The sequence below is a fragment of the Triturus cristatus genome, chromosome 6, assembly GCF_964204655.1.
Source record: "Triturus cristatus chromosome 6, aTriCri1.1, whole genome shotgun sequence".
NCBI lineage: Eukaryota > Metazoa > Chordata > Amphibia > Caudata > Salamandridae > Triturus > Triturus cristatus.
This window is the reverse complement of record NC_140589.1, coordinates 419705256-419777344: the sequence shown is the minus strand read 5'-3', so window position 1 is coordinate 419777344 and position 72089 is coordinate 419705256.

Sequence of the window (72089 nt, the reverse complement as noted above, 5' to 3'; positions counted from 1 at the left end):
ATTCATTTTGGTTGTAGACATGGGGAGACTAAGTGATTTGACCAGAATCACAGAATGTCGAGCTGAAGCAGAAACTTCAACCTGGTTCCCCAGTTGCAAAGTCTGCAGTTCTGGAAGTAACACCACATCCTCTCCCCTAAGTGCAACATTTAATCAAGTGGTCAACTGGATAAAAAAACATAAAGATAACAAATAATTTAAAAGTGCTTTGTCGCATTTTGAAAACTCAGAAAATATGTCCTTATTTTAGTCTTTTAGAGCACTAACCATAATTTTGATGCCAATAAGACCCTCTCATATATGTAATTTCTAAAGGAAATGCTCTAGGTATTACAGTTTTGATTACATCAAGATGATGTCAGGCGTTCCACACTTTTGTAATAAATATAGAATGTTAGCAATCTAGTTGTTCATTAGGATACTGTTGAGAGGCAGAGGCCAGGGGCACGGACTCTGAAAATTGAAGGCAGGTAGGAGGGTGCAAAGGCAACAATTTAACCACACTGAGCAGGCAGGAAGGGCCGTGGAAGCACAACAGACTATGGAGGGCAGTGGAAAGGGGGGCAGGGGCAACAAACCAACAATACAGGACTTGCAAGAGAGGCTGTTGGAGGGAAGATCTATTACGGGTCAAGGAAGCTAGGGGCGGTCCCCAGATCCCCGGGAGCCACCACAGAACTGAGCAGGAGAGTGAGTCAGGGACAAAAGGGGCACCTTAATTTGAGCCGGGGTGCCTAGGAACGCTTGCTCCAAAAATGAAGAAAACAGACATATGAGACATGGAATTGGAGGCAGAATACAATGGCAGTTTAATGAGAAGACGCAACTTCAAAGAAACCGCAGAATAGAGACATAAAGTACAAAAAACAGAATCCAGATAATCATACAGCTGTCATAATATTCTCTGTATCTCAATTAATGTACTGACAGAGAGAGAGAGAAAACACATCTATAAATGCATCATGAGAAACAAGTTACACCAAGGAAAATGTTACCTAGGAACACTCACGTTTACTCTTAGAGCAAGCATTCCTGCAATTACAATACAAAATCTTTTAAATGCAAAAGTAAAGAGAACAATGGTTAAACATAACATGACATTTCATATAGGTAAAATAGAATAAGATACTTCAAGCAAAGCAGAGCAAGACATTTTAAGCAAAGGAAGACAAGAGCTCCCAGCTCTTGGGGAAAACCTGCACTGCCTGTTAACCTACATACAGACGGCGAGGTAGTCCGTCGATATCTGTGGGTGCTCCCTTTTTATATCATTTTGTGGGCTCCTTTGCACGCTACATCTACCTACGTATGCTACCCAAAAGCTTCGACTGCAGATTTTACCAGACATTTCGTCATTTACCCACTTAATGCTGACAATGGACTGGGTGAAAAGGTCAGTCTCTCAGGCCAATCGCTTATCGTAAGTTCCATAGAGCAAGCAGAAAATAATGGGTATTGTACGGGAATTCAATATATTCATGTATAAAATCTCCTCAGTTCTCCTAACTTGACGCTCTGCGGTTGCCACTTCCTTAAAAGCGGGAAACCTGCCCAGGACGCAAGTACCAGTCCAGGATGCAGCCTACTGTATGTCGACAGCTTCAGGGGGATGTTGAACTTTGATACCGAGCACGGAGCACTCGGGTAGGGTGGGGGCTACTAGTTTGGATCAGAAGGCCTCGCAGACCTGCCTTCAGACTGCTATACACTAAAATTGCAGAGCTATGGTCAATTTAACAAAGAGGCCTACATATTGAACAGAAGGGCCTACACAGGGGTTTTATGCTGGCTGAGTGGTAAGGATGTCTCAGGATAATTATATAGCAATACAGGACCCGCTGGTCAATTTAATACGGCCTACAAATGCAGCTGGCAGGGCAAGGACAAGGGTCTCATACTTCAGGTGTGGACAGAACGGGCCAGGGGCCCCTTGTGATACAAAATCTACCCTCCTTCAAGGCTGTGGCAATGTAATAGACCATTGTGGGCAGAAGGAAGAGGCAATGGTAGTACAACCATACATGCCAACAGACCCGATTCAGCCAGGAAACGTCCAATGTTTTTAAGCTCAAATGGGCTTTATTTGATCTGTCTCCTGTCTACAATATCCTCTTTTTCAATGTAACTCAAAGGGGAAAATCAATACCCCAGTTTTTTTTCAAAATCTCCCTCTTACCAAGTTCAAAATGTTCGCAAGTATGGTACATTGGATCATGGAAGGAAATGGGATAGGGACATGGACTTGGATAACAGAGGACAGGAGGGACATGGAGAGGTGCACCAAACTGACCCTGCAGGGCAGGCATCAGGGTTTGCAGCAGCACAATACACCACACAGGGCATGCAGGACGGGAGTGCAGCACAACAATCCATAGAAAGCAAGAGGGAGGGGACAGGACCATGCACATGGACAACAGAGAACAGAGGGGCAAGAGGCAATGGTAGCTAGCTGACCATAATGGACAGACAGGAGAGAAAGCTGCAGCATAACAGACCATAAAGGGCAGGAGGGACGGATCAGGGGCATTACAATGGAACAGACAAGCCAGGAGGGAGGGAGTAGGGCTGGGGGCAAGGGGGCAGGGCAGGAGCAGCAAGATAGCCATGGAGGTCAGGCAGTGGGCACTAGAAGCAAGACACACCATGTAGAGCAACAGTGAGACTGTGATGGCATACACACAGACCATGGAGGGAAGGTGGGAGGGGGTCAGGGGCAGCTAACTGACCACACAGGGAAGGTGGGAGGGGCCATGGCAGCACAGAAGACCATGCATGGCAAGTGGGAGGGTTAGTGGCAGCACAATGGCTATGATGGGCAAGAAGGAGGGTGGAGGGGCATGCACAAAGGACAATGGAGGATAGAAGGGAGGGTCAGGACCTGTGCACAGACAAGAAAGTTCAGGGGAAGGGACCTCACAACAGACCACACGGGGCAGGCAGGAGGAGCAGTTGCAGCACAACAGACCAGGGAGGGCAGAAGGGTGTGGCAGTACAATGGACCATGTAGGACAGGAGGAAGAGGATAGGGGCATGGCATGTGGACAGGCAGGGTGGAGGTGGCAGGGACAGGTTACAGTCATCTGACAATTCTAGGCAGGTGGGAGGGGAGTGGCAGCTCAACAGAACACTCAGAGTAGATAGGAGTGGCAGGTCCATGGGACATGGTGGGCAAAAAGGATGGAGCAGGGGCATGCACAAAGACATCGGAGGGCAGGGGGAAGGAGAATAGGGGCAGCAAACTAAGCACAGAGTTTAAGCAGGAGGTCAATGATGGGGCATAGAATTGGGCAATGGAGGGCAGGAGGACTGGACTGGTACATCATACTAAATTGAGGGCAGTGGCAGCACATCAGACCATGCATGGCAGGAGGGAGGAGGCTAGTCCATGGATTCACACAACAGAGGATAGGGAGGAAGGGGATGGGGCAGCAAGCTAACTGTTCAGAGAAGGCGGGTATTAGGAACTTTATTGTTTTTAAAACATTGTGTCTGTGCGAACTACTTAAAATATGAACAAGTATGCAGCATAATCTCACTTTTATTCAGGAAGAAGAGGACGTTTGTGACTGTGACTCCGGGCTCACTTGGCAGAAACACCCCCTGACCCTCCACCCCCTATCGCAAAATGTAATGCCTGTGAAAAGGGTAGGTGAACACAGTGTTATATAGAACATAGTCCTGAGAGCACGATTGAAAATGAAAACTAGATATAGTGTATGGTATAAACTATGCACCAAAAAGTGTGATATAAGATGAACCGGGCGTGAAATATAATTTGCAATACATTGTGCGCAATGACAGATTCATTGGAGAACGCGAGATAGCACAGGCACTAGCGCGTGCTATGCGATATGCGCCTTGGAGTGTAATATGCACAGGGCAGTGTTGTGTAACCTAACTAGTCTCTAAAGTTGTAATATAAAATATGTGCTGGGGAGTGTAACGTTGCATATGCACTGTGACAAATATATGGATCCCAGATTGTAATATGTATGGCATAGCACTGTGCGTTATAACATAGGCATCGAGAAAGGCACGTTAGATGGGGCAATATAACCCGTGCGAAGACAAGTGTGGCATGACATATTCACGGGGTGGTGTTACAGTGCACATGGGCTAGAGAGTGTCATAGCATATGCACTAGCTAGTGGAATACAACACAGAGGTGTGTGGCACTCGGCAGGCAATGGTGGGTGTAACACAGCATTGGGCTCTGTCAGGAGCACGCTGTGACTCTCAAGTGATGTTCGTCCCCTTTCCAGAGAGTAAAATAAAAAGTATTACACATCCGGCAGTGGATGTGTGTTTTATTAACCGTGAGGGGGGTTTCTTGCATAGTTTTGGTCGAATTTTTGTCGAATCCCCTTTGAATGGCTTGGTGTGCATGTGTATTAAATGTGCCCGTCAATAGCTACCCATGTTTGTATAAATAAACAACAAGGGTGTCTACCAGGATTAGGCACGGTAGGGCATCAGACATGTCAGAGCTTCACTAGTGGTGTAAATACATTCCACGTGGATTCATTGCATGCATAGTCGCCTTTTAATGAATATCACGCAAATCGTCATGGTGATAGGTACGTACGGTTTGTCCAGCATGTCCTAGGTGTGTCTATAAATATATATTTTTTAAAAATAATAAAAAACAGTGGCCGGCCCTGGGGATTGGGGTCAAAAAAATATTAGGAGACTGGCCCTGGGGGATGGGGTCATCAGGGCCAATAAATTAGAATAAGAAGGGGAACCAAACAGCCCCCCTTCTTAAAAAACTAAAATAAATAAAAGACTGGCATCGTGCCGGAGGCCATGCCCCCTCCGTGCAGCACTCTGCAAACGCGCCCCCAACAGGCATCTCCAGTATGCGCCAGGGAGCTGCGCTGCAGCCAGGTGTTCTGAGGCCAAGCCCCTTTTTACACCTCTCTGCAACGCAGCTCTGTGGCGCTTACTGGAGGTACCTAGTGGTCTAGTTTGACCCTAGGGACCCTTAGGATTCAGGGGGACTCTCAACTTAGAACAGCCACAGGGCGCGTTTACACAGTGGTGAAGGGAGGGGACGGGGCCTGAGGTGACGTGTGCAAACACGCACTATGGCATGTTTTAAATTGGGGATATAATTTCCCTTCAATACTGAGGGCCCCTGGGGGCTAACTAGCCCACCAAGTGCTTCCAGTAAGCGCCACTGAGCTGCATTGCAGAGAGGTGGTCCAGGCCGTGCCACTTTTTACACCTCTCTGCAACGCAGCTCTGTGGCACTTACTGGAGGTACCTAGTGGGCTAGTTGGACCCTAGGGACCCTCAGGATTCAAATGAACTTAATCTCCCAACTAAAAATGGACACAGGGCGTGTTTACACAGTGGTGAAGGGAGGGGACGGGGCCTGAGTTAATGTGTGCAAAAACGCCCTGTGGCCTGTTTTAAGAGGTAGTTTTAATCCCCATGCCCTATTATACACTAGGGGCTTACAGAGGAGGTCATGCTAATCACAGGGGGACCCCAACGCATAATGTTCCCTAGTGTATGTAGGTGTTTTCACTGTATTCTAAGTGTCTTTTAACATAGCACTGGCTCTAGGACTGGTTAGTCAGACTCAGTTACCACCAGTATCCGTCTGAAAAAGTTGAGGGTACAGGATGATTTTGCAACAAGGCTTCTTTCTGCTCTTCTTTTTGTTCTTTCTGCACGTTATCCTTCTTCCTGCACTTATCTTCGTATTTGAGGACTTCTGTTGCTTCTTTCTGCACTTCTTTTGTTTCTTTCTGTGCATTTTTTCTTCTTTCTTCACATGTCCTATCTCTGTAGGCATAGTTAGAAATTAGCATTTAAAAAACCTTTGAAATTCACTGAAAAAACCATGGGTTTCACACACGTTATAGTTAGGAATTAGCATTTAAAAAACCTTAGAAATTCAATGAAAAAACCAAAGGTTTCACACATGTTATAGTTAGCTGGACATTTCACTCGTAAAAAACCATTGAAATTCCCCTGTTATAGTTAGTTCAGCTAACTATAACTCGCGCGCCCGCAATGCACTACTGATGACGTCACATATTACATCACTCATGACATGGTCACTGACATCACTCATGACATCACTGATGACATCTCAAATGACATCACTGATGACATCACTGATGACATCATCCAGTGATTGTGTGTTTTTATGAAAATTATATATTTTTTATATTTATGTATATCTCAAGGTCAAAGGAAGAATAAATGGGTATATAAGTGTCTAAATGGATACTTTTTTTTGGAATTTTTTTTGTGTAACTGACTGTTTAAGTGTATCATAGTGAATACATGGCTTACTGAGTAATCTTTAAATATTTAAATATCTGTATCAGTTTCTTACTTTGTGTATAAGTGGCTGCATGGGTTGGTGAGTAGCTACATGAGTGTCTATATAGGTTATTAGTTGGTTTTTTATCACTATGAGTGTCTGAGTTTCTGTATGGTTCGGTGGGGGTATTACTTAGTGCATAGGTGCATGAATGAGTGACTCACTGTTTGTATGTGTTGAATACAGCATGTGTGCAGGACTGTATGGGTGGATGAGTGTGTGCATGGGTGTGTTAGTGAGTGAATGACTGTCTCAATAGTGTCTTTATGAGTAACTACATATGTTTTAAACTAGTATATGTGACTATTGGTGTATATAAGTGAGTATATGTGAGAGTGAGAGATTGGAAGAGTTCCTGTATGAATAAGTATGTGTTTCTATAAGTGATTGTTTAAAAGAGTAAGTATATGTAAGTTTCTGTAGAAGTAAGTGTGGTGGTGTGTGTATAACTGTATATGCAAGTAAATGGATGATTGATTCTTTATTAGCATGAGTGACTATGTGTGTGAGTTACTCTATGGATGAGTGGCATTGTGTAACGGGATGTACAGGTGTATGAGTACATATGATGAGTGAGTACATGTATGAGTGACTGTAGAGGACTGTTGGTGAATTACTGTATGTGTATGTGGTTCTTAGAATTACTGAATAGGTTGTTGTAACTGATATTGATATGTTCATTATTTTGAACATTTTAGTTTCTATTTTTGAATGTGTGTTTCAATGGTTATATTAGGGGGAGAGGAGGTCTGCCACTCTATCACAAGGATGATGTCATCAGTGATGTCATCAGTGATGTCATTTGAGATGTCATCAGTGATGTCATGAGTGATGTCAGTGACCATGTCATGAGTGATGTAATATGTGACGTCATCAGTAGTGCATTGCGGGCGCGCGAGTTATAGTTAGCTGAACTAACTATAACGGGGGAATTTCAATGGTTTTTTACGAGTGAAATGTCCAGCTAACTATAACATGTGTGAAACCTTTGGTTTTTTCATTGAATTTCTAAGGTTTTTTAAATGCTAATTCCTAACTATAACGTGTGTGAAACCCATGGTTTTTTCAGTGAATATATATATAAATATATATATATATATATATATATATATATTCACTGAAAAAACCAAAGGTTTCACACACGTTATAGTTAGGAATTAGCATTTAAAAAACCTTGCAAATTCACTGAAAAAAACATAGGTTTCACACATGTTATAGTTAGCTGGACATTTCTCTCATACAAAACCAATGAAATTCCCCCGTTATAGTTAGTTCAGCTAACTATAACTCGCGCCCCCGCAATGCACTGCTGGTGACGTCACATATTACATCACTCATGACATGGTCAGTGACATCACTCATGACATCACTGATGACATCTCAAATGACATTTTTTTATGAATACCGTCATACGTTATTTACGTATGCATATATACGTCATAGTGCGTGCTGGGAGCGCGCACCCAGTACGTATGCGTACGTAAGTACGCATGCGTGCGTGCGTCCTACGCGCTCCACGCGGTTCACTTCCGCATACGCTTAAATTACGCGCAATAATGTTCGCGTATACGCGTGTTCAACGTATGCGCGCTACGTACGCGCATATGACGTATGCACATGCGCTCCTATGCGTTCGCGCATGCGTAATCACGAGATGCGCGCTCGGAGCTTGCGCAGTGCGCGCACCTCGGGTTATATGCTTAATAAAACAACACTTCTTATTGGTTATCATTACTTTCAGTTTCTGATTGTTTCAACACCACACCCAATCCCCTCTTGGCAAGTCAAGTGATCAAGAATCATCACTTTTGATTGGTTTGAAGTACTTTCAGTTCCAGATTCTTCCCAAACCACACCTACTCCCCTCATTATTAGTTCTGATTCCTTTGCAGAAGGAGCTATTCTGTTGTTGAGAGACAATGGCTGAACAGCAACCATCTTCAGACAGTGACCAGGACACTCTTGAGAGGCAGAAGAGCAGGAAGCAGAAAGACAGCTTTATATGGCAGTTTTTCACTTTTCCAGAGGGACAAAAAAAGGTAAATGCACCTAAAGTTACATGTGTACTTTGTCAAAAAGTCTTGTCACGTGGGAATCCTAACAAGAAGTATTATTTTAGCATTCACACTATGTTGAGGCATGTTGACAAAATGCATCCAGTGACTTTTCGTCGAGCTTCTGGAGCAAACCCTCCACCTGCTCAACCGACGACATCTGCAGCAGCTCAGCCGAGCACATCTTCGGCAGCTCAGGCGAGCACTTCTTCTGCAGTGGTGCCTTTGCCTTCTTCCACACCTCGTTTTGGACCACCTTGTTTTGCGAGGTTGTCCACACGCTGCACTGATTGCGGTAAACTTATTTCTGTGTGTGAGACCAGTCTTGATCTCATTCAGAGAAAATTTGATGCGCATGAGTGCAGTAGGCCATAGATGTTTTTTCTTTTTTTTCGTTTTTCTCTTCCTGTTTCCCTCCATTAACTCAAGGGCTCTTTTAAGAGCCACTTAAAAACTAAACCCCAAAAATTTTTGGGAGGGATTTAATTTTTTTTTTTTTTTTTGGGGTGCGCGCACTTTTTATTTTTATTTTTTTATTTAATGTACAAAAAGAGGTGAAGAAATGGAAGCATGAAAAGGGAGGATTGAGAAATACAAATATTTTTCACTTATTTTTTTTTTAAAAAAAATTATTTTGAAAAAAATTTTTTAAAGTATTTTGCAAGGGAACAGAATTTTTTTATTTATTTTTTCTTTCCAGTTCTGCAAAAAAAGAAAAAAAGTATTAATATTCAATCATACATTACAAAAAGCATTACATGTTTTTACATATTTTACAAAGCAATTTTTTGCCCTTTTTTTGCTGTTTTCAGAATTTTTTATTTTTCACTTAAAATAGTGAAAACAATTGTATTCATCATTTAACAGCGGGCAAAAAAAAAACAATCTGAAAGATTGTTTAAAAAAAGCCCTAAAACTTTCCTCACTAAAATATACCTTGTTAGAAATATTACATATATATTACAAGTACTTTTCTAGATGAATAAAATTTTTCTAGACAAACCGTCTTTAAACCTTGTCGCAAAAGCACACATGCCAAAATAATTTCTGTCAAAGGAGTCCACAATTGTTTTTATTACTTTTCCTTTAGGCCAAATAGTAATTTCAAAATCCTTTTTAAGTGATATCTTCAATTATAATCCTTTAAAATTACAAAAAATGCTTTGTTCAGATGCAGTTTTTAGTTTTCAAAATTTAGGTTTCAGAAAAATTAAATAAGAATTGGGTAAATGATAAGGCAAACGTTGCTTGAAAATCAATTGGGAATCATTACACAGTGTCCAGCCTTTTTCACATTTAAGATAAACTGTGTAATGTCCAGAAGTTACAGTAGGTCCTTCATGAAAAATTATTGCAACTGTAACAAAAGTTTTTCCAGAAATTGATAATTGTTGTCCTGTAAACGTCTTTATTAAAGTATCCAATTTTGAACCATCAGCTCTACAACGTTGCATCATTAAAATTACATACTGACCATATTTCTGTACAAATAACGTGGAAAACATGTCAGATTTACATTCAGAACATTCCATGTTGTGATTGGCATCTTTAACTAATTTACTAAAAGTCACTGATTTACTTTGTGGTAATGGTAAAAATATGAACCTTTCTGAATCAACATTACTACTACATGTGTTCATACAGTTTTCACAGCAATGTTCCCATTTGTAAGAGACACCAAATAAGTTTTCTACTTCTACTCCTTCATCTTCAAGTACACTCAAAATATATATTAAGAATTCCTGTGCATCTTGCTGGACATTTTCTTTAAACTGTGTAGAACCACAACATACATCTAAAAGATTTCTAACATCAGTAACACTTTCTATTTCAGTTTTATCATTACTCAACTTCTCATAAAGGAGACTCAGCAGAGAACACAATCTTTTTCCATGATTTACTATTATCTGTTCTAGCAACTTTTCAAGATAAAATACAACATTCAGCACTACATTTGCATAGCAGTTGACACCAGAGCTATTTTCAAAATGGCAACCAACAACCTCTTCAACACTGTCCTTTTTCTTTTTCCTTGCTATCACATCACTGTCCTTTTTTTTTTGTTCTGTTCATCCACATTACAGATATTTTTAAATCTCCTTTTCCGAGAAACAACATGTTTTTCAATCACAGGATACTGACCTAAATGAGGAGCATAGGTTCTTCTTAATCTATTATACTCCTTTACACAGTTTGTATCAGCACTAACTTTTGAGTCATCAAAGTCTATCATAAATAATGATAGACTTTGATCATAGATAATGTTTTCACTCGTGACAAAGCAACATATGCCATACCTTCTTTGAACACAGTAGAACCAATGTTTACAAAAGCACTATCTACAGTCAATCCTTGAGACTTGTGAATAGTTACAGCATATGCTAGAGAAAACGGAAACTGCTTCCTACGTACATATAAGTCTTTCACAAGCATGAAACAAACTGAACAACGACAAATGTCTTTAACTTCTTCTATCTGATCAAATTTTATTTTTAAACATTCAATTCCTTCTTTTTTCTGATAATTAATAAAACCCACAACTCTTCCCATAGCTCCATTCACTAAACCTTTTTCTACATCCAAATTTCTCCTTAAAATCACTCGACAATTCATGCAAACATATAGATTTTTTTCTAATCCAGCTGTTTTGGAAATGTTCTTCTCTAGTGAATCCAATTTATTTTTCAGTTTGCCTGTTAATGTAAAAGTAATTCTTTCATGCTGAATTTTGTCCTCTGCTTCCATTTTCTTAATCTCTTCCTTTTCCAATTTCAAAAGTTCCTCATTGAATATTGAGCACTCACGTAGTGTTGGCATTAAGCAGATTACAGTATTTTTTTCAGCAATGTTCTGGTATATTTTCACTGCAACTATTTCTTCATTTGGAAATAAATTATGTAGCAAACGACTCTGTATTGCTTTTTGGCCAACTTCTGTGAGTAGTCCAATTCTGATATCTTTCAGAATACTTGCATAATCTTCGTCGTTTGCTTGTCTCATATTGGTAGTGAGTTCTTTGTACTCAAAGAACGACCAAATATTCGCATTACCAATGCTTCCTAATGACTTCTTCGTGTCTTCATGTGTCACAGTATTAAACACTGGTTGTCCTTTAACTGGAGTGAGCTGTAAAAGATCTCCAAAAACTATGACGTGTTTACCTCCAAATAACACGTCATAGTCTCTCTTAAGAATTTGTTGCATTCTTAAATGCACAAAGGCAAGCATTAAATTTGAAACCATGCTCACCTCATCAATAATGAGAACTTGCATCTTCTTCAACACTCTTGAAACTTCAAAGCATGCTTCTCCAGTTAGCTTGTGGTATTCTATTTTGTTCTCATGCTCCACTGGTAACATTAGCAAGCGATGTAAGGTAATTCCTTTTATGTTATAGGCTGCTAACCCAGTTGGAGCAGTTACCACACAAGACAAATTTGAAGCTGTTTTTTGCTGTAGGTAGCTTCTGATGACTTTTATTAAGAAACTTTTACCAGTTCCAGCTTGTCCACTCACATACATCCTGATTGGTTCAAATGATGTGCATGAGCACTCTTTCTTTTCATGTAGTAATCCATGATCAATTTTTTTGGTGACTTCTTCATAAATTTGTTTTTGTTCTTCATTCAGTTGTTGTTCCAGATTTAGTAAGTCGATTGAATCTTCCTGTGCTTGATTCATAGCCGTTTCTACTTCAGTCATGGCTACTGCAGCTTCATTTTCTATGATTGGTTGTCCTAGGGGATCTTGACTAAGTGTTCCTGAACTTTGGCTGTCTTGAGAACTGTCTCTAGCTACTTCAGCTGCAATTTTTGCTTCCTGTTCATTTTCTTCATTTAACATTTGGACATAAGTTGTGAAAGTACTGCATTCTATGCTATCTTTGCTAGCATTAAAAGAATCTTCATAGCTTTGAAATTCTCCCAGTAGTTCGTCCTCTGAACGCCATAGTTTAAACAGCTGTAAAAGAGCCAAGTAGTAAAATTCCTTTTTGTCAGTAGTGTCGCAACTCAGCTTCCTGTGATTTATCAAACTTCCTTTTGTTTGCTTCACCAAACATCCTTCCTCACCAATGACTTTATATTTTCCATTGTTGATGTCTTCTGTGGCTTTCCGTGAAAAAATGTAATTCTGCAGCACTTCATAGAGACACATGTTCTCAAGATGAGGACTTCTTTTTGGGTAATATGTGTCCAACATGTTTGTTTTTAAAATATCTGTACTTTCTGGGTCATTCTCGGCCAAATATTCAATTTCTTCAACAGATTTCAGTACCCGATTTCTCATTCCTGCAAGGCCTAAGCTTACCCAAATTATTCTTCTGGATTTCGAGTAAAGACTTGCAGATGATAACCTATCTGAGCATTCGTAGGATCCAATTACTCGATGCGATAACATCTTTAAACTGAAACTGTACAGCTTCTTACTGACAGTCTCGTGAGAAATCTCTTCCCACATTTCCTTCAATTCTGTTTTCTCAGATTTAGTGATGTAAGATGTGACATACCGAGCAACAGCAATAGAATTGTCTGCCACATACTGAACATCCATGTTAGCATTCCACATGGATAAAATGACTGGGTTGAAGTCATTTATAAATTTTGACTCTTCTTTTCTTTTTAGGTTGTATATATTTTTGGGAGATTTTCTGGTTATAGTATGTCGCACAGCTGACATAAAATTGTTGACTCTTCCTTTTGAAAGAACAGGTCTAGGAAATCCAAATCGACACTTTGTGTAGAATTTATCTTTGGTCTTGTACTTCCGTCGACAGTATTTTCCACACCGATGACTTTGGAAACGTAAAACTTGTTCTTTTAACTTTTTCTCTTCTGTGCTTTTAGGTATAGCACATGTTGCATATTCTTCAATGAAAGATAACACTGCTTCATCAGCATCTGTTCCAAACTTTGGGGCATCCTTGATCCACAACAGCATATAAATATGAGGAGCACCTCTTGCCTGGTACTCTTTTCTCCAAAAGAAATCCACTACTTCTCCAAGAGGTGGATTTTTTTTATTGCAGATGAAGGACATCATAGCCTCAAATCTATGATTGAAATATCTGCAAACATTAACTGGATACAATGAGCACAGTTCTCCTGCTGTCTTGTATTCAATGTTTTTAATGTTTGAATTTGCCTCTCGTAGAAAATCCAGTAAATCATCCCAAGCGTACTCGGCACAGCTTAGGGTTAGAAACCATGTAGGAGTTCCTAAATTCCGTAACATGCATTTTAATTCTCCATGGCGTCGGTACCAATATTCATTTGTCCCACGCTGACAAGCCATCAGATTGATCAGTTGTGTTTCCAAATGATCATCTCGGTGCTGCACTTTCTCCATAAAATCCTTAGCAGACACATTATGTAGATGTACTCCACTTTTTAAAATGTGATTTACTGCATAAGATAATGCAGACAAGTCGCTTTCAAATAAAAGATGAAACAAATAAGGAATACTTTGACGAAATCTTGAATCTTCAGCATATAGTCTTGTAGTCCGATACTCAGAAGCTGGAATCTGTTCTGGGCGTTCATCGTATCGTCCACCTTTTCCTGTAGGAAACAGCTGAGGAAAACATCGAGCTTCCAAGCTCTTCTTCCATACACTCACGGGAGTTCCTTTTGCTTTCTTCATCTGAAACAGATCAATAGTGTCTCCCATAACTTCTTTTGAATGAAGAGGATCTATGCTAAAATGTTCATAAATTTCTTCTTCCTTTGACTTGTCCACTTTATAAATTTGCTCTTTGTACTTTCCGTACATCTACCAGCTCCTGCCAAATCTTCTTATTCTTTGTAGGTACACCATTAACCAGAATAACTAATGGTTCAGTTTCCAAAGTATCTGCATCAATAGTTTCCATATTTTTTTTCAAATCCAAGGGCAAATACACCACTCTTCCTTTTAAACCTCTCAGTAAATCAGAAGGAGGTAATTTACCAGTTTTGGGCTCCATACGTACTATGGTCTGGAACGGATGAACACATTGAATGAGTATATACTCATATGTATTTAAATCAGAAAGTTCGGCAGGAATAGCATCCAATTCTAAATTATTATGTACAGCTCTGGTCGGCCTTCTATTTTCTTCTAACTTGTTATAACAGTATTTACAAATACGCTGATCTTCACCCAATTCAAAACAATTTTCAAGAAATATATATGTTGCAAAATCCTTCCACTTATAATTATCTTCATTTTCACTTTTTTTATACAGATCAACATTCATTGTTTGAATTTTATAATGACTTCTGCGGCAACAAATACAAGTAATATTTGGTCTTTCATTAGAGATGATAGTAAATTTTGTCATTTCATCCTCAAAATTTTTAGTAATAATGAGTTCTACATTCTGTTCCTCATTTCCCTCATTAACTGTGTCCTTTTCTGCACTTTCTTGTTCTGGACCAAAGTAACAAAACTGAATCTCATCAGTAACCTTCACTACATCTGATACAGATCCACGGAACAGAGCATTATTCAACTCATTTAACTTTACTGCTGGACTTTTAGCAAAATACAATGTTCTCACAAACTTTCTCATTTCAGTATGATGAACAGCCAGCATCCTAAAATGATGAAAAACACTTTTACACACTTTTCTAGATAGACAAGCCAGAGAATGTCCCTGCAAACCAGTATTCTCTCTCACTCTGCATGGATCTAGTGTTTGAAGCACCTTCATCTTCTGTTTTACACTCTTTTTACTATATTCTCTTAGAAAGTCACGTAATTTATCAATAGATTCCTGACGCACAGTACAAATACTACTACAGTTCCAAGTGTACACTGGGGCTTTTGGACGTCTCCCCATAGCCTCAGCAGCCATTACTTCTTCCTCATTTCTTGGGACCATTTTCTCTTTTTCCATCACACAACCATCCTTAACTTCATATGCTCTACCATTGGTGTCAACTGCATGCAACAAACTATTACTTTGAAGATAACTCTCTTCATTAAAAAATGGTTCAGTACTTGAACTGTGTTTCCATTCTCCCAAGAACACTTTACAAAAGTTACTTTTTTTCACTTCTCTTTTCCTTTTGCTTTGTGACTTCATTGCATTCACTAATTTATCTAATCTACGCATCCTATTCAAAATTAGAATAAAAAGTTTTCTTTTTATTTCCAAAGCCTTACTTACAATATTTTCTATAAAAAAAAAATTCTTAATAAATTTTGATTTTTTCTTATATTTTTTCACATCCTTTAGCAAATTTAACATCACTCTTCTCTGAAACATTTTTCGACGAATGTTTTTAAAATCTAATTTTCGTGTTAAATCAGTTTGACGTACTTCTGATTGTACATTAGCTTTTGTTTTTTGCTGTTGACTCTGTTGTTGCTTTGTACATAAAACACTGTTTGTTTTACATTTATTTTTGCCATTTTTTTGTTTTTTGAAAATCTTTTTTAAGAAATCTCTACTCTGCTTACCAGTAGACTTTTTCTTTTTGCCATCACTAGCTTCTCCTCCTATTTTTTTTTCCCAGTTTTGTCCAGATATACTTGTTGTTGCTTTTCTTTCCTCTTTCTTGTCCTTAAAGGCATTTTTTTATTTTTTCACTGTTGCTCAGCAATACCTGCAAGAAACTTAAAAAAAATTCCTTTTTGTAATTATAATTCGTTAAAATATTTTTTTTGCTTTTCATTAATTTCAAATGTTTTTCCATTTGCCTCTCATTTGTGATTTACTAATTTGTGCACAGTGCTAACCACCACAGTTGAAAAAAAACAAGCTGCCTTTCTGCAAGTGCATGTTTTACAGAACAACTGCAACACAAATTATATCTGTGGCCACAATTCCTGTGCGCACACAGCCTCATGGTGTGCTTCTAAGCAGAAAACAGAATTTGATTTGCAAATTCAAAGCACATTTACTACTCTGGTAGATCAAGTGATAATTGCTGTTACAGCCTGACACATTTTCCTTATAGTTTACAGAGACAGAAAAGAGCACATTTCCTAACAGCTACTTCATACCATAAGCATTTGCAACCTGGGTGAGTGTTTAGAGTAGAGCAAAGAAAATGAGGCCTTGATGATTTTTTTATGTGTTTGTGTTATACACTGCTTTCTGAAACATCACACAGAGACCTGAGTACTACGCATGGGAGTGTTGGAGAAGCTGCTGCGTGTGTGCCAAGAGTGTGTTTCTGCAGACTTTGTATTGTCAGCTGCAAGAGAGATGAGCAAGGAGACTTCCAGAACTGCATGAAGACTGCAGGGATGTATATAACAGTGCATGTGTGCTAAGGGATAATTTGTGTAAAGACAACAGGCTGTCCCTTTCCTGGGACTGAAATTTTTACTGAACAACAACTTCACAAATTAAATCTCTGCCCACAATTCCTGTGCGCACACAGACTCATGCCATCATTTTAGGCATATAACACAGGCTGCCCCTTTCCTGGGACTGCAATTCTTACTGAACAACAACTTCACAAATTAAATCTCTGCCCACAATTCCTGTGCGCACACAGACTCATGCCATCATTTTAGGCACATAACACAGGCTGCCCCTTTCCTGGGACTGCAATTCTTACTGAACAACAACTTCATAAATTAAATCTCTGCCCACAATTCCTGTGTGCACACAGACTCATATCATCATTTTAGGCACATAACACAGGCTGCCCCTTTCCTAGGACTGCGTTTCTTTCAGAACAACAACTTCATAAATTAAATCTCTGCCCACAATTTCTGTATACACACAGACTCATGCTATGTTTTTGGAACAAAAAAGTGTTCCTGAATGGTACCAAATTACTGTTACAGCCTGACACATTTCCCTTATCATTTACAGAAGCAGAAAACAGCACATGTCCTAACAGCTCCTTGAGACCATGACCATGTGTTACAGGGTGAGTGATTAGACTGATCAAAGAAAATGAGGCCTTGGTGACGTTGAATGTGTTTGCATTACACAATGCTATCTGAAACATCACACAGACCTGAGTACTATGCATGGGAGTGTTGGAGAAGCTGCTGCGTGTGTGCCAAGAGTGTGTTTCTGCAGACTATGTATTGTCAGCTGCAAGAGAGATGAGCAAGGAGACTTCCAGAACTGCATGAAGACTGCAGGGATGTATGAAACAGTGCATGTGTGCTAAGGGATAATTTGTGTAAACACAACAGGCTGCCCCTTTCCTGGGATTGCAATTCTTACTGAACAACAACTTCACAAATTAAATCTCTGCCCACAATTCCTGTGCGCACACAGACTCATGCCATCATTTTAGGCACATAACACAGGCTGCCCCTTTCCTGGGACTGCATTTCTTACTGAACAACAACTTCACAAATTAAATCTCTGCCCACAATTCCTGTGCGCACACAGACTCATGCCATCATTTTAGGCACATAACACAGGCTGCCCCTTTCCTGGGACTGCAATTCTTACTGAACAACAACTTCATAAATTAAATCTCTGCCCACAATTCCTGTGTGCACACAGACTCATATCATCATTTTAGGCACATAACACAGGCTGCCCCTTTCCTAGGACTGCATTTCTTTCAGAACAACAACTTCATAAATTAAATCTCTGCCCACAATTCCTGTATACACACAGACTCATGCTATGTTTTTTGGAACAAAACAGTGTTCCTGAATAGTACCAAATTACTGTTACAGCCTGACACATTTCCCTTATCATTTACAGAAGCAGAAAACAGCACATGTCCTAACAGCTCCTTAAGACCATGACCATGTGTTACAGGGTGAGTGATTAGACTAGATCAATGAAAATGAGGCCTTGGTGAAGTTGAATGTGTTTGCATTACACAGTGCTATCTGAAACATCACACAGAGCTGAGTACTACACATGAGAGTGTTGGAGAAGCTGCTGCGTGTGTGCCAAGAGTGTGTTTCTGGACACTGTGTATTGTCTGGTGCAAGACAGATGAGCAAAGAGACTTCCAAAACTGCATGAAGACTGCAGGGATGTATGTAACAGTGCATGTGTGCTAAGGGTTATTTTCAGTTTTGAACATATGGCATATACCTGTGCCTTTGCTATTTTGAAAGGGAAATCTACCCTGTTGGTTTCAAATGTTTTAGCTTTTGCCTCCCATTTGCGATTAAGTGATTTCTGCTGAGTGCTAACCACCACATTTGAAGAAAACAAGCTGTCCCTTTCCTGCAAGTGCATGTTTTACAGAACAACTGCAACACAAATTACATCTCTGGCCACAATTCCTGTGCGCACACAACCTCATAGTGTGCGTCTAAGCAGAAAACAGAATTTGATTTGCAATTTCAAAGCACATTTACTACTTTGGTAGAACAAGTGATAATTACTGTTACAGCCTGACACATTTTCCTTCTAGATCACAGAGGCAGAAAAGACCACATGTCCTAACAGCTACATCATACCATGAGCATGTGCAATCTGGGTGAGTGACTACACTAGAGCAAACGAAATGTGCCTTGATGACATTGAATGTGTTTGCGTTACATAGTGCTATCTGAAACACCACACAGACCTGAGTACTACACATGGGAGTGTGAGAGAAGCTGCTGCGTGTGTGCCAAGAGTTTGTTTCTTGAGACTGCGTATTGTCTGGTACAAAACAGATGAGCAAAGAGACTTCCGAAACTGCATGAAGACTGCTGGGATGTATGTAACAGTGCATGTGTGCTAAGGGTTATTTTCAGTTTTGAACATATGGCAACTACCTGTGCCTTTGCTATTTTGAATTGAAAATCTACCCTATTGGTTTCAAATGTTTTAGCTTTTGCCTCTCATTTCAGATTAAGTGATTTCTGTTGACTGCTAACCACCACATTTGAAGAAAACAAGCTGTCCCTTTCCTGCAAGTGCATGTTTTACAGAACAACTGCAACACAAAATACATCTCTGGCCACAATTCCTATATGCACACAGACTCATGCTGTGTTGGTAGGTACAAAGCACAGGCTGCCCCTTTCCTGGGTCTGCAATCCTTACAGAACAACAACTTCACAAATTAAATCTCAGACAACAATTCCTATATGCACACAGACTCATGCTGTGTTGGTAGGCACAAAACACAGGCTGCCCCTTTCCTGGGTCTGCAATTCTTACAAAACTAATGCTAATTTCAAATGTGCTACCATTTTCCTCTCTTTTCTTTCAAAGTGATTTCTGCTAAATCCTAACCATCACAATTAAAAACAAGCTGTCCTTTCCTTTCAACTGCAAGTCTTACTTTTCAACAGCAACGCAAATTAAATCTCTGTCAACAATTCTTCTCTGCACACAGACTCATGGTTTGATGGTAGGCACAAAACAGTATTCTTCATTCTTACCAGTACACATTAACTTATTGTGAATACATACTCCATAATATCTTACAAGTTCTAATATTTTTCTCAAAAATCACCACATACTTCCCCTCTCAAACTCATAACTCACCTTTAAAATTAGTTACTTGTGAAAGAAATGTGCCACTCAAACAGCAGACTATCAGAGTCAGAATATCAGAGCTCTACACCTCTCTCCTCTCTCCAGAACCAGTAAATGGCAATGTTTCCCTCTCTTTTTTCACACATATACATGTTAATTTCAAATCTCAGTGCTTCCCACTTTTTTTCAAATGAAATCACACATTTCTATTGGTTGAAAACTTCAACCCCTTTCCAAATGTACGCTTCCCCCAACTTGACTTCTGCCTGCTACCATAGCAACAGGTCATGGAACACTGCTGTGAAGAGAGAGGTCAGAAGTTCAGCAGACAATGTTTCATATCCAAAGAGCAAGAGTGCTTGACTTTTCAAACCTAACAGCCAATCCATAGTAATGTTCTTTGGTAACACATTTTTCTGTACCAATACAAAACATGCTTTTTAAAATTTAAACATACAGCCTAGTTTTTAGTGTAGAATGGTTTGAAACAGCCAATGAGTTCTTTTCATAAAAAAAACTATGTGTGCCCCCATTTTTCAACTGTCTTTCATTTCATATTGCCTTTCTACTGAAAGACACCTCCTGAGTGCATCCAGATCTCCTTGGAAGATGTTCACAGTGTGGATTGTAGGTCACAGCTATGTCTTCTGGAGTGAAAAATTTGCAGAAAAAAGAGGTATGGTGAGAGACCTTGCTTTGCCAAATGTAGACATTAAATGGATTGGTCAGAGAGGGTTAAAGTGGCACCAATTAATGCCTTTGGTGAAAACCTTTCTACATCTCCCACAGCCTAACCTTATTATTGTGCACTGTGGTGGTAATGACCTAGGCACTTTAACTGGGGTAGGTCTGGAAATGCTTATTAAGGACACCTTTGTGCAATTGATGTCGCTTTTTCCACAAACTGCCTTTGTATATTCTAACATATGCCAAAGGCAAAAGTGGAACTGGTCCAACCAATTTTGTCCGCAGATTGACAAAGCAAGGAAGCACGTCAACAAATCTATTTCTGCTTTCCTCGGAGACTATGGTATGGGTTCTATATACCACAACAACTTGCGTTACAACATGCAAGACATTTATAGAGGAGATGGTGTACACTTCACTGATGAAGGCAACAGAGTCTTCCTCTTGAACTTTAGACTCTGCATCGGTACTTACTTGTAGGTACCAAAAAACACACAATAAACACAAGGGCTCTTTTTAGAGCCACCTTATATCTTTTTACTTAATTGCAAATTTTTTTGTATTTTTTTGTTTTTAAAAAATTTTCGGGTGCGCGCTAGGTGCGCGCACTCGGCGATATTTTTTTTCAAAATATAAATCTTTTTTTTTGCCCTACAAGGTCCTACTGTGACCCCCTTACAATGCCTAGTGGGTCAATATCTCCCCACTCTGCCCCCTTTTCAAGTTCTCCCCCTTTGTTTATCACCCCCTCTTTATGCGAGAGACAAAATGGCGGCCGCCGCATCCTGATTTCCACTGATTCGAATGTTTACTGACATCTAACAACCAATCAGAAGTGCGCTCGCGCACGGCAAGGTGCGCGCACAGGACTTGCTCAGTGCGCGCACGCTGCACGCGTACAGATATATATATTGATTTAAATGCTAATTTCTCAGGAAATACTGAACAGATTTACACCAAACCTGCAAAAGGCACTTCATGGACCTTATGGCTACCTCTCTGCCAAATTTCACATAATTCTGTTCAGCCGTTTGGGCTGTAGCTGCGACTAAAGTCCCTATGGAAAAATGCATAGGGAAAACGCGTTTTGGGACCCCCCTTTTTTCTCGGCCCCTGCTTAACGAATCACCCCGAAACTTTCAGGGTAGGAGCTGAGCGGAGCGCCCCATTAGTTTTGAAAATTTCAAGAAGATTCGTCAACCGGCGCCAAAGTTATTCAAAATAGAATTTTGAGATTTCCTATGGAAACACGGTCCTAACTATAACTACCTACTGGCGACCGCCAGTAGGTAATATATATATATATATATATATATATATTTATATATCCAAACCAAACCCCTCCAGTGTAGAGAGGCAAGAGGCCACACGGGGAAATCCTGTTGGAAGCCTTTATTAGGACACTGGGCATAATGCATTTCGGCGCTCCATCGCCTTCCTCAGATGCCACTGCAAACACGGCACAGTTCCACCCACACCTTTAAACCCCCGGCTGCGCTCCAATTGGATGGGGAGCTCCACCCCACGATCACCTGATGACACGCCCACTGTAGTTTTGAGACATAAACTACAGATCCCAAAGTTCACCATGTCGGTATGGGCTGTGTTGGGGGAAAAGACCAAAATAGTCCTAATTACCCAGGCAAGTTGTGCAATGTTCAGATGGATGGCCCTGTATTGGAAAAGTTGCCGCGGGCTTCCTTGGGTCCCCACTGATGTTCCAGCCCCTCATGCAGATGGCAGGTGGGCCATGGGACAGCATACAATGATTCCCGCCACCTTGTGGAGTCACGAGCTGCTCCTGACAGAAGCCCTTTCCCTTGTCTGTACTTCGAGGCGGGCTGGAGTTACCAATCCCTTGGTGAAAGCAAAAACAGCAACATATATATATATATATATATATATATATATATATATATATATATATATATATATATATATATATATATATATATATATATATATATATATATTAGTTAGGACCTTGTTTCTAATCAAAAAGTGTTTTTTCTTGTGCCAATATCTTTGGGGCCGTTAAACGAATCTTTGCAAAATTTTTAAAACTAATGGGGCACTCAGGTCAGCTGCTGTCTTGAAAGTTTCGGGATGATTCATCAAGTGGGGGCCAAGAAAAAAGGGGGTCCCAAAATGCATTTTCTCCATGTTAATTTCCATAGGAAACGGTTGACTCGGCTTCAGCCCCAACTGCGGAACTGAATGTCTCCAAATTTGGCAGAAAGGTATCTCCTGGTCCAGAGTGCACTCTTTTTGCTAAACGGTGTAAATGTGTTCAGTAGTTTTTGAGAATTTAAAAAATGCACAGATATACAAGTGGGGATGCGGTGGATCTGCGAACCCACCCGATCTCATTACTGAGATCTGATTGTCTGTCAACAATTCCAACCAGGAAGTGTTGGCAGCCATCTTGTGACTAGGTTGAAATGAGTCACAAGAAAAAAGGTTAAAAAACAATTAAAAAAAGAAAAGGTGGCAGGATAGAAACACCCTGACCCCCTAGGCCTGCTCAGGGGGTCACACAGGGACCCCCAGGGCCTAAAAAGCATTTTTCAAATAACGTATGTTCAGCGGGATGCACCCAGCACGAATCCCGCCGAAAGTTTTAAAAAACAATGCACGGTCTTCATTTAATTAAGCCCCCGGGTCGGCCAGGTACTGGGGCAATGCCAAAATATTCTGTGGGGGCCTGCAGGGGCCCCTGCAGCCTTAGGGACCACTACCTTTCAGGGACCATAGTTATATGTGGGGGGCCTGCAGCCCCATACTGCTGGTGGGGCGATGAGGTCCCTTTGCATCCTGAGGGCTTCAGGACTAAAGTGGACTTCATCACCAAAGCAAAAGTGTGCCAGGAGGTGTATTTGCAGAGTGGTGTAGAAAGGGGTTGTGGCCTCTGACCACTCCTCAGCAATCCAGCTAGGTGGGGCTTAGTAGAGGTGGCAAGTGGGGATAGTTGGCCACCAGGGACCCTCAAGAGGCTTCAGGACTAAAGTGGACTTCATTCCCCAACCAAGAGCACATCAGGAGGAGCGTTTGCAGAGTGGTGGAGAAAGAGGGCATGGCCTGCGTCCACTTCTCAGCAATCCCTCTTTGTGGGGTTTACTGGAGGTAACAGGTAGGCTAGTTGGCCTCTAAGGACCCCAGTAGCGAAGGGGCCTTCATGCCCCAATCAAGAGCACACCAGGAGGCGTGTTTGCAGAGTGGTGTACAAAGGGGCTGTGGCCTGTGTCTTTGGAGGCTTAAGGCCCCTCCTGTTGCCTCCAGTACATCCCACTAAGTGGGATTGCTAAGAAGTCTTTCGAGACCACACCCCCTTACTCCACCACTCTGCAAACATGCCTCCTGGTGCACTACTGGTTGGGGATAAAGTCCCCTTTACTCCTGAGGGACCTTAGGGGCCAAGAAGCCATCCTGGCACAGCCCACTTTCTTTACCACTCTAAAGACGCGACTACTAGTTAAACAAGCAATTGCAATGCAATAGGTCTCAAATTTGAGAGAGTTAGAGTTATTGGCATTGTAAATGTAAAAGTTTTTTTTACTAATGTTTTGTGGAGTGGATGTACTTTGTGTGTGGTGGAATTTTGTGGTATGTTGTGCAGTGAAATTATGTGGATAGAAAGTAAGTGGTATTTAGTGTATAGGAAATGTGTAGAGTGGGATAATGTGTTATGGAGAGTAATTATGTGGTATGGTAGTCTGTGTTGTAGAGTGGTAACCTCAGGTTTAGTCTTCCTCGTTTCCATAGAAGCTAAACTTTAAACTCAATCAGACACAAAAAAAGAAGAAATCACTGAGGAGCACTTCTGGACCTAGTCAAAGGTATTAGCTTGGCTACTGGAATTATGTGGCTGTTCAGCCACGCAGTTTTTTGCATAATTATACATTTTCCACATTTGCCACATAATCCATCATCTGCCTCATAATCTGCAGATTTGATGAAAAAAACTTGTTTCTATTTCAAATGGCTCAAACATTACCAAAAATGCAGCAACACGTGTTACAGCATGGTGGAAGGCCCTTTGCAAAGTTGGAATGGCCACCTGTTACATTTTGCTTATTGTGGGTGTTAAATTGGTACTAATGGTGTGCAAAACACTCTTGCTTCTTTCTGCACATCTCTTGCCTCTTTCTGCACCTCTCTTGCCTCGTTCTGCCTTTATCTTGCTTCTTTCTGTACCTTTAATCTTCCTGCTGCACTTCTGTTGCTTCTTTCTGCACCTCTCTTGCCTCTTTCTGCACCTCACTCTCTTCTTTCTGCACCTCTCTTGCTTTTTTCTGTACTTTTCTTGCCTCTTTATGCACTGCACTTGCTTCTTTCTGCACCTCTTTTGCTTCTATCTGCACCTCTCTTGCCTCGTTCTGCACCTCGTTTACCTCTTTCTGTATGTCTTGGGTCTCTTTCTGCCATCACGCACTGGTCTACGGGGATTTCCGAAGTACTGGCAACCTCTTACCAGCATTGAGGCCTGATCCCTGCTCGCATCACTTATCACCCCTAGTGCATTGCATTGTCTGTTCCTTCCCTGCATTATCAGGAGAAAGAAAGAAAAAAAGAAAGAAAGAAAGAAAGAAAGAAAGAAAGAAAGAAAGAAAGAAAGAAAGAAAGAAAGAAAGAAAGAAAGAAAGAAAGAAAGAAAGAAAGAAACATCAAAAAGGTACGAATGCCTGAAACTTTTGTTATGTTTATCAGAGACCATATAAAACTATAAGGTACAGATAGCTTGATTTTTATATATACATATCACAAGGACAGTAAAGAATCAAGAGAGTAATGTGAAGCAACATTTGGGCTATCAAGAATTCAGAGTACTTTCGGCACATTGACAGGTATACCGTGTAACCAACTGAGCTAATAGCATTGTGTACAATAATCCAAAGGAGAATAATCGAGGGAAAATTAATGTTTGTGGAGTATATTTAACACTATGTTTCTTTTGCATTAGATGACTGAACTATTGATAATCGCTGCAGAGAAAAAACCTGATTAGTCATCTCACTCATCTCCTAGCTACCTCACAACTGTGACAATGCCTCCTGTTACAAGATTGTGCAAGTTGACTCACAGGCATATTACAAATATTAGGGTTGGGTTGAAGAGTTGGTGGGGCAAGGTGAGATACGAAAGCGGTATCATTAGTCCTAAAGTCTTTCCCCCTGTTCTCTTGTGCACCTCCAGGCCAACAACTTGATACCTGGGCAACAGCACTAATTATCAAGGGTTCATTTCCCTTTTTTTAATCAGGCCTTCTAGTTATGCAGATATACTAACTGGTAGGTACAGTAAGAAGGAGGGATTTGTTTCCATATAGTCTCTACAAGGTCAGTCGCAGCTTTTAAGGTAAGAGACTGTGACTATAACACTCGTTCCATAATACAATTAGGGTGACCAGATTGTTGAGACCAAAAATAAATATTGGCCACAAACATAGAATTAGGACATATGACTGGGCAATGACAATAGACCAAGACCAAGGGGTCTAACGCTTATTGTACACTGGGAGCAACGTCTACTAACAGAAATCTATTCAAGGCTACTATGAAATACTATTACTGTTATATCAGAAAACATTAAAGTAGTGATCACCCCAGTGCATCAACATGAGGTTCCGCCAGTAATGTCTTAAAAAGCTTCTTTTGAAATGGCACCAAATGAGTAATGAAAGTAACGCCCTAGCAGAACGTGATCGCTGGTACCAAGAAAATAGAATAAGCAATTTTTCCTCAACTCAGCAGATAGTCAAATATACACACAGAATGTCAAGAATGGTCAATATTATGTCTTGAGTGGGCCACCAGGATAGGCCACAATTAGACTATGAATGTACGTCAATGCTGGAAGTGGCCAACATAAGGACGTCATGATTGTGTCAAATATACAAAAAATATATAAAGAAGAACCACCATTATATAGGAGTATCCACCTTTAAATGAGGAATGGAATCCTGTGTTTTGAGGCCCCTGGCAAGAGCACTAGATGATAATGGAGTGTTGCTCAACAGCAAAGTTGTATTTATATATAGTGTCCCTTCTGCTATTTAATAATTAATATGTGACTCCCTCACATATGATGTATTTTCATTAATGTTTTAGCCTGTAATATATTTTATTGTTAGTTTGGTTTATTTCATTTTCCCAATCATCTTCTATTATGGAATGTGCCAGTTATTGTTAGTCAGCTGAGGCGACTTGAGGTTGTGATTGAAAATAAACTTCTTCAGATTACTTTGTGTGGAGAACGTTTTGTTGAGTCCATATTTAACACGGGTGACGAATTGTATCAGGAACTCTACCAGCTGGGCAGAGTGGAGCATCACAACCTCACCCCTGTTGGATTATCGCACATACAGAAAACACAGCTCCGTTATTTACTGTCCAGTTCAGTGAAGACGCAAATCCTTGCATGAGGTGAATGAAGTGTGCGGTATTACATGTTATAGAGATTAGGTCCTTGCGCAAGATGAAGAAACAGGTTTATACGCTGTGCAGTTCCGTCATTGTGCCTTGATTTCCACGCAGTGTGAAGCATAGGATTGACTCTAAAGCGTATTAACTTGTGCTGCTACAATATTTTCATGTGTATACAGTGGATTGAGCAACACACTATTAGCATACTTCTGCGGTTGAAGTGTGTTGCCCTGTAGGAACTTGAAGAAACTTTCTAAGTGAGCAATAGAACTCTATGTAAAGGAATAAAATCTTCTGTGTGTTAGTGGAAGGTATTTAGTTTATCACACGTATGCCAATGTGGTTTCATCTATCGTCCCTGAGCCATCACTCTGGTCTCTTGTTTGAGGTCCAATTTGCTTGAACCAGGAAACATTCCTGACTATGGTGGATTGGCCCCACTGGAAGGTGACCATCATTCATTGGATGTTGATGATCTCCCACATCTCCTTCTCAATTGGATCACCAAACTTCCACCCTGGGTGTCGGTCCCGTATGATCACATTGGGCCTGATTTAGATCTTGGCGGATGGGTTACGATATCCCATCAGCAGAAATATTAATCCCATAGGATATAATGGGATTTATATTGCGGTGTACGGGATATCCATCACCGATGTGCCAGAGTTACCCATCCATCAAGATCTAAATCAGGCCCATTGTATTCCAACACCAGAAGAGGGACCACTGCCTTGCAGGCTTGGCTTGTATGGGTATATGTGGCCTTTTTCTTTCCTGGGCAGCCTATGTGTCAATGGTGGCCGGAATCCAACAGGTTCCTTCCTGGAATGCCATCCCAGGTGGGTCTTCACATCAACCCCCGGCCCTGTAGGCCCTTGGGAATCAGAGTAGGCAGCACTCCACCTCTTCCCCTTGCTCCACTCTCAGTCGTAGAACTCTGTTAAGCATGCACATAAAGTGTTCCACTTCCCCATTGTCCTGTGCCAATGTGGCATCAAATTCTGATGCCTGATGTTGAGGCTACATAGGTAAGATTGGAATTCTTTCTCCTGTGATGGGTGATCATTATCAGACTTGATCCCCTCGGGGATCGCCAGCAATGCAAAATCTCCAGTGCGGGCTTCATGTTTGGATATGTGGTGGGGGACACTAGCTCCATGATGGGATATTTGGTGTGGCTATCAATCACTTCCTTGTGTTAGTGGAAGGTATTTAGTTTATCACACGTATGCCAATGTGGTGAGATCGGACAAGGAAGGCTTACCGTCCGTGCTGTAGTGTGAATCTTGTCTTGACTGGTTCCTGATTCATGCGTACAGGGAACATCGGCTGTGCGGGACATATACTGTTGCAGCATTGTGAAAGGCTGGCCGTATGACTATAGAGGCGGTCGCTGGCAGTAGAGAGCGAAATTAACTCTTTCTAGTCCACATTGACTGTCTTTTCAACCAATCCTGTCACCAAGCAAGTTATTCAACTGTTTCCTACTTTTAGATCGCTTACATTGGGTTGTGATAGTGTGTAGACAAGAGGGAAACTGTTTCCGCTGTAATTACCATATTTTCATATGAGGCATTTTATTCAGAATATTTTAGCAGTAGTTATACACAAAAAGTAACAAAAGTGAATTATTACAGTTTTAATTATTTACTTTACAGTATTGCACATTAATAGGGTGTATTGCAGTTGGTGAGTCATATATTGAATATTGTATCATTAGGAAGTGTAAAAGGTTTCAAATTCACTATGGCTACAGCAAACATGTCGCAGCCACCGCCCTTCCTGGATGAAGAAGGGGAGCCATACTTGCTATGGAAAGGATGGGAAAAGTTGCTTCATTCTTATTTAATGGCAATTGGAGGAGAACAATTTTCGTCTGTAAGAAAACAACATATTGTGCTTCACAATTTAGGTGTACATGGTAGAAGAGTGTATGAAACATTTGCGGTAGTCTCCTCTGACAGTGAAGATGAAGAAGGGGGAGGTTGATGTGTTCCTAGTGACATTGCTTAAATTACAAAATCATTTTGGGAAAAGGACAAATCTTGTGTTGAAAAGACAAAATTTATTTTGCCGAATCCAGGGTTAAGGAAGACAAAGGTAGTAGTTATATAGCTTGTTTAAGAGGTTTAGCCAATTTATTAAAATTTGGTCTGATTCTCTTATAAGAGATCAATTGGTGAGATGCACTAACAAACCATGGGTGCAGAAGAAATTATTAGCTCAGAATCCAAAGTTAAAGTTAGCTATTGAATTGGCAAAGAGGATTGAACATACATCTGAATATATTAAGGAAATGAAAGAAGCAGCGTATCAGAAACAATACATATGGTAAAGAGTATGGAAGAAAATGAAAAAGAGTCTAAGACACACCAGAAACATCTAGGTGCTACCCAAAAGAAATTTTGTGAAGAGAAAAAGAAAGAAGTAAATGTTGCCATTGTGGAAATTTTAACCATCTAGCTCACAGTCCATTTTGTCCTAAATGATCAGTTGTATGTAGGAAGTGCGATAAGAGAGGCCATTTTCCATGCATGTGCAAAAGTGGGGAGAAAGATTCTAGACTAGTCCATGTGATACTGGATGTAGAAAGCAGTAATAGTGTAAATACTAACAAGTTTATTTATCAGGTCTCTGCTACCTTGGATGCTACGGGTTTGGATTATCCTACTTGTGAAATATTGTTGGATGGAGTGTCGGTAGCAGTGTTTGCGGATCCTTGTTCACCCTACACTATCATCAATAGTAGGACTTTTGATGAAAGGTTAGCCAGTAAACGGTACAAACTTACTAGTGCTGATTTCAATGCAGGAGGATGCAATCAAGATTCCATACCGTTAATTGGTAGAATTGACATATGTATTGCCTTTAAAAAAAATTTAGATAAATCACAATGCGTTCCCTGCAGCGTGAAATAAGGCGATTTTTATGTCAGGTTAAATTTAAGAACTCCAAGCGCCGCAAAATAAAATAAAACAGTGATTTAAAAGATAATTTTTAAGCATAAGAAGCGAGCCTTATTTACAGCATTCACAGCACAACCAGTTATCAAGTGCGCGTCAGCGCCATAGCCTGTTTAAATACTGTGTGAGAGAGAGTGGGTCCGAGGACTAGACCGTGACACTCTCAAGATGGCGGATGTCAAGTGTCCCACAGGAAGTGGGGAAAACGATTGTAGCGTAAGAACTCCCTCCACACAACCAGCACCAGCTGTGGTGGACCGGGGAGTGAACGCCAAAGTCGAAATTACACAAGCAAGAAGTCACAAGGTAAAATTTAGATAAATCACAATGCGTTCCCTGCAGCGTGAAATAAGGCGATTTTTATGTCAGGTTAAATTTAAGAACTCCAAGCGCCGCAAAATAAAATAAAACAGTGATTTAAAAGATAATTTTTAAGCATAAGAAGCGAGCCTTATTTACAGCATTCACAGCACAACCAGTTATCAGGGGAGCCGGGGGCATCCAAAATTAACCTTTTTGTTTGATTCTATCCCCCTATCATTTAGAAAAGAATGGTTTCTTAAGTTACAGGGGGATACAAGTTCATTTATTTGGGCATCAAAAGGGTTGCAAATCTCCTGGCGTAAATTAAGGAGGAGGCTGTTAAAGGGAGGTTTAGCTCTTCCTGATTTTAGACTTTATTCTTGGGCCTTTTCCCTAAAAAATGGTAGAATGTTATTGGACACTCCCCTGGATTCAGAAATTGGCAATACGTTCAGAGCAATGCTCATTAAGGAGAAGGGAGCAGAAGTTGGTTTCAGGTTTAAATTTGCAGACCCAAATACTTTAAGAAGATAAGGTTGAAGACGCTGAGGGAGATGGCTGAAACATGGTTCAAGATTAGGAAGGTGTTAAATATACCATATTTTAGCCATTGGGCCCCTATTTGGGATGCCCCCGGCTCCCCAGAGTGGACTAAAGACTCACTGGCTGTTGCTTTGAAAGAAGCAGGTATTATAAGATGGAAGCATATGCTGTTGGAGGGCCAGTTGGTTTCGTGGAACTGGTGCGAGCTGGTGGTGGGCCCAAGGCTTTCAAGGTTTAAATTTCTCCAAGTGCAAAGCTGGTTTCAGACCTACGCAGCAGTAGCATTTAGGCACAGCTTTATTCAGAGGCGTTGCTTGCTTCTTGCTGATTATTTCACGCTGCAGGGAACGCATTGTGATTTATCTAAATTTTACCTTGTGAATTCTTGCTTGTGTAATTTCGACTTTGGCATTCACTTCCCGGTCCACAACAGCTGGTGCTGGTTGTGTGGAGGGAGTTCTTAAGCTACAATCGTTTTCCCCACTTCCTGTGGGACACTTGACATCCGCCATCTTGAGAGTGTCACGGTCTAGTCCTCGGACCCACTCTCTCTCACACAGTATTTAAACAGGCTATGGCGCTGACGCGCAGCGGACGCGTGCTGCGGGCGCACCGGCGGCACGCCAAAGGCGCGCCCAAGGCAAGCCCGTCTGCGCCCGTCCCCGACCGTTACACTCCCAGCGCCAGCCATGCTGCCCGTTGCCCCCCAATCCAGACCATGACCACTCGGAATCTGGAGGAACTAAATACAGGTACACAATGTGGTCACTCGTTAGAGGTTAAGGGTATTATGGGTCCGATAAGTTGCCTGCAATGCCGGACCCAAATTAATGTAATGGACCACCATACAACGACTGACCCAGACATCACACACACCCACTCGGTATCCATCCTTGGAGGTTTAATAAACGCCCGCTCTTTAAGGAAGCATGCCCTGGACATAAAGGAGTTGATTGTTGAGAACAAACTGGACCTCCTATTTATCACCGAAACTTGGTTGAGGGAAGACTGCAATCCAGATATAGTAACCGCTCTGCCGCCAGAATTTACCATGTGTAGGCTGGACAGAGAGGATGGCAGGGGAGGGGGAGTCGCCATCATACATAGGGAGACTGTGCAGGTGAAGACTTTTTCCCTCCAAGGCCTTAAAGGAGCAGAAAACTTGGGCTTTTGTTGTACCATGGACAATTCCTTTTCCTTCTCTGGAGTATTGCTATATCGGCCGCCAGGTAATAGCAATACTTTGTTAGAATCCCTGGGAGATGCCCTCAGTGAGGCAGTGCTTAGATACTCGAATTTTACTCTTCTTGGGGATATTAATCTTCATTTAGAATGCGAGAGTAGCTCGGGAGTGTCTTCCTTCCTAGAAACTATCTCTATGTTGGGACTTAAACAGATGGTCCAAGGCCCATCTCACCGTGGTGGACATACACTGGATACCGTCTGTACCAACTTAGAGTCCTTACAGACTAGTAACCCACTGCCGCAGGTCTGGTCGGACCACAGTTTTATCCCTTTTGGCTTTTCTATTCCCCAAAAAGTTAGTACAGGTACAAATGACAGTGACCATACTTATACTAGCAAGCGGAAATGGTGCTTGTTGGCCTCTAATCCCCTCTTGACAGCTACGGCTCTAAATACTGTACCTGAACTCATAGGGGAACCTGAAGAGGACTCAGCCAGACTGAATAACTGGATCACATCCATTGGGAATAAACTGGAACCCCCTAGAAGAGCCACTAGAACATCTAAAAGGAAGATCCACAACAATCCTTGGTTTTCCAAGGACCTAGCAGATCTCCACCTACATAGCAAACAGCTGGAGCGTAAATGGAGGAGGGGATACGAAGTATCCAGTCTGCTTATCTTCAAAGCCTTTAGGAAGAAATATAAGTTGGCCATTAATACTGCAAAAAGGGAATACTTTTGCAATAAAATCACTATAGCTAAGAACAATACAAAAGAAATATTTAAAATTGTAAAATCTTTTACTGATCCTAAGGCCCTGCACACTACCATACCGTCGTCCGTGGCACTCTGCAATGAAATTGCATGCTTTTTTGAAGATAAAGTTAAAAACATTCAAAGGAACTTTAGGACTTGGAAACTGGAAGATTTTAATGACGCAAGTGAATCAGACCCAGTACCAATCCTCCTGTTTTGCTATCATTTCAAGCTGCTACTCTAGCCCAAACAAAAGAGGCTATATTAGCTTGCAAATCTGGTTCACCACTGGACGTCTGCCCTCCAACTTTTTATGGTATAGTGAACTCCTCACTCGCCTTGGGTAATGTTCCCTCGGATTGGAAATTCGCGATGGTCAAACCATTAAAAAATAAACAGAATGTAGAGTCCTCAATCTTATCCAATTATAGGCCTATCTCTCTTCTCCCCATCTTGGGTAAGATCACTGAGAAAATAGTATATCAACAACTTGCCAGCTTTACTGAATCTGCATCTATCCTTCATCCCCGACAGTCGGGCTTTCGTCCGAAACACTCGACAGAATCAGCTTTACTTGAGATTACTGACACACTGAAATTCATCTTGGACAGTCTTGATTCTTTTGGACCTGTCTGCCGCGTTTGATACCATTTTCCATGATATCTTGTTAGCCAGATTAAGATCATGCGGCATCACAAACCTGGCCTTGGCCTGGATATCATCATTCCTGTCTAACAGGAAACAGGTCATCTCCTTGGGATCTTGTGTGTCATCTGAACGCACCGTCTCCACGGGTGTCCCTCAGGGGGCCTCTATCAGTCCCCTGCTGTTCAACATATACATGGCTCCACTGATCTCACTGATCTCTTCCTTTGGAATTGAGACCACATCCTACGCTGACGATACACAACTCATTCTGTCTCTGGAGGATAGATCAACATCAGCAGAGGAGAATTTTAAAGCCTGTTTCTCAGCGATCATTAAATGGATGAATAACAACCATCTCTGTTGTAACACCGACAAAACAGAGATTCTCCCCATTGGTAAAAACAACACGTTTCAACCCAAAGACTGGTGGCCAGAGGCTACTGCAGCCCCTCCATCCACTGTTGAGGTTGCTAGAAATCTGGGAGTTCTGTTTGACTCCTCACTTTCATTTAAGCCTCGTGTCTCAAAACTAACGGGGACCTGCTTTAGCCACATTCGTACACTGAAAAAGTTCTTCAATGTCATTCCACCAGCAGCAAGGAAAACAGTAACAGTAGCTCTTATACTGTCGCGGTTGGACTACTGCAACAGCCTTCTCGTTGGGACTAACAAATCTTCCCTAAAACGGCTTCAGGTGGTCCAACATGCAGCTGCTAGACTGGCTTTAGGACTTCCCCGTAAATCATCGGCCTCAGCTGCTTTGAAGACTCTGCATTGGCTTTCAATTCCTAAAAGAATCCTTTTTAAACTTCTTTTGACGACCTTTAGAGCCGTTCGAGGAGTCGCACCTGCCTATCTCTCCGCCAGATTTAAACCTTACACTACTGCCAGAACACTACGATCAAGCTCGGCTAATCTTTTGGCAGTGGGCAGGTTTAAACTGTCAACAAAGGGAGGGAAATCAGCCACGATACTTGGAGCAAAGGCATGGAATCATTTACCTAAGGAACTGAGGGCAATACAACAGCAAGATCTGTTTAGACGTGCCCTTAAGACCTGGATCTTTGGTCTTTCTGATGCCTACTCTCTTGCCCTTATTTAGTTCGCATACTAACAGTCAGTCTGGTTATCTTTCAGCGCCAGGAGGCTCCGTCTGGAGTGACAGTTGCGCTATATAAACCTACCTTTCATTCATTCATTCATTCATTCATTCATTCATTCATTCATTCATTTAAAGGCCATTCTACTCAAGGAAGAGTATATGTTATAGAAAGGGGTTCCAACTTGCTGGGATGGAGACACCAGAAGTAGTTGGGAATTAAATCAGATCCCAATAATAGTAAACACATTTTGTTAATTGATCAAAAGGAGTTGAAGGGTAGAGATGCTGAGGAATTTATGGTGGTGTTTGCAGAAAATATTGATCATCTAAAAGATTTCCAATATAAGATTATTTTTATAGAGAATTCTGTGCCAGTGGTTCATACGGTTCGTTCTATACCCACTCTTATACCTGAGCCGTTGAAAGAAGAAATAAATAGATTAATTGATCACGGCATTATAGAACTCATTGAAAGTTTGCGTTGGTTGGCTCCCATTGTGTTTTCCCAGAAGTCAGGAGGTAGAGGGATAAGGATGTGTGTGGACTTGTGGGATCACAACAGAAATATTTGGGTTCATCTGTTCTCCATGCCTAAGATAAACCATATAATTAGCATGATTGGTGATGTATGTTATTTTAGTGTCATTGATTTATCTTCGACATATCATCAAATTGAGCTTCACCCAGACTCTAAGTCCCTCACTTCTTTTATTACACCTTTTGACGCTTTCCTGGGTTACTTTGTGACTCAGCCCGGAATATATAAAAAGAATGGATTGAATGGTCCAGTAGCAATCCTGTGATCATTGCGTTAAAGAAGAAAAAAATCCATGGTTGGCGTCCCAAATCCAATAGTCTTCCTGATGACTTGCCGAGGTACTGGTAAGTAGGATATGAATTGTATTTGCAAAATGATATGGTTATGTTACCCCTAGCAAACTGTGGAAAAGAATTGTTTTTTTGGTGCATGAAGGCCACCTGGGGTGCAGCGTCACTAAATCTAAGGTGTGTGCAAGATATTGATTCCCTGGTATGGATGGCCTGGCTGAGAATAAAGTAAAATAATGTGTCACATATTCATTGAGTGATAAAAGCAAACATGTAAGGAAATTCCAGTAAGTGTGCTGTCACAAACAATACTGGGATAAACCTTGTCTGGACATAATAGGTCCTCTCAAATGTTCCGTAAGGTCTGGAAAATTTATAATTGTACTAGTGGTTTACTGTTCACATTGGATAGTGGTAAAATTTGTCAACCGTATCACTACTCAGGATATGATTAATTTTCTTTCTGACACAATTTTGGTAGAGGGTATTCCTATCACCCTCATTAGAGATAATAGTGTTCAATTTGCTTCATACAAAATTAATGTGATTTTGAAAAATGTATCCATAATTCATCTAAAAACAGTTTTATACTGCCCAAAGCCAATGGTCTAGTAGAGAGAGAGTGAATTGGATGTAAAAAGAATGTATTCAAGCTGCACAAATATCCGGAGTGCCTGTTGACATTGCTGTAAAGAACTTACTTTGGTCTTATTATACTGCTCCAAACCCAGTCACGGGAATTGCACCTTTTACCATGCTTAAAGGTAGAGTGCCTGGTACTAAATTGTTTCCCAATTGAATGGGTGATGGGGAAGCAAGGTGGGTTAATCATGATGAAGTAAGTAACCGTATAAAAAAACCCATCAGATTGACTACAAAGAAAGATGCGATAGAAAGCATGGAGTGGGTGCTGGAAGATGGAAGGTAGGAAACTGGGTTGTGATCAAGTTACCAGTTGGTCTAGCCAACAGAAACAGTGTTTTTTCCAAACCTATCAAGCTAAGTAAAGCCAGTACCAATGTGGTGATGTTGGAGGAAGCTAAAAACATACCTATATACACGGTAACCTGTGCAGACTTTACGTTCTAGTCTGCGGGAGTTCTTCTGTTTTAGCGCGGGGACACGCCATCTGAGCGTAACCAAGCGCTTTATAAAACTCCCTTATTATTTATTATTATAGGATGGAAGAGTGTGGAGTATGGACAGAATTCCAAAATGTAAGGAAGATGCAGAGCTTCAGGTGGTAATGGGCGAATTGCATGGCCCCCTGGTCCCTGTCACCGCTACTCTCCGGTGTGGCACAAGGATTTTGTTTCCCATTAGAATTTTGTTGGATGGTGATGTGTCATATTTATGCATATTGTGTCCTTTCTGCTATTTAATAATTAATATGTGAACCCCCTCACATATGATGTATTTTCATTAATGTTTTAGCCTGTAATATATTTTATTGTTATATTGGTGTTTCCCTTTTTCCCTACCCTCCTCCATTATGGAAAGTGCCTGTTTTGAAAGTTGGGTTCTGTAACAGGTATTGTCTGTCAGCTGAGGCGACTTGAGGTTATGACTGAAAATAAACTCCTTCTTAAGATTGCTTTGTGTGGAGAAAGTTTTGGGGAATCCATATTTAGCAAAAGTTCTTGTCTCTGTTTGGATGTTTTGGTTCTATTTGGGTGGTACTCATTTTACTGTAAGTGACTACTCTCCTGTAGCTTATGCTACGACATTACTACCAGTTGGCGAAAGCTGTTTTTAGTACTAGAGTGCAGTTCTATCCTAATGTAAACCTCAATGGGGAGATCACCTACTGGTTTGCCCTTCTAATTCTATATATTAGGCTATAAATGGGATCCCTTATTCTCTTTAGCTATTGTGCCAGGTGCATGTGAGTGTTTGGATACATGTGAAAGTAGGTTTCTTCCTGTATGTAGGAACCCCTAAATAGTAGAATACTCTATAAGGTAAATGGTAGCCAGAGATGCATGTCTCTTTCTAGAGTGACCCCATGCCCTGCTGCTTTACATTTTTACCTCTCTCCAGAACTCATGTCAAAGTCAAACGTGTTGTAGATTTTAACATTTATTCCCAGAAAGGAACATTTGTGTTGCAGCTGTAACTACAAACCAATGCCAATAGTTCAAGTTGTGAGATATGTGAAACAAAATACTCCTTTGGCTTGGTGGCCCAGCCAAAAACCACACCTCTCATGTTCCAATTCTTTCTATCACCTAAACCCCAGATCCTGTGCTTTGCTCCGGAGGCAGGAACCATTTACCCGCAGTAGTCAAGGATCAAGATTAGGTTTTTCCTCAAATGGTTGCCAATGATATATGGCTACTAGAAAATCTGCACATTTATGGTTTACCTAGATTCACCTGAGTTTGAGATCCTATGTGCATGTGTCGTCGTGGGGTAATTAGCACAGCTTCATCCAAACTAAACAAAAAGTTGGTCCCTACAGCCCAGCCTGAGCCAAATCTGGTCAAGTTGATCATCCTGGTGGAATTCTCCAGGTGCGGAGCCAACATGTGACTCATCACCATTGTGAGTCCATGCATTCCGCAGGCATGAATCCGGACCATGACCCTGTAAACAGCATTTTGTGTGGTAGTCCATCACTACTTAGTCCCCCTCACCCTGCAGATTTTAGGCATACATGTGATTCTGTTTGGGGCACTCTGTGAGTTGCCCATCAGGCTGTCTTCGCTAAGTCCCCTGAAATCTTAGCTGAGTTGTAGCGGACACCTGAAATCACCCAACTAAACAATTGCAAGCTTCAAATAGATATTTTCAGTGCCGCATATGCCACCCTCCATCAATGCCATCTCAGCCCTTAACTCAGCTCAGCTGTAGTCTAAAATTACAATCTACTGCAACCACTGTCTCACAAGCCACAAGCAACCAAACACTTGCACCCCAGAAGGATAATTTAACAACAGCCAGCCTGCACACATGCTTGGAACAGTTTACAAATGCTTGTTGAGGAGTGTGGCTCAATTGTTAGAGCGGCAGACCCTGATGCAGAGGTCTGGCCCGGGACCAGGGTTCAATTCCTGCCTCGGTGGCTCTTGGATTCAATTTCCCCGGACCTGATAATTCTCGCCTCGGTGCCTATTATAATCATGGGTCCCACTGTGCAACTCTGGGCAATAGCTTGCTTAATCTCCACAATGGCCCCCACAGTGCTAGGATGCCTGGCTTCATCTTGGGGGGTGCCCAGGAGTGGACATCTCACAGGAAAACCAGGAAGGGTTCCACAGCGGTATGAATACAGCGCTACGAGACCCCTGAGTAGAAGTGCGCTATATAAGTACAAATACATTTACAGTGTTGTTCCCCTGTCTATACACTGTCTCGCTGGGCATGACATCACAAAAGAAGTGCCTAGCAAATTACTGAAAACTCAAGTTTCCCAAGCATTAAGATCTGTATGCAATAATGCTCCCTAGAACAGACTTTCTGGTAGGATAATCCTGGGTTAAATGTACGCGGAATCGTAATTATGGTTTCAAGTGCGCACTTCCTTCTTCGCTGCAGGACAAATTTATGTCCAATTGTAATCCTAATTTACTGTGTGCACTTTCCCCTCGACCATGCCTCAATATTCACATCTTAGAATAGATGATGAGAGAAGCATATGTTCTTAGGTAATGCAAAGTAGGATAACTATCATAAAATCTCTTACATTTCCTGAACATATCTGCTAAATTATAATAAAAGTTTTATTCCTCATGTATAAAGGAAATATCACTACTTTGACAACTTATTTTTGTGAATAAGTGACCACAGCACCGAGACCGCTCTACTCGCCGCTCTACTCGCCGCTCTACTCGCCGCCACAGATGACATCTGCACCCTCCTCGACCAAGGACACATGGCGGCCCTGATCCCACTCTACCTCTGTGCAGCATCTGCACTGTATGAAATAAAGTGAGGCAAACATGCAGTTACACTAACAGCCATCTCAGAGTGGCCAGGAGTGACCACTCCAGCCTTTATGTATTGCTTCGGGTAACGCCTGCCCTCAGGGTGTGGAAGCCATACAAAGTATAGTGGAGGCCAAATGGCACTCTACATCCCTTCCAACTTTTATTAGAACAGAACAATCTAGAACTTTATTCTCTGGAACACAACAGACATAGTCTCTCAGCCTCTGGCTTGGTATAGGAAAGGGCCAAAGTCCATACTTCTGCCTTCGGTACCTGCTTCCTGACTTCAGAAATTGTGAAAAGTGTCTGTGTCCATCCTGGTTGCACAATTATTGGTGTCCATGTTTCCCAGACCACTCATTGTGGTTGTGTGCTGCTGCATCTTCTTCCAGTGTTTCATCTATCGTCCCTAAGCCATCACTCTGGTCTCTTGTTTGAGGTCCAATTTGCTTGAACCAGGAAACATTCCTGACTATGGTGGATTGGCCCCACTGGAAGGTGACCATCATTCCTTGGATGTTGATGATCTCCCACATCTCCTTCTCAATTGGAGCACCAAACTTCCACCCTGGGTGTCGGTCCTGTATGATCACATTGGGCCTGATTTAGATCTTGGCGGATGGGTTACGATATCCCATCAGCAGAAATATTAATCCCATAGGATATAATGGGATTTATATTGCGGTCTACAGGATATCTGTCACCAATGTGCCAGAGTTACCCGTCCATCAAGATCTAAATCAGGCCCATTGTCTTCCAACACCAGAGGAGGGATCACTGCCTTGCAGGCTTGGCTTGTACGGGTATTTGTGGCCTTTTTTCTTTCCTGGGCAGCCTACGTGTCAATGGTGGCCGGAATCCAACAGGTTCCTTCCTGGAATGCCATCCCGGGTGGGTCTTCACATCAACACCCGGCCCTGTAGGCCCTCGGGAATCAAAGTAGGCAGCACTCCACGTCTTCCCCTTGCTCCACTCTCATTTGTAGAACTCTGTTAAGCATGCACATAAAGCGGTCCACTTCCCCATTGTCCTGTGCCAATGTTGCATCAAATTCTGATGCCTGATGTTGAGGCTACATAGGTAAGATTGGAATGCTTTACCCTGGGATGGGTGTTCATTATCACACTTGATCCCCTAGGGGTTCGCCAGCAATGCAAAGATCTCCAGTGCGGGCTTCATGTTTGAAAATGTGGTGGGGGACACAATCTCCATGATGGGATATTTGGTGTGGCTATCTATCACTGCAGCCGTGAAGCACACAAGCAGAAAAGTGTCAACATCCATGCTAACGCAATACCATGGCATCAGACATGGTTCTTTGGTAATTATCAGAGAACACAGAGGTTCTCCACTTCGTATTGCGCAGGAGTGATAACCTCTGACCTTATAATCCACCAATGTGTCCATGCTGGGGAACCATACCTTGTCCCTTAACCGTGTTTTTGTCTTCACTATGCTTTGGTAGTCTTGGTGGTCCTGTTCGACAACTCATTACCACAGGCTTTTCAGTATTACAATTTGTCATCCATGAAGTATGAGACCCTCACCACTGGTGCTTAGTTCATCTCTGACAGTCCGGATTTTGCACATTGTTTTTTCCTCATCAGCAGTCAGTGCTTTGACACCATTCAAGAAGTTGCGCTACTGCCTCCTGCTGAGCGCTTCTTTGGCTTTTGAGAGGCTCATATCCTGCTCTGTGGCTGCCGGAATCTCCTCAATTGAAAAGTGCTTGAGGACATGCATCATGTACCACCATCCTCACAAACTCCACAGCCCCTTCATCTTTTTTGGCTTCCCCTGAGCCAGTTTGAGGATGCCTCCATAGGTAGTCTGCTGGGTTATTCATGCCTGGGAGATACATAACCTCAAATGTGTATGGCTGGAGCTGCACAGCTCACCGTTCGATGCGAGGGGGCTCATTCCAAGATGTGCCAGCAAATAGCAGGATAAGGGGCTTGTGGTCAGTTAAAAACCGGAACTGTTGTCCGCAAAGGTAGGAGTGAAAATGGCAGTAGGCCCACCTGTTTGCTAGCGTCTCGGGCTCAATCTGTGGATTTATGTGTTGCTCCCTGTGTATGGCTTTGTTTGGAAGATTCATGTTAATACACAGTGTGTTAGCTCCATGTTGTTTAGGCCTGGGAGTTATCACTAGAGGAGAGAACCAGGAAGTGGACCATGTGACCTTCTTGACCACCCCTTGCTATTCTGGTTGATGCAGCTTTTTCTCCACCAGCAGCTACAGGTGGAATGGCATCCTCCCATGTTGGGGTGCCGTGGATCTCACACTATTGTCAATGTGCAGCTTTCCTTTTTCTAAAATTGTTTTAATATATTTTCAAAGAAGTTAGTGTGGCATAGGCATACAAGCATAGAAATAGCAAATAATGATGAAATGATCATGGCAATTCACATAAATAAACAGATGTGACAAAGAAGGATATAAATAATGTAATCAACATATGCTATCTATTCTGCAAAAAGTAATCAAATATAACAAAAATAATATCAATAAATTCAACTATTTCCTCAATGGCAGAAAGAAAAGGTCACTTGAGCCATATTGTCCGGAAACATTTTCCATAGGAAGGAAGTGGCAATGCCTACACTTCCATAAATAAAGCCAAACAAGGAGGGAAGAGATGTTGGGTAATGTAAACTGGACAGGGGGAGGGAGAAGGGTAGGGAGGAACGTCATGGGTCATGGAGGGCATTCTTCCAATCCAACTTGGGAGGTGTGCATGCATGGAGATTAAATGGGTACCACAGGGCTACTGACCACCATGTAGGAAGTTATTGAGAAGTAGGGTGAGGTTCCGAAAGGATTGATCAGGCCTCCTCGGATGGAGCAGTGAGCGATAGTAAAAAATTACGCAGTGGTTGCCAAACGTCTTTCGCTCTAGAGGTCGAGGGTTGAAGACATGCGTATATTGGAGGAATGACCAATTCCAGTATGATCTGGGTTTCTCATCATCAGCTGGGAGCAATGCCACACTAGTTAGATCTAGTTTATACAGCAGTTGTACCCCATCAGAATCTTTGATCACTAACATCAGGGGAGGGAACTCATCTGGATCTATTGGATAAGTTGATAGGGTAGACCATAAGGCATTTAGGATGCGATGCATAATGAAATGATCCATGAGTGAAGCATCATTAAAGTGTGAGTCTGTGGAGTGTGTTAGTGCATGTCCCTCCAGAAAGAGGTCACCAAAAGTGTGGATGCCATGTCATGACAAAGTGAGTTTCACCATGGTCTCACAGGTGATGGGGAGCCATGGGTTGTCTGCCAACGTCAAGGCCAGAGAGTAAACCTGGGTTCCACCCAGGAGTCGCTAGAGATTTCTCCACGGACAGCAGGTGGTGGATAGTGTTTGAACATCCTTAGGGTCTAGAGGGATCCCATTCAGAAGGATGGAAGCAAGCGAAGTGGGAGTAGCAAGGTCAATCTTGTGTTTAGTGTATAGTAGCCAGGCATCCGCATGACACCAATGATGGGCGTATTGGCATTGTGCAAACAGAACAGGTAATAAAACTGAAGACGGGGTACAGCAAATTCACTTCTCTCATAAGGGAGCATTAATGTGTATCAACTGACATGAGGCAGCTGACGGACCCAGATGAGTTGAAGGAGTAAGTCACGTAGGGTACGAAAGAACAACTTTGTGAGTGGTATGGGGAAGTTAAGGAACAGGTAAAGGAAAGGAGGAAGGACCAGCCATTGAAAGAGACAACCAGATACACCTATCAATTTGTGCCTCCGGTATGTCAATGGCAGGGCCATCGTTAAGCCATATCCCCTGTTCCTTATCTGGATGGAGTATGACACCAATATATTTAACTGGCCCATCACATCAAGTCAACGGGTAATCACATGACGTCCGTTTTGTGGCAGGAGTTACTGGAAAAAGTCCAGACCAGTTGATCTGAAGACCAGAAAGGATCCCAAAATTGTCAAATCATGCAGAATTGGGGCTAGGTTCTCCTCCAGGCAACAAATAAAGAATAAAATGGCATCTGCATAGAGGGAGATGAGTAGGTAGCACATACGGCGATAACGGACCAAGGGTTCCATTGCAATTATGAAAAGTAGAGGTCACAGTGGGTATCTCTGACGGGTATCCCTCATTATTGGGAAAGGGGCTGTGAAAGGGTCATTGATTCTCAGGCATGCAGTGGGGTGTGCATTCAGGAGATTTATCATGGAAGAAAAACCTAGGGGTATGCCCAATTTGCTAATGACGGCACAAAGGAAAGGCCACTCCAAGGAGCAAATGCCTTCTCAGCATCTCAAAGAGCGATCGTAGTGGGGATATCTGGAGAAATTCTGTAGCAGAGTACTGAGAATACTGCCCTCAGGTTCAGTGATGTGGAGCAGTGGGAGACAAATCCCAATTGCGCAGTGGAAATGGTTTGATCCATCAGTAATGAAAAACGTTTGGAGAGAACTTTTTACAATATTTTATTGTCCAGATTGAGGAGTGAGCAGGGTCTATAAGAACTGCAGTGCAGGGCGTCCTTGCCCGGTTTAGGAAGGAGGATTATGATAACCTCGACATAGATGGGGGCAAAATACTAGGGGTGGGCGGAATTTGCTAAATTAACTTTCGCAAATTATCGCGAAAATGCAGAAAATCTCCGCAAACACGCTGGAAATATCGCGAAGACGCGGAAGTTTTTTTGCCGCCCGTTCGCGGTATTTTTTGCGTGATCGCGGGTCGCCAACTAACCCAAGCGGTTGCTCACGGGCGCGGCCATCTTGTTTTCACTTGTCCCGCCCTCTCGCGATGCTTAGTTCCTGTTCCGGGTCGCGCAATGCATGTTCGCGCCTGTTCGCGGTCAATATTTCCTGTTCGCGACCGCTTTTACTTGATCGCGTTGCTTTTTGCTTGCTCGGGGAGAAAATATCGCGCAAACTTGCGCACGTGGTCGCAATGGGCGCGGCCATCTTGTTTTTCACTCTATTGCATGGTTCTGGGGCCTGATTTTCAATCCTCCCTAAATCTTTTCAATCCTTTGTTTATAGCCACTTTTTTTGGATCTTTATTAATTATTATTTCTCTAACTATTTTCCTGCTTCAATATTTTTTGTTTTTGTCTACTTTTTTTTTGTTTTTTAGCTACTTTTTCTCTTTCTATTGCCTGCTATTTATTTCCTTTACTCCTTTATTTATTTTACCTTTTCTTTCCCGCCCCGTCCCCAGAACCATGTCCAAGGGTAGGGCTGTTCGCCGGCGCAGCCAGAGCCGCGACCGCCTTCCTTGCGGAAGGCGGCGCCCACAAGGGGTGCAGGTACGGGCCTTATTTGGGGAGGTGGAGTTGACTGCACTAATTTTCTTTGTGCAGCGCCACCTCCCCTCAACCCTGGCAGCAGGTGGCAGGCCTGGGTCCGGGTACGGCCTCCGGGAGCGTCGGCAGCGGTGGGGGAAGGTGCGCCGGGCAGTGTCGCGCATCTCTGGGGTCCGGCGCACCCAGGCACAGCTGACGCACCGGTGGTCCGACATCCTGGACCGTGAGCAGGACCTGCTGGACCTGCTGGACCTGCTAGGAGTGGAGGTCCCGGGGCTTGGTGAGTACCTATTTAATTATTACAACTTTGTGTCTGTTCTTCTGCTCTATGTTATATATTGCGAATATCTTTTTTTCCTTCCAACCAGCTAGAATGTTGCTGCTTACAATACATTCCAGGTTAATAACGTTTAAAAGTCTTCTGTGATTATGACACAGGTGCTCTTCTGCGCTACTACTAATCTTACTTGTTTGCAGCTTTGCGTTTGCGCTTGCTTAGCGTGATTCTTTACGAGTTTATTTTAGAGAAATTAAGTTACGTAATGCTACAGTGACTCACGTCCACTCCTTACTTTGTCCTGTCACTAATAGATAGGGGCGGACTGATACTTAGGTTTAGGTACTTTGTATGAGCTTCTAATTGGTTAGTGGTATGCGTGATGCCCCCCCTCACTCAGTTACGTGACGTGCTGCTAGTACGGCAGTCTTTAGAACCTTTTCTAGTTTGTTCAATGAGTGGAGGTAGGCTTAGCAGTTACTTAGCAGTAGCAGATCAGCATCAATCAAACCAAAATTTGGTGTATACAAAAAATGTAGTCATGTTCATGTGTCCTCCATGATTGGACCATACGCATTGTTGAGGAATACAGTAGAAATGCATACTTAATGTACAATTGGCATGCCTGGAATAGGTGGGCTAGGTTGGGTGGTACGTTGTACTACTACTTAGGCTTAGTTGTAACTTAGTTTTCTGGAATCAGAATCGAAGACTGGATGACTGTTGATAAATAGTAACTTAGGTAGTCGAACTGCGAATCCCCCGATATTACATGTTGACCAGATGAGATCGGTCAATGTAGTTATTGCAATTGTTGTTTACATAAGTGTTTTTTGACCGTTGTTGAAAAATATTGTATTTGTTTGACACCATCCATCAATGTTTGTCTCTTTCTTATATCTTTCCTGTTCATCAGCACCCAGGGGCAGACCGACAGGGACTGGGCAGTCGGCGGGACAGGAACACTACCAGGAGGACACCGCTGAGGGCTCCTCTGCTGGCCCCAGTAAGTCTTCTTGTTTTTAATAATATTTCTTATTCCATAACTTTTACTGCCCCATTTTTCCCGAACTATAGTGTGTTTCCAAATGCTATTTTTTTACCACCAATTATCCTTCGAACTGTACGGTTTCAAAAATCTTATCCCTGCCTCCGCTATGATGACTCTGAGTACTACTACTACTACTACATACTATCAGTCTGTCTGTACTGTAGTAGCTAGTCTTGCCCAGTTGGCCAGTGCCACTCTTTGTGAAAGGTTGTAATATAAAACTCATATTCACCAGCAGCTCGTACAATCCGTTGGGTCGTTGTCTTGTACTACTTTTACTCTTATTGATGTTGAGGCTTTGAAAATTCACAGCAACAACAGCCCTACCAGATTTCTTAATATTTTGATATGATACCCTATAGGACATACCACTGTTGTAGAGGATCTTGCACATACATTTGCACCAGAAAATAGGATGTTGGTGATGGTAGGTTGGACCTTCCTTGCACATCTCAATCAGAAATTCCGCACCCACCACAATTCCACTGCTTGACTATAGTACTGTCTTGTCATACCTATTAGGTCTCGGAACCCTCCCCCCAAGATACCCAACAAGTACACAACCCAGAACATAACACACCCAACCTCTGTCGTGGAAGCAATTCACATGCACACCCTTACTTTAATTTGCTCACTCGTGTAAGTTAGTCCACACCAAATACCACCAAGTCTATGTAAGTTTAAAATGTTTATTTCAATTTGAGAAGGTCTGTACACTGTTTTCTTAGCAGCACCAACCGGCAAATCAATAACATTAAACAATATACATTGTTACACTTATACAGTTGGGAATTAAATCATGATAACTGAGCAGTGGTGGAAGGCAGCACCACCATCCCATAGCAATTTAGTTTATATAAATTTATAAATGAAGATGTGAGTGAAGGGACCCCTCACCTCAGAAGAACCTAGTACTGGTAGTTGGTGCATCGTTCAGAAGCTCTGGTTCGTAGAAGGGAATCTTGCGTCTGTAATGCGAAAAAAGAAATGGTGTGCGTTAGTATATTGCAACTTGCAAGCATTTCTCAGCCGTGCCAAAAAGTGTAGCATCTATGGATAAGCAATATGGACTAACAGTAACAGTAGTACACCAGTTCTTCCTAAAAAAGTGGCTTGTTAATGTTTGTTGAGCGCTTGTACGCAGCGCGTAGACTAGACAGTAGCAGTGTGAGGCAGGTCATGTGGGCTCAAAGGTGTCTTAAGAAGCTGCAAGGTAAAGGTAACGTCACATGTGCATGGCTAGGGCTAATCAAGCAAATGCTACAATGATCATATAACTATTAGTGTCTACTCTACTACTACCTGATTTGTACTAGTGATGTGTGTTAGTATTAACTCATTTTTCAACCTTGCTACTGATCAATAGGGGGGAGGTGTATATGACGCCTAATAAATGTGTAATGTTTTCTACGCGCACTACCGACCATCATTGCCGGGGCCAGCGAAGGCGACGCGGAGGGCGAGGATGCGGCAGTTGCAGATAGCAACGGAGCGGTAGGGGGAGTGGCAGCACCAGTGGCAGGCGGTGGTAAGTTAGATTCATAATCCTTAACTATTGTTGAACTTGACAGCACACTCACTGTTGTGACTTAGGGCCCCATTAGGATGGTGGGTGTATTGCCCCCGCCGGGCCGGCTGGAATTCACTGCCGTCACCGCAGGGGCAAACCTCCCGCCATCCCTGTAGAAAATATTCAGACATGTCCAGGCGGAAAAGGGTTCAATATGGCGGTGGTGTCTCTCTCACCACACCGCCAGTCATATAATCTGCATTTCGGAATGCCTTTGCGTGGCGGCATTGCCGTCCGCCACGGAAAGGCATGCACAAATTGCAGAGTATGCTTGGGGGCCCCCATGGAGGGTACCTACCTATGCTATGGTACCCCCCCGACTTTCAAAGCAAAACCTGACAGGCTCCGTGCGGGGCCCGTCATGTTGTGCTTGGAAAAGCAGCACAACATTTTAGCATTGCTTTCAGCAAAGCCAACCAGAATTTAAATTAAAAAAAACAGGGTGCGCCCGCCACTATGCCGGGCGCATCATCCTAATTAATTGTCCCCACGGGACCCCCACCCTTTTTAACAGTCGGATGGCGGGCAGAAAAAGTCCGCCCGCTATCCGATGTCGTAAGTAAGTATGAGTTGTTGCGGACATTTGAAGAGTGAACTAGAAGACTAGAATTCCCTTTAATTTGTATAGGACTAGGAGCCGGAGTATTGAGTAACCAATGGCCTCATCTATCTGATTTCAACTCTGCTTTGAAAGTTTTATGGAGAAGAGCACCTGGTGCACTGTTCAACTAAAAAGTGAAGACAGGTGGAAGGAAGAAGGACGGGCGACATTTAAAATGTTATGTACTACTGTGCTTTATTTTATAGTGCTACTCTACCATGCCACTATGTGTATAAATAATTACCTTGTCCTACTGTTTTATTAAGACTATATTTTACAATTGTCTTGTTTTTTTCTTTTTGATACACAGCTACTCCGAAACTCAACCGGAAGGAGTTGGCCGCCAAGGCACGGCGCCGGAAGCTGGAGCCAATCCAGCAGGAATACCGGCGGCTGGTGGTCCTAGCCGAGGAGGAGGAGGAGACTGCAGCAGCAATTCAAGCCTCCTCCAGTGCCCCGGGCCCCAGCCACCGCCCTCCAGCGGTACGGCGCCACCGTCTGGCGGCTGCCCGCCGCCACCGTGCCATCTCCGGTGCCCCCCCCACTGTGGCTGCAACTGCCGCGGCCTGTGACGCCGCGTCGCCCATTTAGAGGACGAGATGCACCAGATGCGTGTCCTCCTCCAGTCCCACCCCACCAGTTAGTCCCTGTCACTGCCCTTTTTTAATTCCTGTTCTTGTTCTTTACTCGTTTGGCCGTTAGACTTTTTTCTACTGTGGACAGTGGTTGGGGTTAGGGAGGGGGGTGGGTCAGCTTTTGTGGGTTTAGTTTATTTTTGTTAGGGTAAATTAAATATATTTTTCTATGTTACATGCAATGTTGTTAATGTTTTGTAGGTGGGGTAACTGTTTTACATCACACTGTTTCCTTGCTGGTGCATGGCCGCCCATAGCCTGTGTTTGATTTCAATAATTTGCTGACTGTATAAGACACAAACAGATAGATGCGACACACCTCACTCATTGACTGGTCCTTCTAGTACTTTCAGTCTGTCCTCTAGTCTATGCATTCTTTGGAGTGGTGTGTGAAAATGAAATCATTGACAACATGTCCATTATTAATTCTGCCTCCCCCAAACTTCTCTCTTACCGGTGCTTGATGTTTATGTCCAACTGTGGCACAGCACTGGCTGCATGGTGAAGATGGTTTCCTTTTTCATACATGCCATGATTGGGGTGGTGGTGGTGGTAGTATAGTAGTAGTAGTAGACACTGGCAGGGTGGCAGCATTTCCAAAAAAAGAAAAGGAGACAGTCAATCGCCTTTGAGAGACTGTTCGAGGAGTAGTTGAATGAAGTACATTACAGAACTTACCGAGCAACAATTATATGCTCAAATATTTGACAAAAAAACTGAATGGTGGTTATGAGGATAGCCTACTAGACAGAGTTACAAACTATAGTTGTGTCGACTCGAGTCACTTGACTATGCCTACAGTCTAACAGTTAGTGCTGTATATGAGGAATGACAACAAACAAATCCAATCAATGCCGGCAATTCATGCTGAGGTATATGTTCCTTTGTTAAATAAAATAACCTCGGAAATATCCTACTCATGGGTGGGCAAGCAGAAGAAGATCATCGCTCTGCATTGAAATTGAAGTAGTGTTGTTTTCACCACATCCGCCCCAGCAAGTGTGTGATTAAGTATTGGTGTACATTTAATTTAGTTACACCTCGACAATAAGTCACACAGCCCGGGGGAAGAGGGTTAGGGTTTGTTGAATGGATGGGAAGGGGGATTTTGGGAAAGGTTTGACATAGAAAAACAGTATGCATACATAGACAAACAAACGACAATCATTAAAGAATACCATATCCATATGTTAAGGGAGAAAAAGGCAATGCATGCATGATGATGAGAGACCCGGATTACATACACTTCTATTTCTTGTTCTGTTCCGGCCTTAATACTTTAACAGATAGCAAATAGAAATTTTAAATATTGGTAGTGAAGAATCGTAAACACAGAGCAAACCTAATGATGATTGATAATAACAACTCCAAGAACACACTGTTGTAAAGATTGTATACAAGATATTAATCAAATTATTTAAAAGAAGTTAAAAGTGGATACTGTTACTGTCTTATCCTGGTCAAAAACGTGGACTGGATTTTTGCATCTCGGCATTCCTCTTGCTCCTCTCGTCCATCAATCTTGGGTGTGTCGCCTCGCCACTCGCCACTGCCCGGCTGGAAAAAAAGGTGATTGATTGGTAAGGTAATTAATATGCATTGTAATGTTTTACAAAGTTTTGGCCAAGGCCCGGCCTGTAATTTTAGATTGAAAACCAAAGGGGATATTGAGAAAGAAAGTGAAAACAAATGCACAAGTGATGGTGTAGTGCAACAAGAACACTTTCCGAGGTGGCATGTATGCATATGCATTATCTCTACTCTAGTCTGTTTCCAGCATTGACCTTCAACAGTAACAGGAGAGATCAGGCCCACAGTGCTTACCATTAGCACATCCTACGTTAACACTTTAGAGTCCTTTTTTTTCTCTCAAAGAGTTGGACAAACGCAAAGCACATTATCCATTCCAAACATTGCATTTTACAGTTGAAGTTAGTAAAATCAATGCACTGCAGTCATCCCACCGCTACACTCTATTCAACTTCTACACAGACATTTGGGTCTGCTGTGGTTGTTGTTGACGTGTTTACCTTTAGGCTTTTCCGTTTTATGCCACTCCTGAAACATCCTCCTCCTGACTTCATCATCATCTCTGATACTTTTACTGACTGAAGATCGGCCTGCAGTATAAGTATAATTTTTATGACACAACAAGAGTAGAAATATAAGTATTACTGACTTGAGTCATTCTTTATTGTGTACAGAAAGATAGATTACTACTAGTACACTTTGACATCACTTTGTGCACAACAAACAAACAACGCAAACACAAAGACCAATAGCTCAGAGTCAGGTGTCCAATGCATGCCATTAATTGTCATCATTCATTACCTGTTCCTTCTCATCTTAAGTTAACGGGCCGTCTCTTTCGCCATCATCATGATGGACGGTGCTGTTAAGTCACAGTCATTTGCATTGCGCAGATTGAGTGAGTCCCCTTCCTGTATTGAATTAAAAGCAATGTATCACCAAGATGCAGGAGAAGTACACATTTCTTGTTTGCAAGAAGGGGAAAATTAGTGTGTTCTGTAGAAAGTTGATTAGTGGCCGTGCACAATTACATCAATTCATGCGCAACACACACAACAAAATCTACATCATTCAGTCTGCGATTCTGCGGCCAATGCATGGCATTAATCATTACCTGTTCCATCTCATCTTGTTAACGCTGCAGGCCGTCTCTTTCGCCATCATCATGATGGACGGTGCTGTTAAGTCACAGACATTTGCATTGCGCAGATTGAGTGAGTCCCCTTCCTGTATTGAATTAAAAGCAATGTATCACCAAGATGCAGGAGAAGTACACATTTCTTGTTTGCAAGAAGGGGAAAATTAGTGTGTTCTGTAGAAAGTTGATTAGTGGCAGTGCACAATTACCTCAATTCAGGCGCAACACACACAACAAAATCTACATCATTCAGTCTGCGTTTCTGCGGCCAATGCATGGCATCAATCATTACCTGTTCCATCTCATCTTGTTAACGCTGCAGGCCGTCTCTTTCGCCATCATCATGATGGACGGTGCTGTTAAGTCACAGTCATTTGCATTGCGCAGATTGAGTGAGTCCCCTTCCTGTATTGAATTAAAAGCAATGTATCACCAAGATGCAGGAGAAGTACACATTTCTTGTTTGCAAGAAGGGGAAAATTAGTGTGTTCTGTAGAAAGTTGATTAGTGGCAGTGCACAATTACATCAATTCATGCGCAACACACACAAAAAAATCTACATCATTCAGTCTGCGATTCTGCGGCCAATGCATGGCATCAATCATTACCTGTTGCATCTTATTTTCAGTTAATGGCCAGTCTCTCTCGGCTCTGAAAGGAGGATAGCTATAGTAGTCATCTGATTCATGGTCCACTTGTTTTGGAAGGACGAGGAAAGTTTGAATTTGTTGTTACCATCATCCAATCATCATTCATGAGGGAAATGGAATTGAGCAGGAGATTCAGTATGATCGAGCGGAGGAGCTGGATTCTGAGGACTGTAGTGTCAAATGGCAGACACCTGAAACTTGTATCTTAAATTAGAAGAGTAGAAGACGGTGATAATGGATTTGTTGCGATTCACAAGTTTATAACCGGAACGACAGACACATAAACAAAGGGGGAAAAAAGGGAGGAAGACAGTAAGTGCGAGCCTAATTGTCAGGGAAGTATAGCTCGTCCTCAAACTCTGGGGGTTCTTCCAGTAGTAGGTAATCATATGACACAATACTTCCGTCACCTGAGCCGCTGTCCCCATCCTCCTCTGTTGATTCATGCATTGTGTAATTCGGTGGTATGAAGTGCTGATTCATTTTGATCATTGTTGACCTCTCCACGTTTTGGAGATAGACTGGTCCTTCTCAAGGTTACAATGGAACCAGCAGCACTAAAAACACGTTCGGAAGAGACACTTGCGACAGGGCAAGCCAGATAACTTATCGCCAGCCTGCTGAGCTGTGGCCATTCAGACCTTTTCCTATACCAATACTGCACTGGGTTTTGATCAACGTACACCTTTGTTGGGTCGTCCAGATAGGCCTGGACCATCCGCTCAATGTTCAGGGTTGCTGCTGGTAAGCTTTTGTGCTGTTTTTTCTGTTCATCAGCACTGTGCTTACAATAGCCCATCTTTACATACCAATCTGATAATGATTGTACTCGGCCTGATCCAGTTATTGTTTCTGTAGTCGATGGTGATGGTGGGTGTTGTGATTGTGAGCCAACCGCACTGCCCTCAGCCGACGAAGTTGCACTTGATTCTGCATGGCCTGCTTCAGTATCAGTACTTGTTGTGGGTTGATGTGGCGGGCTTTTAATTAGCAGCCCTTCCTTTTCAAACTTAATGGCTGCTTCAGCTATACAACTTTTGTAGCGGGCAACATCATTGTCGGAAAAAGCAAGGAATGTCTTCACTAGTCCTAATTTTGCACGTGGATCCAGAATTGTGGCACAAATGTAATGTTTTTGTGACAAAATTTTATTTTGTATCCTTACATTTTCAGTTAAGCGCCTGGATAAGCTCTCCACCAAGTCATGGGCTTGCCTTCTGTCCTCTACACCTTTGTAGGATTCAGACACATTATTCAGCTCATGCTCTAGCATTTGCAACAATGGGATAGCTTGGCCCATTGTACAGTCCTCCTTGCTGACTTCACATGTGAAGACCTCAAAAGGAGACAGCATCTCAGTCAGGCATTTAATTAGGGTCCATTGCTCCCTCTGAAGGGTCATGCCTTTAACACTAGCATCACTGCTTCTGTACCAGACATATTCATGGAGTGACCTGTGCTGTTCGTACAGACGATCAAGCATGTAATACGTTGAGTTCCAACGTGTTGCCACCTCCTGGATGAGTGCCTTGACTGGCATCCTAAATTCACGTTGGATGATCCTCAGCTGCTTCCGAGCTTTAAAAAAATGGCTGAAATGAGTGCATATTCTTCGGCAGATGGCCAGTAAATTGCTGACTATGGGTTATTTTTTCACAAAGTCTTGCACTATAATGTTTATGCAGTGTGCCAAACATGGAACCCTGAAATAGGAACCAAGTTCCATGGCCTTAAGTACATTACTGCCATTGTCTGTGGCAACAAAACCAATACCAAGCCCTCTGGGCCGCAGCCATTCCAAAACCTTGGTGCGAAACTCTTCTAAAATGTTTTCAGCCGTATGAGATTTCTCCATGGCGAACATGGCTACAGTTGCATGTTTCCGAGTACCTTCAAAAATCGCAGCTGTGTCAACAACACCTCGTGCAGATAGTTGATCTCTAACCCCCACAAAAGAGATCCAGTGTGCAGTGATGCACATGTAATCTGTGGCTTGGCAACTGCTCCACATGTCTGTTGTCAGGTGGATATTGTGCACAGCACTCTGCTGCAAACCTTGACCAACCAATTTCAGCACATCATGATGTAGTGCCGGAACAGCAATTCGTGCAAAATAGGACCGGCTGGGAACCTTCCATTTAGGGCAGATGGAAGGCACAAATTCAAGGAAACCCACCCCTTCCACAAATGAAAAAGGAAGAAGGTCCAGCGCTAACATTTTAGCCAGCTTCGCATTGTACAATCGTGCCGTTGGGTGGTTGCGTTGGAACTGCCCCTCCAACCTAAACATGCTGTCAATGCTAGGCTGGCTTACTTTCCTTAGTGGTGCTGTTTTCATTAACCCACTAAGGCTCAACGACACAGATTGTCTCATTGAGGTAGTCGCCGGTCGCCTTGGTTTCTCAGCCTGACTCTGAGTATGGCTTTTACTGCGGTGCCACTCTGATGTTACTGAGGAGGATGTGGGCGTTACCACTGCAGTACTGGGGACAGGGCTAGAAATGTCTCCCTGTTCTTCACCTGCCACCACAATAATATCGCTCCCTGATTCCTGACCAACTTCAATGGGTTGAGTTTTTCAACTTTCTTTTAACTTAAGTAGGTGATCCTCCCACACGATAGCGTGGTGTATTTTTAGATGACTTGCTTGTCCTCCGGTACCATAGTTTGTACCAAGCTTACCACGCCGAACACCTTGCCAACAAATTGAGCATATAGCAACGTTCTTCTCCTTGGCGCTAACAGAAAAGAAGTCCCAAACTGGGGAGGAGAACTTTCTGGCACTGCTGGATGTGCCACTTTCAACACCAGATGAACTTGAGGGGGTGCTTGAAAATATGTGACCCTGTCCACCTACACTGTGACTTTTACTACCACTACCTACGGAGATGGTTGAGCTGGATGTAGGTCCCTGCCGGGCCTTGTAAAATATGGCAGCTGGAGGTAGTGGTGGTGTAACCTGTGTTGGTGAGATCCGTGCTACATCCCGCTCAGTAGCAGCCTTTCTGGATAGGGTGAGAATGTCGGTCTCCAATCCCTTTGGGGCGGGAGTAATGTGCGTGATGACTGGCTCGTTTTCATCAACATCCTCACCCCCCTCTTCTACATCTACCTCCATAACTCTAAGTTTTTCTGGGACCTTCCTTTTCAGAAGCAATGTCTTGTGGCGTACATCACTCTCAGACCGAGCTGGTGGGACCCAAGTGTCATCACGATCATCAGAAGCGGGGCTTGAAGAAGAAGATGATGGACTAAGCCTCCTTTTCCTTGCTGGTGGTCTGGAAGACAATTGATCTTCTGAAACAGTGGTTTGACTTCGCTCCACTTTGTCTGCAGGAAGCTCGATTTCCTGATATGCCCCTACATCAGGAGCAACAACTACTATGGTGGGCTGTTGCGGTGACTGCTGCTGTTCTGGTTGTGGCGGCTGCTGCTGTTCTGTTTGCGGTGGCTGCTTCTGTTCTGGTTGCGGCAGCTGCTGCTGTTCTGGTTGCGGCGGCTGCTGCTGTTCTGGTTGCGGCGGCTTGACACTGATCTGCTGAGTTTGCGCCTGCGTTGAACTTGATTGTGTACTACTTTGCGGTAATGACATTTCTTGAACATCGCTGCTCGTTAGTAGACTGGCTACCTCTGCAACACTAAAGCCCTTGGGCCTAGGTTGGTGGGTTTGGACTGCTGTGCTGCTCCCAGCTTGGTTCCCGGACAATGCTTTGGTGCCAAAAAAAACATTGGCCGGCACACCACCAGTCGTGGTTAATGGCACTTCCTTTTTCTGTTCCTTCTTCTCACCGGCAACTTTCTTGGTACTGGACCTGGTACCTTTCTTTGGGGCCATCTTCTTCAGATGTCAGGCAGGAGGCAGATGCACAACAAGTTCTGGTCACACGTGGGCGTGATGCACAGCAGGACTTCTGTCTGGCTGGCAGTACAACGGGTAGCCAGGTGATGCCGATGACACCTCTTACTCTGTCTTTTGTGCACCTAAAAGCAAAGAAGACAGGAGAAGAACATCAGTGAAATGTTGCATTTGTTGTTGTGGTTCAGTTACTTAGTACTGTACTAGTGCAAACAAAAGATAGTCTAGCCATTTATGACTATTTTTTTTAACTAGAGCTATGTTATACTACTAGTACTGTGTACAGCCACACACTACACTCTCAGGAAGGATAGGAAAGTTAATAATAAACAACAAAATAAAAATCTAATGGAAGTGGGGTGGACCATTGCATTATTTGAGCATCTCAGCATCCATGGAGCTGCTGCTGGCAAAGGGGGTGGATGGATGGAAGCAGTGAGCCAAAGAGCCAATAGGAAAACCATGCAGGCCTATGGCAAAAGCAGGACACTAATACTCACAGTCCAAACACCCAAAAGGCCACAACCCACATGGACACACACAAATCACAAAGAAGCCGGGGGCCTGGGAAACACCAGGAGCTGACAAAAGGCCTATAAAAGCCAGGTAAAGGATGCCTGCTAAAGCACACTGCTCTGACTTTTTAATGCAACAAAATGTAGGAACATTCACAGGCCCCAAAAAGCTCTGCAGGGTGCATGCATTGCACACCAACACACCAGTGACCAGACACATAAAAAAAGCATGGATTGTCTTTAAGACAACCAACATCAGCAAGGCCACCCCCCAAAAAGCACACTTCCCCAACTAAATCCAATGCCATCCATGCCCTAAATGAAGTCTAAATTCAACAGATCGCATAGAAAACACTTGATCAATAAAGCTGTGGCTACCTGCTCTGATTCTAGTGGATGAAAAAGCAGGCCTGTTGGCAGGCCAGGCAAGCTTGCAGGCCTAGGCCTCAAAATGGCCACCAGCCACATGGCCAGGCCCAACAACATCAGCAAGGCCACCCCAAAAAAACACACTTCCCCAACTCAATCCAATACCATCCAAGCCCTAAATGAAGTCGAAATTCAACAGAGCACACAGAAAACAGTAGATTAATAAAGCTGTGGCTACCTGCTCTGGTCCTAGTGGATGAAAGCAGGCCTGTTGGCAGACAAGGCCAGGCAAGCTTGCAGGCCTAGGCCTCAAAATGGCCACCAGCCACATGGCCAGGCCCAACAACATCAGCAAGGCCACCCCCAAAAACACACTTCCCCAACTCAATCCAATGCCATCCATGCCCTAAATGATGTCTAAATTCAACAGATCACATAGAAAACACTTGATCAATAAAGCTGTGGCTACCTGCTCTGATCCTAGTGGATGAAAAAGCAGTCCTGTTGGCAGACAAGGCCAGGCAAGCTTGCAGGCCTACGCCTCAAAATGGCCACCAGCCACATGGCCAGGCCCAACAACATCACAAAGGCCACCCCAAAAAACACACTTCCCCAACTCAATCCGATGCCATCCATGCCCTAAATGATGTCTAAATTCAACAGATCACATAGAAAACACTTGATCAATAAAGCTGTGGCTATCTGCTCTGATCCTAGTGGATGAAAAAGCAGGCCTGTTGGCAGACAAGGCCAGGCAAGCTTGCAGGCCTAGGCCTCAAAATGGCCACCAGCCACGTGGCCAGGCCCAACAACATCACAAAGGCCACCCCAAAAAACACACTTCCCCAACTCAATCCAATGCCATCCAAGCCCTAAATGATGTCTAAATTCAACAGATCACATAGAAAACACTTGATCAATAAAGCTGTGGCTACCGGCTCTGATCCTAGTGGATGAAAAAGCAGGACTGTTGGCAGACAAGGCCAGGCAAGCTTGCAGGCCTAGGCCTCAAAATGGCCACCAGCCACATGGCCAGGCCCAACAACATCACAAAGGCCACCCCAAAAAACACACTTCCCCAACTCAATCCAATGCCACCCATGCCCTAAATGATGTCTAAATTCAACAGATCACATAGAAAACACTTGTTCAATAAAGCTGTGGCTACCTGCTCTGATCTTAGTGGATGAAAAAGCAGGCCTGTTGGCAGACAAGGCCAGGCAAGCTTGCAGGCCTAGGCCTCAAAATGGCCACCAGCCACATGGCCAGGCCCAACAACATCAGCAAGGCCACCCCCAAAAAGCACACTTCCCCAACTCAATCCAATGCCATCCAAGCCCTAAATGAAGTCGAAATTCAACAGAGCACACAGAAAACAGTAGATTAATAAAGCTGTGGCTACCTGCTCTGGTCCTAGTGGATGAAAGCAGGCCTGTTGGCAGACAAGGCCAGGCAAGCTTGCAGGCCTAGGCCTCAAAATGGCCACCAGCCACATGGCCAGGCCCAACAACATCACAAAGGCCACCCCAAAAAACACACTTCCCCAACTCAATCCAATGCCATCCATGTCCTAAATGTGCTTGAAAATGAAATACATTCAAAAAACAAAAGGAACAGTTGCTTCATCATGCACACACACCCATGAGGCCATGCCCATGGCTAGCTCGGGCCTACTACTACAACCCACAAAATAAAAAATAAAAAAAAGGAATGATGAAAATTAATTAATGATCAAAAATAAATGGTAGTTACAACAACTGCAATGCCCACAATCAAAAACAACAACCACTTACTTGTAAAATATCCTATTCCAAAAAGATCTTTCCAGCTCCAAATCCAAAGGCAGAATGAGCAGGAGATGGACAAAGCACTGGGAGGAGCCTGCTGGACAGGAACAGGAAGTTGGAGATTCTGTGTCACTTCCTCCCTCTCTCCACCTTTTAAAAAAATTACTCCTTGCACAAAAAAGGAAAGCCAAATGTCAATGTAAGGAGTTCTTTTCATCCAAAATCAGCATTTGCAGATGGTTTCATGCTGCTAGAGCCGATATTCCTCTCCAAATTGAAAATGTTACGTTGTTGAGTTCTCGAGCTTCACATTACTTCCGCCGGCGTGATGAAAACGACAGTATCGCGTTCTCTTCTTTCTCCTGTTCGCGTTCGATTACACGTGCCCGCGTCCTCATCCTCTGGCTCGCGATGTAGAATGACATGTTCGAGATCTCAATCTTCTCATACTCGCGCGGTGCATGATCGCGAGAAGAAAGACGTGATCGCGCGACAAATGACGTGATCGCGTGACAAATGACGTTAATGCGGCCGCGAACTCTCGCGAGACAGCGCAAAATGGCTACCAAAATCCAACATCTCGTGGAGAACGTGACCAGGTCAAGAAAACTTGTCGGAGAACGCAGGGATTCAGGTAAGGCGATCGCGCGCGCACGAGAATGTATTATTTTACAGCGCGAGCAAGAAACAAATTATCGCTAAGCTGTGGAATTCGGAAATTTTGACATTTTCGCGCTTTCGGCGGAACGCGAAAATGGCAAAATATCGCAATTTCCGCGAACGGAACGGAATTTTGGCCCAGGCCTACAAAATACCTGTTTGGAGATATTCCTGATAAACTGCGAGTAGTCACAGTGCCAGTATATGTTTTTAATGTTTATAAAACTTCCCCGTATATTCATCAAGTTCAGGAGCTTTGGATCCATTGAGGGAGTCTATGTCCTGTATGATTTTTTGCACATGGTAAAGGTTCACTAAGAAATGTACATTGGGTATTAGAGAACCAAACCATAGCCACCTCCTTCAGGTAGGCTGTCTGGGCCATAGTGTCCCCTGTAAGGCAAGAGGTGTACAAGCAAATGTAATACTGGAGCAGGGTGTCCAATACCCCCTCATTGGAGGTAATCCGTGTGCCCCCATCAACGCTCAGCTCAGCAATATGCGAATTGTCCCTAGGGGGACGAAGTAGAAGGGCACTGTATGCCCAGGGCATTCGCCCTCACAACATCTGCATACTTGAGCATTTTTGCCCATTTAAAGTACCTCCCTCTTAGCCAAGTCACAGTACTCAATCAGCAGGGCAGCTCTGACCTGAGGGCAGGGTACATCAGCACTAAACTTTGTACAAAGGTCCAGATCAGCCAGATATTCCTTGAGGCATTGAAGGCCCTACCATTGTCCCTGTGGACCCCGGAATGCTTAGAGATGCAGATGCATCTTATATAGACTTTGAACACCTCCCAAAGGGTGGCATGGGAGGCGACCATACCCTCATTAAGTTGGAAATATTCCAACACTGCTGTACGCAAATGCAAACGGAACAGTTTGTCTTACATCACCAAAGTAGTAAAGCGACCATTGTCTCTCCTGACCTCCACCAAAAGAGGAATGCTAAGAAGGACCTGCATTGGGGAGTGATCGCATAGTGTGCATGGAAGATGTTGTGTTGAAGGCAACCATGGGCATAATATGGTAGAGAGAGGGCAATAGTAGATGCATGATCACATGACATGTTGGGCAGAGTAGTTGTAGAATCTCAGGTTTGAGGTATGTTTTAGGCACCAGGCATCATGCAGTATGTATGTTGCACAAAGGTCATTGAGTACCTGGAGTGATCTTGGTTTGGCGGTCTGTGTTGTTGATGTGGTGTCAGTGGTACGGTCCATTAGGAGGTTGAAATAATCCACTACAATAAGATGGGCAACAACCGGGCCATCCAGTATGAGGGGAGAGGGATAGGAAAATCTTCGGGGAATCCATATTAGGATCATAGATGTTGGCCAAAAGTACTGAGTGTTTCTCCAGAATACCAGCGACTAGGCCATACTGGCCACTATTATCTGCAACAGTGGTGATGTGCCTGCATGGTACCTTTTTGTGAATAAGAGTACAGACCCCTCTAGAGCAGGAACGGTGCGAGCTCCAAATAGATGCGTACCAGTGTACTCTCCCGGGGGCAAGATGCATTTCCTAAATGAAAGCTATATGAGTCCCATGACGAGAAAGGTATTGTAAGACCCGTTAGCCATTGCAACGATCATTTAGACCTCTAATATTCCAGCACAGGAGCGTAAGAGGAATGTCGTTTGACTTATGGGGGTGTGTGCAGACTCTGAGGTATGGCAAATGGAACTGGAAAATAAGGATTTAGAGTGACCATTGTGTACATATTGGGAATGATGAAAACAACAAGCAATAATACTAACAGTCTCAAGAACCACCCAACACCCTCCTTCCACAACAGGCACAAAAAGGGCCAGTGCCAACTCCAAAAAATTGCTCTGCAAAATAAAACTAACAATACAATAAACATAGGTGTGTAAACCACTAGAGGTTGGCTATGCTACGGTGAACAATCATGCACGATAGGATCAGTTTGTGGAGTGGTAAGTGGGATCCAAAGTATCTATGTTGTAAAATCTGAACAAAGTAAATGGACAGCACCATAATAAGTTTGGAGTGGGGTCCACAAATATCTATGCAGAATGGAAGTTGAGTGAGGAAGAGACACATCTGTCAGTCTGTGGGGAAGAGATTAGCACTTGCGCTGGAGTGAATGTCTGGTGGGGATCTTTCAGGAGTGGAACAATGGAAAGAGTAATGTTCATCCGAATGTTGCTTGCAGAAGGCCTGCTCCTCAGCCGGATTGCCAAAGAAGCGGGTCTTGCCGTTGACTTCCACCCTGAGGCATGCCAGGTACAGCATGCCATAGCAAAATTCCAGTTTTGGAAGTGTGGGTTTGAGGTCATTGAACTTCCTCATTGCCTCCTGGACAAACGTGGTGAAATCAGGGAACAAGGAGATGGTAGAGATATGCCCTTGTAAGGGACCTTGTTCTCTGGCTAGGGGCAGGGCAGTATGATGGACCCTGCACAATGAGCCTGTTCAACCACAAATGTAGAGGTAAAGTGCTGCTTACCAACAGATCTGTCAAAACTCTTCCTACAAACAGATCAAGGTGGCTAGTATTGGTAGATTGAGGTACTCCCAGTAGGTATAGATTATTACGCCTGCCCCTTGCCTCCAGATCTTTGTTTTTCATGGCCACGGTTTTGAGCAGCTTCTCCCTTCTTTCCAGCTGCTTCATAGACTATGCAAAGCCGTCTTCCTGGTCCGATACCCTCCCCTCGGCGGCTTCAAGTCGATTGAGGTTGTGGTTTAGTTGTTCACTCACAGTGTCTGGTCTCTTTGCCTGGGTATCAAACTGCCCATCAATGGCAGTGAGGCCTGCTCTGAGTTCAGCCATTATTGCAACCAACCCCAGGAGGTTGGTGGAGAGCCATGCAGAGGGGACCACAGAAAATTCCTGAATTGTTCTGCAAGAAAATCAATTGTCGTGGAGTTTGTACCACTGGTAAGGGAGGTAAAGCAGTGAAGGACTACCCAATTGGGGTAAAAAGAAAAAGGACAGTATCCTGGGTGGAGTTGTGATCACACCTCCCACCTACACCAGGGAGAAGGCGAGCAGCCAAAAATGTCACTGGCATTCAGCAGGTTTTACCCCACCAACACAAGTCGGGGCACAAGTCGGGGCACCAGTAATGAAAAGAGCCCCCAAGGATGTAGATAGCAGCTTAAAGTGGGACCGCTTCCATGAAGCAGTTGTGGGGCAGGGCCCCAACAGAGAGAAGCCACAAGTTGATAGCACAAGATAGGTAATGGAGGCCAAATCAGTGGAAGAGGCGCCTGGTAGGAGAATAGGCAATTGCTCCAAGGTTTGGTGTTCAAACTGAAGGCAGCATGTCCGGGATGTGAAATGCAGCAACAAATGTGCAGCTTTACCTTCAGGTCTTTAAAACACCCCTCTCTCTCAAACAGTTGGGGGAATCCTTGCAGGATGTATGCTGCATGATATTCATGCCCCTGCTGTACAAAACAAAATAGACCCAGGTCTTTGGCAGTGTGGCATCTAATGAAAGTGCCATTACTCTTCACTGCTACCTTTATGAGTCCTCTCAATGACAGTGGCTCTGTGCCCCCATAGGTGTAAATTCCTGCTTGATCCTGCCAAATTATATTCAGTCCATAACTATCGACAGAGGCACCTGTGTCAATAAGTGTGCTTTGATCGGGGTGTCTCCGATGTCAACTATGCACATCGATGGGGGCCACTTGTGGTTACCTTCTCTGCCAGCGAATGAGACGGTGATCACTCCATCATCGTCATCGGGCGAGAGGTGGGTCCAGCCGATGTACAGGGCTTCCTGCTTCCTCCTCTTCGATTGAATGTTGTTGCAGTGTTCATCTACCTCGTCCTTTGTACCGCATGCCTGCACCCTACCCACTGCTCTATTACACCTTAGCAAAGTGATTCATGTACCCACACATCAAGTGTTCTTTGCCCTTCACTGGACATATGTCTGGCATCCAGTGCATCTGGCCGTAATGCGGCAAATCTTCTCGGGCAGCTTATGGGTGTTCAAGGCACAATATTGGGCAGGGCATCTCTGGACTGCATCCACCTGCTCCTCTTTCACCCTTAACCGCCCAGGCTGTGCTGACTGGGACACCCCCCTCGCCAATGCCACCTCCATGTCTTCATCATCTCATGCAACCTCATGATGTTGTATAGTAAGATGCCTGTCAGCTGCAGTATGAGCTTCCTGAGACTCGATAACCGGCCTGGTATGACCTGAATTAGCTGGTTCCTGATTTCATCTGGCTGGTTGATGTCAGTGAAGGTGCTTGCCAGATTCCGAAGTTGCGCATAGAAGACGTCCAGTATCATTTACCTCTTCAGCACCCCGTCAGTTTGGCATGAGGTGTAAAAGAATTGCTATCCATTGGTGCCATCGTGAGGCGACCATAGCAGGGTCTACCAACTGGCTAAATGGCAGCATTGCAGTGACTGAGGAATGGGCACAGTGTACGGGAGCAGCTGAGACCACATTCTGCTGCTGTTGGGGCATTGTGTTCGACCCCTAGGTCACGTTCTCAGATGGTGTCGAGCCTGAGTGCAAATGGCGGCATGGCTTTGTCTATTGAGGCCGACCTGTGTTTTGTTTATCGCCTCAGTGTCCAAAGATGTCACTCTTATTTTTAACCTCTCTAGAGTCTGCCTATCAATCACCATCTTCACCAGTGTATTTAGCATGGGCCTGCTACCCACTCCCACCCAGTAGCATGCACGTGACATACAGGGCACTTAGCCGCTCCACCTGCTTTATGTGCAACTCTGCACAGCCACTTATATCCCTTATCCTTCACTGTTATTCTTTTTGTTTTCTACTTTATTTCAGTTTTTCTTTGCTTTCGTAGTGTCTTTTCTCTTAACTAGTAAGCTTAAACAAGATGGTATGGGCTGACTCACCTTTTGAGCCAGTATGTGCCCCTCCACAGCTGTCCAGTCATCTACCTTTGCATGAGACGCTCACTCTGATATCTTCAGGTGAGTCTCTGCAAGCTTCGCAGGCCTGCCATGAGGTTGGGTGCAATGCTTTGGCGCTGCGAATGTGTACTGCAGGCTGTGGCCACCTCGGTCCTCAGACACCAGATATATTGAAGATGCTCACGACCTCAAAGAGGAAAACTCAGGGCTGCTCGTCTGGAGCGCAGCTTCAGCATTTACGGGTGGGCCCTCTTCCACACACCCACGAGGCAGCATGTCTTGCTGAGCGATTCAAGCGGTCCCTCAGCAAAGTAATGGAGTGACTCACAGCTCCTCCTCTCACCAATAATGCAGGCGGCCTCCCAGGCCACAGGCACCGGGTGGAATGCATGGCACACACAGGCTGCCACCCTCCTCATCACCAGTGTGCAGTCCCATGCTGGGGTGCCCCCAAGGCCACAGCTGTGCTGTATGAAATAAAGTGAGGCACACATGCAGTTAACCTGATCGCTATCATGGAGTGGCCACGAGCGACCACTCCACCCTTTATTTATACTCTCTGGCCGTGCCTGACCCTCTGGGTATGGAAGCCATACAAAGTATAGTAGAGGCTGGGTGGCATTCTCCAGTGCTCACCCTGATGCTGCTATGGCAAAATCTTTTCTCCCTTTTTCCATTTTCCTAAACAATCAGTTCTGAATGTGTACTGGACGTTGCAAATGGCACCTAGGAAGAAGAAAAAAGTTATTTTGCTGGATTGCGTGTTTGAGCTCATATTAGCAGGGAACGAGGCAGATGTAGTTATCTACTATTTATGTTTGTATTTTTTTTTTTTTAGGTAGAGCACTCGGGACCTCTTGTATTTACTTTAGTATATACTTTTATATTAGTATATACTTATATGTGCCCAAGGACTTGTCTGCTTCCACTTAGGCACTTTTTTTTTTCTTTTCAACTGCCTCTATTTAGCAGTTTTAATGGAAAAGGACCAGTAAAGGTCAGTAAAATACGAGAATTGCTTTCTGCTTAGAGACTTTCTTTTTTTATTTTTGTGACAACTGCTTCTATTTAACTTTCTTGATAGAAAACGACCAGCAGAGGTCAGTAAAATACCAGAATCGCATTAGCATTGTCTAGATTCCAGTCAATAGAAATTGTCTTCCAAGAGCACCCGTAGACAGCAATAATTTTTCAAATATTGTATTTTCAGTGATATGACCACCGAAGACCCTGATTTTATATTAAAAACAGAGCTTTGGACTATACCATATCCCGTTGAATGGCAATATTTCTCTCCTTGTGCTCCCATACGTAGCAAGTCACACAGTTTGGTGCTCACTTTCCCTCCATGTTAAGGAACAGTAGATGTTTCAGCACCCAGGCTAATGTGCTGCATAGCTAAATACATATAAGGTCCCAAAGGCGAGACCGATTGCATTGCAAATGCTTGTTATGGGGATGTGATTTCTTGCCTTTTCTTACATTGGAGTCTCTGCATAAAGCGCGGAGGTCAGTCTGAGAGGGGGAAAGCCATCTCTCTCAAACATGTGTGGTTTGAATGCAGTGCTTTATGTAGGCTAGATAGGTGCAGGAGCCAACCTCTCCTATGGTAAATGCTGCTCATTGTTTTTGGAGAGGAACAAGCGGGACCCTGTCTTGCTTGTGGGCTTTTGTGTCGATGTGTTGTTTTGTGAGCTTTCAGGATCAGATGAGTAGGAAGCTACAGTATGCAAGCACACCCCAAACACAGGAGACAGTAGATAATTTGGGGCTTTATTAAAGTGATTGCAATTAACATAATTATCAGTTAAATAATCAACAATAAAGTAATAATTAATCATCAATAAATTATTTCTTAGTTAACTACCCACACTGTAACCCTAAAAACACAACACACATCTAACGTATAATTTTAAAACTATCTTAATCACAAAATGTACATAAATAATGATCAATTAAATAATTAATACTAATTTAAATTAATTATTCATTAATTATAATGAATGTACTTCCCACCCTGTGCCCCTACAAACCAACCAAACCACACCTAACATATATATTTTTATAAATATCTTAATTACAAAATGTACATCATTAATTATCAATTAAATAATTAATTCTAATTTAGATTATTAATTAATTATAAATGATTTACTTCCCATCATGTACCCCTCTAAACCCCACAACCCACACCTAAAACATAACTTAAAAAATAAATTAATTGCATAATTTATATAATTGATATTCAATTAAATAATTAATAATAATTTAAAATGTAATTATTAATTAATTTTAATTAAATTACTTTTCACTCTATATACCCTTACAAACCCCATAACCAGCACCTAAAACTAAATGACAAAATAAATTATTACACAATTTACATAATTGATTAGCAATTAAATAATGAATAATGATTACAAATTAATTTGTAATCAATTATAATTAAAGTACTTCCCACCCTATACCCCTACAAAACACACAGCTTGCTACAACACTATTGATTACAATAAACAATGTATTTTAACAACATAGATAATTTTGTAAGTGATATTAACAACATAGATATTTTTTTACAATATTAATACTTACTTTAGAAAATCGATATTCTTTTCAACGTTATTCCTGCATCACGATATTTGTGTATCACAATAAGAAAGACTCAATATTCTTGCATCTTAATATTTTCATTTTGATATTTTGTCTGAACATCGTAAACAGCACAAAATGTTTCTTTCCTAATTAACTTTTTAGTGCAAAACTGGTTTTGTGCTGGAAAGTACACTGTAAGTAACAAAACACAGAAAAAAGCACTCCATTACTTAGCACCAAGGGGGCAATACATGAGTGGTGCATGAGTATTCCCATGCTAAGACTCATGTCTTTTGACTCAAAACCCTATCTACAAACAAGAGTAGACAGGGTTTAGCACCAAAAGTAAACGCAATTTGAAAAGAGGCATAAACGCTACTTGAAAGGAGGCGTTAAGTGGAGCAATGTTTTTCCCAACTCTCCCCTTGGATATGACCTCGGCTCTGATCACTGTCTGGCCCTAAGAATTCAGGTGTAACGCGACCCCTCCATGCTCATCATCTCGACCTCTTCACACCCCTGGTGCTGTTCCCCACAACTGCCTGACATCAAGATGGCCGCTGCCTGACATCACGATGGCTTCCCTGGGCTTCCATCCAGACAATCGAAAACTTCACCGGTGAGTCACAAACTCCTCCTACAGTCATGATCACAACGCTCTCGGCCTCTGCCTTACCCTCAGAGCCAACCCAAACTCTATAGTGCAAAGAGCCCGAACACACCCGAGAATGCCACTCAAACAAGCCTGACCTTAAGATGCACGCCTAGTATCATAATTTGCCTGAATCCACTCCGGTGAGTCACTAATTAGTTTCCTCCCCTACTGAATCTTGCCTCACCTTGACCCCCTGGCCTCATCATCCATGTGACGTAAGCCCACGCACCCTCGTGGCCAGCAGTCCACCTCCCCACTGTGCCTGACCCTTAGTTGGCCGCTCGAGGCACATAACTTACACCATTTAACTCCCCACACAAGTGAATACCTAACCTTTTGCACACAGTGGAGATCCCAACAATCTCCACCGTCCTCTCCTCAATCTGCCAGCACCTCCGAGTCTGCTCTCTACTACTAGCCCAAGAAAATACAGCATGAATCTCTGATTAAGGACGGCTCTGAAAACACTTTCCCACCTTTCCTAAAGGGAGCTGGCCCCCATCCTATCTATTCTGCCACATCAGCCCATACCATCTTCCTTTCCACAAAGCACTTAAAACTGCACGGCCCGAACTCCTTCTTGATGGGAAACATCGTTTACAACGCGGGGATTACATTGCGAGGCCATTACATCGCGGTTTTTACAACGCAAGTCGTTACAACGACTTGAGCTAGATGGTGCTCTAGGACAAGGAATAGTATAATTTACTATCCAACACCTTCCCTACTGTACGTAGACTGGAGTTGGAATAGTAAATTATACTACTCCTAAGTCCAGCGCCGTCCAACGTAAGTCGTTGTAACGACTTGCGTTGTCAAAACCGCGATGTAATGTACCGCAATGTAAATGTATGCGTTGTAACGTCATACATCCTTCTCGATCAGTTTCCCGCCTAGCCTCTCACCCAAAGTGAAAAAAACTTTAAGCAAAAACTGATCAGACAACATCCTGAATCACTATTCGCGGACATTACCACTGCTCCTCCAAAGGACAGGTAAAATGGACCTCATTTTCTACACTGAAAGGCCCATAATATGGAACTCCATCCTCAGATTGCAGCTCAATATCTCCAAAACAACCAACACTTCACATAGCTGCAAACTGACTCTATCAGTTCCTAACCACACTAGGCGTACTGGTAACACCACTGTGACCATCTAATCCAATGGCACAGTCCTGATACAAGCCAACAATGACAATCTAGAGTCCTTCGACGCCCTCTTCCCATCTCTCCTGACTGTCCCCTCTCACACCCTCCTCCCCATCCCGCCCCTACTCCTCCCCCACCAGAACTCACCCACCACCCCGGTGCTCCCTAATAACTACGCCCGCCCTTCGCCCACGCGACCTAACCCTCACCACTACTAGAGAGAACAAGACCCCACGACTTTCCCCCAGTATTCACCCCCACTCATCACCTGTCCTCCACCCCCCCAACCCACCTTGAATGACCGATTTAACCCATTAACGTGACTCTTGATTCTATACACCCATTTCACGACCTCTTTTTAGTGCCCGAGTTTGGGTAAAATCTCGGTTTAGTCAATACGGTCCGAGCTATGTCATTTTCTGTGTGGTGTGTTTCCAAGTGGTGTTCTGTTAGTTTGATGTTTGTTTTCTAACACCTGATGGTGCTTCTATGCTCCATAATGCTTGCTTTTACCTTCTGCGTGGTCATCCCAGATATTGTTTTCTGCATGGGGCATGTGATGAGGTAGATGACATGGTCTGAGTTACAGTGTGTATGTGTCCTCAAGAAGAATGTAAGCCCACATCTACACTTTTTGTGTTCCTAGTTAACCTACACACATCATATGAGCCACATCTTGCATGTCTTGTTACCAGGGGTAGTGCACCTGGATGCTGTGTATTAGTCGGTTTTATGACCTTGGGTCGGGTGTGGACTAGGATATCTCATAGATTTGCGATTCTTTTGAATGAAAAAAAGAGAAAAAGAGGTTTCTCAACATCCAGTCTGTTTGAGTTTAATATGCGCCAGTTATTTTTTTATAAGCCGTTTAATATGGTGTGAGGCTGTATTGAAGGTGGTTACACATTCTGGCTTATTCATGGTCGGTTTTTCCACCTTTTCTAATAGGTTGTGTCTGTTGGTGTTGACAGCTGTCTTCTTTCTTTACTACTCTTTTAGCGTATCCTCTATTCTGTAGTTTTTCTGTCAGGAGATCAGCTTCTTGATTGAAGGTGGTTATGTCTGTGCAATTCCGCCAGAGACAGAAGAATTGCCCCACTTGTAGGTTTTCCCTAAGGGTGGAAGCTCTCAAAAGAGAGGAGGGAATTTTCATCTGTCGGTTTATGGTAGACCCTAGTGGAGAGTTTTCCATCTTTTAGTTCTATTACCAGATCCAGGAATGGCAGTTCTGTTCTCGTTGCCGTAGATGTGAAATGTAGTAGAGGGTTCCTTCTGTTTAACCACTCTAAACACCTCAGGACTGAATCCTCATCACCTCTCCAAATCACTAAGACGTCGTTGATAAATCTCCACCACAGTTTGATGTTGTTGGACCATGAGTTCCCCTTGTAGATGTTGGTGTTCTCAAATGCTCCTACGTATAGACCCACCAGGCTAGGGGCAAAAGTCCTCCCCGTAGATGTACTATGGGTCTGTAGGTACAGGGTGCCATCAAATTTGAAGACATTTCTGGTAAGGGCAATCTCTGCCAAGCTGAGGATGAAGACTCTTTGGGTTTGATACTGCCATTCTTCTTCAAACAAGATGTCTTCCAGTACCCTCAGAATCTCGCGTTGAGGGATATTTGTATAAAGAGCTTCGATGTCCCGTCCCAGCAAGAACTCATTGCTGGAGTCAAAATCAACATCTTTGATGAGGTTCAAAACATCACATGTGTCCTGTAGATAAGCCTGTAACTTTTGTACAAGGTGTTTAAAATAGAAATCACAGAATTGTGATAAGGGTTCCAAAATGGAATCAATCCCTGAAACAATAGGCCTACCTGGAGGAGGATGTGTAGGTTTGTGAATTTTATGAAGTATGTAGAAGTAAGGTGTGATGGGTAAGTCTTTGGTTAGAAAATCAGCTTCCTGTTTTGAGATCCAGTTGTTAGCTATACCCTCTTCCACATGGGATGCTATATACTTGGCAATTTCCCTGGAGGGGTCCCTGTTCAAGACTCGATAATACCTTTGGTCAGAAAGGAGGCGTACACATTCATTTGTGTATGTTTCATTGTCCAGGAGGACAATGGTGCCTCCTTTGTCTGCTAGTTTGATGACCACAGAATTGTTTTCTTTTAGTTGTTGTAGTGCTTCTTTTTCAGTGTTCAGGTTCATGAAAGGTTGTGCTTCTGGTCTCTGCAAGGTTTTTAAAACCGTGGATGACCACTTGTTCAAAGGTCGCCACTTTGAGTGGTAGTGCTGCAATTGGAGGTGCAAAAGAAGACTTTGGGCATAGAGATGTGTCACCTGATTGGTAATGTCTCTCTTCCTTGCTTTTAAAGAAGACCCCCAGTCTAATATTCCTTAAAAAATCAGCTAGTCCTGTCGGATTTAGAAGTGATTCAGCATATTTGTGGGGACAAAACCCAGCCCTCTATTCAAGGGTTTTTCTTGTGAGGGTGTCAATGGGTTTTAAGAAATATTAGCTACTAAGGAATCTCCCTGCTTGTCCCTGGTGTTGGATGCTGTCCCAGGCTCCTCGTTACGAGGTTGGTCCAGGTCATCTCATGTGACCCTCTGTTGTCCTCTTTGTTTTCCTCTGCCCTTTCACTTGCCTCTGCCTAAAAAAGGAGGCACCATTAAAATCACCAGGATTGTGGGGGAAAAAGTACACAGTTTTGTTGTGGATACCTTATATGGGAGAAATGTTATGGAGCCCTAAGCGCAGACCATCTCAAATAGTCAAAAAAGGTCTCAGCCCTGGGAGGGTGGGGGGAGGAAGTGTGCTGGAGTATTACGTGGTGATGCTGGTTAGGCTTGACCATGCAATACTCTCACAATACCCCAAAGGTGGTCTTTGGATTCACATTAATAAATCCTTAGCTTGGTCCTGGAAGAGCGGCAAAGAGCTGACAGGCTTTACTGGAGGAACATATATTTTTCTGAGTACCAACATGGACGATAAATGATTGACACGACTCAAAGGAAATCCAATTTATAAAAAATAAATCTGATTTTTATAAACATTTAGACATCTAAATAAAGCAAATCAGATAACCGAGGTATGGATTTTGTAAGCAAAATTGAATCAGTGCACAACAGTACATCAAACGTTTATCATAGGGGTCAATAGGGGAAAAGCATTAATGATCACGTGTATAAAGGATCATGCACTCTTGGCTCTCCAAACTTCAATCTCGTACTCTGTTAGTAGCGTGCTAAAAAGGGTCTCACTCTCTGATCATAGAGTGTATGTGGAAATACTCATGAAGCAGCGTTCCCCATTTGGGGTCCATCCCCTTAAGCACTTCTAAGTGTCCCTATGACTCAGGATTATTATCTTCATTCCAATAAACCAATTTTTTGTCTTGATTCAATTATGGTATTTTAATAAGTCAAGGTGGTATTCAATTTTTCTTCATCCCACCTAGTTAATAATCGTTCATCTTCATGAAGTACTTTTCTTCATGACGTTAGTTTCAACAATGGAAATATTACATTGTCATCCCATCCCAATGCATTTCGGGCACAAGAGGCTCTTCGTCAGGTGCTGACAGGAGGAACTCCACATGTGCTGGAATGATCTGTGGGGAAGATTGTGCGCCCTGACCTCCAAAGCATACCTAGAGGCCTAGCAGTCTGGTGATAGCTCTTCTAGGCCACTCAACCACTTTCCCTGGGAGGACAAGGTCTATGGAATTCTGCACTCTGAGGCCTTTGCCAGAATCCCTAGTGG